This window comes from Gastrolobium bilobum, unplaced genomic scaffold (genome assembly GCF_033153095.1).
Source record: "Gastrolobium bilobum isolate Gb01-03AN ecotype WA unplaced genomic scaffold, APGP_CSIRO_Gbil_v1 utg10294, whole genome shotgun sequence".
NCBI lineage: Eukaryota > Viridiplantae > Streptophyta > Magnoliopsida > Fabales > Fabaceae > Gastrolobium > Gastrolobium bilobum.
The window spans coordinates 2,720-74,244 of record NW_026895601.1 but is presented as its reverse complement, the minus strand read 5'-3'; the positions used below and the strand labels follow the sequence as shown (position 1 = coordinate 74,244).

Here is a 71,525-nt window from a genome sequence, read left to right as displayed (position 1 = left end):
AAGGTCAACCCTTGAGGTACCTAGCTATCTTCAACACATAAGTAAATACCAATATGCTCATAGTTATCAAATTTGGCTGCTATAAAGTGACAATATATATGCTCATTAATTTTGTTCTAATGTAGTGCAGCTCTTATATATACGTTGAAGGCTGACAACGTGGGTTACCGTGCCTGAGGTAAGGTTATGACATTTATCGTCAAAGTTCGGGCTTCAGTGTGTTGTGTTGTATCGTCAATAATTTGAGCTCATAATAGCGGCTCATAAATAAATTACATTGTAATGTAATAACTTTCTTATATATATAATAAGGGAAAATATTTCTTATGTTGATGGAGAAAACATTTCTCATGTCACTCATACATCGATATGTGTGTATTGTTTTTTTATTTTTATTTTAATTTCTTAATGGTGGGACCTACCTTAAACATGTGTGTGTAGGAGAATTCCTTTTCTCATGTGAAATGAGAAAAACAAAGCCCATATAATAAATAACCTGTGTGTCCTTTTAAGAAATAACTTCTTGATCGTTTTAAATTCAATCTGTATTTGGACGGGAGCATTGTAGAGATGTGTTGGTTTGCAACAATGCTTTTGGCTAAAATGGGCACTCTTGATTAAATCATGATATCGATCTGTTGGTCATTTAACTTCCTTTCCGTCTTTAGACTATCTAAGTGCAAATATATATATACATATAACAAAGTTATTTTGCATTTATATTGAAAAGCAAATAAGATAAATAAGTAAATACTAACCAATAATTGTTAAAAGGTACCTATCCCCTCATAAAAAACCAGAGAACCGGAGCAACCTCCTTGACATACTGAATACCCCGCATACACAATCAGTGACGTAGAAGTTCCCCTCCTCACCCCTAAAGGCTATATATGATTCTTTGCATTTTCTTTTCCTACTCAACCGCTGTTCCAGGGATAACATCGTGCAAGTATGGGCTGGGATATTGCATTTTCACTTTCAGAAAGATGGTGAAATCAGTGATCTGATATATACAAAAATATGGACGGAGCTCAAACATTGAGACGGAAATAAATATTGCAACCAATGATTGTTCTTCCCCTTCCTGGCTTCCCAAATATTGGTCTTTCACAAGGCTTTGCCCAAAATGATAAGGTCATTCAGACCGAGCTAATCCGCCTAGCACAACCAATCATAATACTTTGTAACTCTTTTTGCATCCATCTAACAAATTAAAAATACACAAACCACTTAATGTGATCTCCCATCTCAAAGTGATTAGTCTTCGGCTGTCGGACAGAAGATACCTTGAGAAATCCAAAAAATAAAAATAAAAATAAAAAATACACAAACCAATTCTGTTGCATACAATGCTACTCACTTATAGAAACTAGAAAGTTAGCCAGTGGTGAGGGGTAACAATGATAGTGGTTTGGGTTTTATTCTTCACTGCTGCAGCGCTTTGAGTTATGCAAAGAACCAAACCTTGATGAAGATTGCCAAAGCTATTTGCAAGAAAAATGCAGCAATCACCGCCACTGAAAGATCATTTCCTTCTATGAAAGACCTCAGGTTCAAGGCAACAAAGCTAGCAGAGCCAACACCAGTAAGGATTATTATAATCCACCGAAGAATCCCAACTGGAATAAGCAATAGAAACTGAAAAATTTCATGAGAAAGTATTGTTTAAAGACATGAAAGACAATACATAATTAAATCATAACTAGCTAGCCAATGATAAAATAATTTAACACAAACGATAATGTTTGAAGTTTAAAATAAATAACAATTTAAAATATATGTGAAAAGGAAGTCATGGTTATGAAATCTGAAACCAGATATTAAGAAATTATGCTAAGCAGAAACGTGAAACAAAATGCACCGGCCCTTGATCCATCAATCTTATTACAACCAGGGCTTCGGCTCTAATGGTTACCTGAAAGGCCCTCTGACCAGTGGTGAGGGTGTGCCTCACTTCTTTTATGCAGTGCCTGGGCCAAATTTCCCCTCTAGGCCCACATCCCCCCACACCCGAAATATGTACTTGTGCAAAGGAAAATCTAAGCAATGTAATGTAATATTGTAATGTGCATACAAAATTGATTCACAATATGTCATGCGTAGAAAACAGAAACTTACGGAGGACATGATGAAAACGGTGAGGGAATACCCCCACATGCACCAAAACCGTATGAGGTTAGCATTTGAACCCATATACTGAAGGAAAAAGTAGTATGCCATTGGAACCACTATCACATAGCCATAGATAGACCATGCAGCCGTATTTACATAGCTGACATCAAAGCTCCAAGAAATAGTGTTATCTGCTTGCTTTTGCATAAGGTACGTGGCAAGATTTCCAAGTAAGGCAAGTACAAAAACCAACGTTGTTGAGATCCATATAAGCCCATACCTATAATAGCGGAAAAGCATCACACTATTAGATACTCATTTAATATGGCTCACCACACCAATGTATAGGTTGTTTTTAATAATTTTAACTCAAAAAGGAAAAAAAAAGAAAGGGAGGGCAAATATTGCCCAGTTCCACTATAACAACCATCTTTAGGCACTCAAAATTTTGAAGTTATCAACAAGATTAACACATTCGAAGATCTAAATTTTCATTAATTGTTTTTTCCAAAACTGGCCGGACAAATATATTTGTGAAATTGGTAGAAATAATTATTTCAATATTTGCTTCCATTATGTTGAGATATATAGTCCCACATTGATTGGATGGGCAACTAATATGGCCTTTATAAGGCCTTGGGCACTCCCACCCCTTGAGCTAGCTTTTGGGGTGGTGTATCCCAAGGTTCTTTACATGGTATCAGAGCCTCACCGTCCCCCGCTTTAAAAAGTGGAATTAAAATAAAAAAAAAACACAAAAAGGTAAACCAAAAATGGGCCTGTGCAATTTCCACGCTTCTAGCCTAAAAAGGCTCTTGCGTGAGGGGGCGTGTTGAGATATATAGTCCCACATTGATTGGATGGGCAACTAATATGGCCTTTATAAGGCCTTGGGCACTCCCACCCCTTGAGCTAGCTTTTGGGGTGGTGTATCCCAAGGTTCTTTACACATTATATGAGGGAAAAATTGTAAAAAAGAAGATAAGAAAGTTATGCTCCTATGCTTTTTGGGCTAGAGTGCTGAAAAAAAAATCTGCTAAAAGTTCAGCATGTCTCCCACAACTTAACATAAATATCTATAATCCCCATGAACCGTAAGTATGCATAAAGCAACAAGTTATGCTAGCATAAATTGTCGCCTATTTTTACCACATGACTTCCATTTTCTCAAATTCTGGTTATGGAAGTGAACAATTTTATGTGGGTGAAAAGAACAACGGACCAAAATGAGATTGATACAAATCCATTACAAGTCTATCAAAGGAGTAAGAATAGGAAGAATTGGGCCTCCAACACAGAGCGCGGCCCAATCAGAGGGACTGAGGATGGCCTAACAGCTGTGGATGGAAGTCATGCTGAGAATGACCAGATTAGCCCGCAACAGAATACAAGCGTGGAAAGGAGCAAGGAAGGAAGTTAGTTAGAGTGATGGGGATTAATAGAGAGGAGGACAGAGAAGGGGGGATTATCTGTGGATTGAGGATCGTTGGGTCCCTTGTGGGAATTGGGAGAGAGTGAAGCCTCTCTTATGTGCTTCGCACTATCTTTTTGCTTATCTTGTTGATTATTTCTCCGTTCAGTGTAATTCTTTTTCTTTCCTACAAACCTTCCTTGTGGGTTGTAGTTTAATTACTCTGTATGAAACCTTGAATCCTTTAATATGAAAAACCTGATATACTTCAGGCCAATTATCTAGTTCCTGTCCTTATTTTACTTACCTGAATAGAAGTTGTAACAGAGGAAAATAAGAAAAGGGGGTGGCAGAAGCAAAACGGCAGATTTTTTCCTATAAGGGCCTGTTTGGTGTGATGTATAAAGCCTGATAGTATAAGCTTATACTATACGTTATGACATTTTCAGTTGTTTGGTGTGACCGTTGTATAGTATAAGCTTATACAGCATGACCCATTTATACATCAAAATGATGTATAACTTAATCCGGCCTAGGAGTGGTGGATTAGGCCTGATAAGGGGTTGATGTATTAATATTGATTACAAATACAATTCCCAAGAACTAATATATCATCTCAATATTTATATATCAAAATAATTTTTTTAATATATTAATTTTTAAAATATTGGAGGATATTATCTTATACAATATCATACCAAACGCTGGATAGTATTAAAATTTAATCAGGTCTTATACAATCAGGTCTTATACTATCAGGTCTTATACTATCAGGCCTTATCCTATACTATACACCAAACATGCCCTAAATGTTATGGTGACAGTTCAATTCTCAATTACAGTTTTTCTCCAAGGAATAAAGCATCACATTCATCCAAATGAGTATCTCTATTTTGAGTATTGAAAATATAGCAGCACGAGTTAAAAAGAACTCACAAATCAGGGTTAGCATCTATCTTGCTGAAAAAGTCATCACCGACTGGATTCAAGGAACTTATCAATCTGCTTATGACAACATCTGTATCCACATTGAAATACTGTGTGTAAGATGAGACATTAAAGACTCCCTGCCAGTTGTTTGTTGGTTGTTGCCCAAATGCTTCTGCATGGATGAACAAGCCAGAGATCCACAAATGAGATTAGTATAGCATCGAGTGCCAATCAAAATGCAAATACAACTGTTCTCTAATCAGAAAACAGACTCAACCAGCATCATGAATATTCTCTTGGTCAAAATATGAAACTGAAACCAAGCTTGTTCAGAATCCAGAAAACAAACTATGTTAGCTGCTGCAACCATATACTCAAGACATGCAACTATTAATTGGGTAAAGTCATAATAATAAAAAATCTTGTACCAAAAAAAAAGTCATAATAAAAAATATTCTTTGAAAGATCTAATTCGATGATAGCTAAAACTAAACAAACTAAAAATACTCTCCACACCAGTCATCGATTCCTTAGTATTGTATTATACCAAGCAAGGCTCTATTCAAACTCTGATCACAAAAATTTAGTTTTTTTTCTCCTCGTAAGTCATAACCTCCTCCCAAAAAAATACTTAAGAATTAAGATACGCCAAAGTATATAAAACTTCAAGCTTATAAAGTATACATCTGTCGTCATCAAGAAACAACCATAACAAGCAAACAATTTATTGTCATCCAAAACATTTCTTTAAAAAAAGAACAGACAAAGAAGGAACCATCTCACAGCCACTAAAAAAAAAAAAAAGTTTGATAACATACCAGTTGGGCTACCAAGAGTTTGATATCCCTGTCCTCTGTCTCCTCCATTGTTGGGAGGGAAAGTTTGCATATTTGCATAAGGGACTACATGTAAGTTCATAAGCAACTTTTTCAGGGGACTGAAACTTCAACAGCAGAGGGAAGAAGACAAATCTCAATATAAAAAAAGAAAAGAAACCCAAATGCTATAATTTCATACCTTCATGGTTTGTGGTATTCTTTTCTTCAGCTATGACAGCCTGAGCAGCACCAAAGAGGAATAAGCAAAGAACCATAATTAATAAAATAAATTAGAATCTATTTGAAATAGTTTGTAACTAACAAACAAATAAAATAGTACCATTGTCACATATGACATAAGTTTTTTTTTCTTCCCTCTTCTAATTAATTTATTCAATTAATAACATAATTATAAACTAGTAAGAGAACTTTAATGTTAAAATTTGTTAGAGAATAAGCTTACTCAGCCTCAATTTAGTCTTGTGACTACTAAGTACAAACACAATCTCCTAACTACTTCTAACATATGTAACTAACCCTCTAACAGAATAACAGAGCCAGTAACTGCTTCTAACAGATTCAGTTACAAACTCAAAGAGATTCAGGTCTATAAAGCCCATAACTCTGTGCAAGTTCTATACTGACATAATCACAATTTTTCAGATCTTTTTTTTTTTTTTTCTCCCTGATTCTTTAATACTATAATATAACACTATATTATTGGTATCATTTCTTTAATACTTTCTTTATAATCCAAAACACAGTGGAGAAGGAAGAACTAAAAAGTAAACAACTAATCATAGTTTTGTTCACATATTACCAAGAAATGAAGGAATAATAGATAGAACAGAACGAGCACAGTGAGCGCACACTCACAGGAACAGAACCGAGCAAATGGCTAGTGCTAGTGCTGGTGGTGTACGACTCGTCCGCCATTGAATGCAAAACACCGATCCGATTTTAGAATGCCATTGGAAAACGGAAATGCAACAGCGTGAATCGGAAATCCCTAGATAGCAGAAACCGTTGATTTTTCCTATTTAGTTAAACTGAAACTACAAAAACGATAAATCGATAATCGGGGCCAAATAGTTTATTGGGCCCAACAGTATTGAACTCGAAGCCTGGATCGGTCACGGATGTTAGTTATGATGAAGCCCATTTTAAAAATGAACGAAGAGTAAATTTAAAAATTTATTATGTCTGAGCCCGGGTTCGAACCGGGGACCTCTAGTGTGTGAGACTAGCGTGATAACCAACTACACCACCCAGACAGCTTGAATGGCATTTTCATTTTCTTTATCAAGACTAATTTGCTCTCTCTTTTAACGCAATTAGAACTTTTTTTTATGAGAAAAATATTTCTCTTACCACAAAGATAAAATTTTCTTTATTACAAAAAAAAAAGATAAAATTTTCTCCTTTAAAAAATAAAAAATAAAGATATTTTAAAATTTTTATTTTGCTTTTGTATCATAAATATTATTAAAATATCTTAAATTTTTTTTTTCAAAATGACATCGTTTTCATATTGTAAGAAATAAACTTATTTATTGCTACAAGAGAAACATTAATTTCTTTATATATTTTGCTTTTATATCATAAATATTATTAAAATTTCTTGAATTTTTTCTTCTAAATCTCAAAATGACATCGTTTTCATATTGCATGAAATAAACTTATTTATTGCTGCAAGAGAAACGTTAATTTCTTTATATATATATATATATATATATATATATATATATATATATATATATATATATATATTGGTCTAGTGAAAAAGGAAAAAACTAGATAATTGCTTAGGCTAAGAAGATCAAAACGGGAAGTAACAAATTTATGTATTAATTTTCAATATAATTTTTTTATTAATAAATTGATCTATAAATTCTTAACTCATTTTTATCTCCGTACCAAAGTGGCCATGGAAGGATAATCTGTAAGACTTCACACAAAAGTTTACATATATATGTACTAAAATCAATTACATATATGAGACCTTAAATTATTTTTATATAAAAAAAAATTATATTTAACATTATGGTTGCATATTTATTGTCTATTTTTTTTATTCATATAGCATAATCCAAGAGGAATATTCATTCAAGGATTGGGCAATAGAGATAACAGGAAACCAAACATTTAAGAAAACATGATAGACTCGTTAAGTTTTGAGATTATGTGCATGTTCCTGTGTTATAAACCCCACCTAAGTGGATTATCCTTTATTCATCTCCCATAATCCACCCTTTTCTTTTTCAACTACAATCAAATGAAAATTGAAAGACCCATGAAGAAGAAAGTCACCAGACTGAAGCTGAAGTAAACCAATGGACCGTATGTATCAAATGTCCAAATCTAAGGATGTTATGCTGACAACATTCTGTTACCATTTTCCGAACCAAGTGTCATAATAGCACTTTGATGGACTGTGAATGACATAGATATCCCGTGGGATAAAGTCAAGAATAGTAATGACACTTCATTACTTCATAAATCAGAATGGAAATGAATCTTTCAAATTAGTCCAACGTATCACTTCTTGATTAATTTCAACACATCACCAACAAGATGTAAAGAACCAGTTACGAGGACCTGAAGCATCAACCAGACAAATATTGCAGTCAGATACTATACATGCACACACATATATTATCAAAAAGCAATTATTTTTAACTCATGTCTTACATGTAAGAAAAATACTAATAGAAGAAACTTACAATCAAGCGTATCAAGAGCACGTTATACTAGGTCGTGGCTTTATTCTATCAATCATTAATAAGTAAAATCTTAAAAACCAACTTGGCTTAGATTACTTAAGCTGGATCTTTCATATTATTTATACAAAGACATTCTTAACCTGATAGTCTAAGTGTCAGCCATATTTTTGCGTGTTACTAAATTTCTTATCTTGGTAAGAACATAAGAGATTAACACGACAGAGAGCAATCAAAGTTTTGCAGCAAAATGAGTTCACGTCACTTCCATTGATTTATTTGCTGCTTAGATATTATACAAAAGTTTTTCAGGGCATGATAACTTTCGGGTAGTACAACTTTTCACAAAATAGGGGTGATCTGTGATCAATGCTACTAGCCTACTAGATATTCACCATTCTCCAGCCTAATTAATTGTTAAGAACCATTTCAACCAAAAATCTTAAGGTGTTGGGTGAAACTTTTTTAATGGTTTATATTATTATCTAACACACCCCCTCACGCAAGAGCCCCTTGGGCTTGAAGGGTGGATATTGCACAGGCCCAATTTTTGATTTACCTTTTTGTGCTTTTATTTAATTCCACTAGAAAGTGGGGGGCGGTGAGGATCAAACTCGTGACCTTATGGTCACTGAAGCTCTGATATCATGTTAAGAACCAACTCAACCCAAAAGCTTAAGCTTTTGGGTGAGGCTAAATTAATGGTTTTATATATCTCAACATTCCCCCTCACACGAGAGCCCACTGGGCTTGAAGGGTGGACGATGCACAGGTTCACCTACCTGTGCCAAGAAAGAAATTCCACTAGAAAAAAAGTGGGGAGCGGTGAGGATCGAACCCGGTACACCGATACTCTGATACCATATAAAGAACCAATTCAACTCAAAAGCTTAAGCTGTTGGGTGAAGACCTTTTTAATGGTTTATATTATTCTATAACATTAATGTTACCTGAAAACGAGTTGAATGATTTTGTTGCACTCTGTCCCTAAGCCATTTGATAACCAGAGGCAATGAGGAAAAAACTGCACTGTGCTCACAATTACTGGTACTCATTTCCATATCATCTTTTAATTCTTCAGAAGCAGCATTGATACTCTTGCCTGCAAGCCAAGTGACCCCAAACAGATTAAGGTCTGAAATTGTCTATTACTCTAAATTAAAAGAAATGACAAGAGAAAAAACAAAAGATTTTGAGAACTCAATTAAGTTCTTAAGTAGGTATTGTCAACCGTAAGCACTAAAAATCAATAACATGTATAAAATTGGGAGCCATGTTAGAAATGTACATATCTCTAAAGAATGCTTTTACAATGTAAACTGTTAATTAGAGTACCTGCCGTAGACGATGCCCACCTAAGAATTTCTTAAACTCAAAGTACAAATATTAAATTCAGTTGAAGTTAATCATGGGCCAGGCAGCCAACTGAGACACACAAAGCAAAAATAATTTGAAGACCTAGCTTTATGTTATATGCCTAAAGGGTCAAATTTAGGTGATCAACTCCAAGGCCTGAGTAGGGCTTCATTATAGAAAAACTAGAAAAATAAAAGAATGATGTCTCGAATAAAATTGATAAATTTGAATTCTGGACACATAATTTGCATGTGATCAGACAGTACCTTTGTTCCCCTGCATGAGATTTTCCCACTCTCTTTGTAGAGTGAACTGCCACGACAGGTCAATGTTAGAATCAGTTGGCGTTAAAGCATGGGATCCAACTTTGTAATACACTGATAAACCAGGTACAAAGAGAGCTTTCTGGAAGTAGACACCTGCAGTTTCAATCTAGTTGATTATTTCTTGTTCAGAAAAAATTGTCGGTGGTAAAAAACATTTGGTAACACTTTTTCTCCAGATAGACCTAAACTATGAAATAATTGAATGAAGTCAAGACCACTTATTTGCCAAATATTTATTAATCTAAGGATTATTTTTTATCATTATTGTACTAAGACATTATGAAGAAACCATGTTCTAGCAAAGTCCAGAGATAGCTCACCATGATCAGCACATGTTTTCATCAAGTGAGGAAGAAGCAACTGAGGATCTCGCACAGACATGCAATTGAACAGCAAAATCTGCAAATTATTCAGTTTGACTAAATAATACCATGAAAAAGCATCAAGATTGATAAAAACATTAGCATTTCGATCCTATCTCAACAGATTTTATATATGCATTGTTTAAAATCATTATATAAATGAGTCATATGATTCGCTTCCAAGAGCTTACGATTCCTGTTCAACAAAGCAATTTTTCCTACTGCCCAACAAATATCAGTTACACTTATTTTGTTTGCCTCACAAGTAGTAACATTCTTCAAATTTCTGACCAAGGAACATAGTCAACAGACATTGTGTATCAGAGGTAACCACCTGGAAAACTATATTCTATAGATATAATTTTGACTGCTAATTTCTCAGCTTATATTTGCTGAACATTCAATAACAAACTTATGATAAGATTCCAAATCTGTATACCTGTGTGGATTTTTTCTGCGCTCTTTCACCTTGGTGCATCTTTACTACTTTGTCCAAGAACTTAGAATTATCAGGTTTCTGATGGAACAAGTCCTGGTCTTTAATAGCAAGAGAAAACCACTTTGCACATGCTTCCATGCTTTCAGGACTATGAGCCCCATCTAAAAAGAAAACAAGTTTATTTGAGATTTCATTGTTGATGAGTTGATCAGGAACAATCTGAGCCCTTCCTTGCAGACTCGCAGTTGCTAACCCTTTTATGAATTGCTCTGGCAAAGTGTGTTGCTTCATGCAGGCAGATGAGTCACTTCAGCAGCATGACAAATACAAGACATAAACACAAAAGAAAAGGTTGTAAAAGAAATCCTTTTCACATTTAGAACTTACTGGCTGTTTCAAATGAGTGTCTTCAAGATGCCCAGTCATCTTTAGCCATGTAGAGCATAATGCAACAGCAAGACCAGCATTTGTATATTGGTGCTCACCTTCAAGCCCTAGTCTTGAACCATTTAGCAATTTGGCATCTAATGGGATTGCCACTTGAAGAGGTACCTATAGTAAAATCTGCTCAGCTGATTGAATATGAAAACCAAAGAGTAAACCTACTCCAATGAGGGAGGCCGTGATAGCTCTCTGAATTTGATGTTATGGATCTCCAGACTTTCAAAAGATCATTAACAAATGTAAGGTGCAGAGTATGAAGGCACAACTTGATTAAATGCCCTATGAGTATGGCCAGGCATGTTGAATCTGATTGAAGAAATTCTTCTTTCCAAGACAATCATCCTTTTGATAGAATAAATAGATGTACTTACAGAATCATAGGACAGATCTTTGGGCAAGGAAATTCAGTAATGTACATATAAGCGGATACTTCAAGACTCAAGTACTTAGAAAAAAAAAAAAAACATTGGTGAAATGTTTTTCTAATTTTTGGTTTGGTTGGACAAGTGTTACAGACAATGCAGAGCTAAGCTAATAAACATAATAAATTTGAAATTTTATTGCAAAGCAAACGTGCTCCAAATTGTACTCTCTTATCTGACTTTGACATGGTAATTTTATATTATTATACCAAGTTATGTTTCATTCATGTAAATTCCGGAGGAAATAAGCACATGAAAGAATGTACTTACATGTAACTGAGAAGCCTTCTCTTTGAGTACATGCATTGCTTCATCAGGTTGAGGCACCGTGAATGCTGGAATCCGGTGCTACATCAAAATAAATAAATAAAAGGAAATTTTAGGAAGAGAGGACAGAAAAGTGAAAACAGCATTGGGAGTTACAAAAGGGAAGACAGGAAAGTGCAAGAGAAAAGATAAATATAATCACAGTTGTGCTGCACATGAAAGTGCACATTGTTGATACAAAAACTTCCAACAAAAATTTTCTTCTTTAAAAGAAAAATCAATGAAAGAAAATGACACAGGAGTGTGACTCCTGTATTGGTTGAGAGTGAGACACAGAACTCCTATCTAGTAGTGGGCTCTCCAAATCAGAAAAAAAGAAGAAAAATTTTTAATCTTAAAATTGCGGAATTACCTTGAAGATACCAGCCTTCTCACCAGCAATTTCTCCAAGAGTATTACCTGTTAGTAGAATCCAGCAGACGGAAGTAAACCCAACTAGCTAAACAAATCAGTGGCTGTGAAACATGATGTTCAACCATATTCCGATACTTCATATATATTATAACAATTTTCTTAGAAGGTCTATTTTTTTCCGTTTTTCCCTGCACCATATGATGACTTAGAATAAGACAAGTTACAGCACAATGATATTCAACAGTTTGTATATTTAATCAGGTACAGAAAAAGTCCCATCATTCACCTATGTAACTATTCAAAATTTACAAGTTACATATCTCCTAGTACTATATTATGAAAAAAGAGATCACAGGCCCTTCTTTTTTATTATTCTTGTTGCACGGGCAACAAAAATCATACCCCATATAAATTTGATTTTTCTTTTAATCTCATGGTATTTCATGATTCTAGTTATCAATATATATGCATTAAATTAGTAGTTACCCGAAATACCAAAAAAAAAAGAAAAGAAAAAGAAAAGAAAAAGATCACTAACCAAGAATCTCCATGTGGTCATACCCAAGGGAAGTTATACCACACACAGTAGGTGCTTGCACCTGAAATATCAAAACAACTACATGAGCTTGTTCCAATATATTCACTTCGTAGAAAATATCAATATCCAAGCAGTCTTATAGTGGTAGTCTGCCAGAGACCAAGACATTTATGCTGAAATGACAATTAAGCTTACCACATTTGTTGCATCAAATTTGCCACCTAATCCAACCTCCATTATAGAAACATCTACCTGCATAAAAATTGAAAACAAAGTAACTTTTATTCATTAGCAGTAAAATACACAAAATTTAGTATGAATATGGAACAAGTCCGCATAGGAATTTAAAGCACAGGGTTCAAACCTGCTCTGCTGAAAATATCTTGAAGGCAAGTAACGCAAGGAAGTGAAAAAAGGTAGGCATTGGAACATTGTCATCAGTTTTTTCCTGTGCACAGCCAAAATAAGAAACCACTTATGAGTAAGCACTAAGCACATCAATAAAAATAGTGTTATAAAAGTCTGTAAACACCACTTTGAAGTGACCACTGTGATCATCAGGCATGCATGAACTTAATATGGTATTACTGTTATACAACACCAAAATTGCAATTCTTAAGACAGAACATCTTGTTAGAGCACAGAACAGAACAGAAGTTGATAATGCTAGAACCATCAGTGACAATTAGAACCATTGTTTTTACTGTTCCAGATGACACTCAGATTGATAAAATATTAACACTAACCACTTCAATTAATCTAAGTATTTTCCTAATCAATTATCTTCTGAAATCCATGCAATAACTCAGAAAGGAAGAAAAATGAAATAGCTTCAAAACTTCAACACAATTAGCAGAAAATATCCATCTTGTCACTATCAACTGTAACTGGACCTGTAAAGCTAAGTTGGAAGGAAGTTACCAGCAGTTCACAAATAGTACAAAGGTGATTTTGTTCTGTTGAGTGAAAATGGGGGAAAGGAATAACCTGGATTTATACTTGACCAAACTTTTGCCCATAAAAATTATATTGAAGTATTTATTCATAGAAATATACCTTTAGTCTATCATAACACCACCAGAAATATGCTAAAAATTTCTCTTCACAGATTTCCACACTGCAGAAGCAAAAAGAATAATGCTAATAAATCAGAGCGCACTAGCTATGCTGCAAAAATGAATTAAAAAGGAAGCATATACTGTATTTAAGTAGGTCCACGAAAATTGGTAAAACATAGAAGTACAAAAATGATGATATTGCAGTAGCTACCAACGTGAAATATTAATTTGTTACAAAAATACTCCACTATTAACAAAATAATCAGAATTCGTGCTTAATTAATATGCACCCTTAACAAAGCAAAGGACAGTCACTTAATGAGGACTGAAAAAAGAGAATGCATTCAATATGCAAAATAACACAAGTTGACTGCCTAATAGTAAATGGAAATAAAATCAATCTATGCATCTAAGATACTCACCCATCTAAACGAAACCTTTCTCTGATATCAATTAGGTGAGGAGAAGTGAAAAGCCCAGTGTGAAAACCACAGTTGTGTAATATAGATTCTGTGAAGGTGCATGTAGATCCCTGGGGAAGCACAGTGCAAAAGAATAATTTGTATCATTATAAATGCAAGAGTAAAAATACTGTTGGAAATCTATAAATATACATGAAAATGGAAATCAATAGTTACTCCTCTGTCTAAGATACCACAAATTACCCACCACACCAATCATTGCAAAAGTCTGAACCTCTCATTGAACAGTATAGAACATAAATTCAGAAAAGACATGAAGTTAATTTTCAAAAGCATTAAGTTTAAAGCCTTAGCAAGTTTATGTGGTACAATAACAGCAAGCCTAAGTTTCACCGGCTCTTAACATTACTTCATTTCCAAGCAACCATAGAAGTTGAATGAAAGTACCTTCCCTTTGGTACCAGCAACATGGATAATCTTCATATTCGAAATGGCCTCCTCCAAATCAAGCATCTATGGAATCAACGGCACGCCATTGTTAGCATCACCAAACAACTAGACATTTCTCAACAAAGAGACAAAATATATTCAGACCAAATTGAGAAACACTGTACCTTGAGGTACTCAAATAGCACGTTGAATCGTTCCTCCATATTGACATCACCAACACGAGTGCGTCTAGTAATCAAAGATGACAAGGCATCCAATGCTTCTTCATACGGGGTCAATGATGAAGATTTTGGGGACCCATTATCTCCTTCTGCAAATCAACGGCAAAAGGAAAGACCCCAAGTGGCGAATCAACAGAAAAAGAACATAAAAGTTTAAACTTGAGTCGGAGCACAACGCACAACACTTGAAAAGAAGAAACAAACACCCCATGAAACACTTAGATTAAAATCCACTCAAATATGGAATTTAACTATACACAAATACCTTCAGCCATGGCTACTGTGGATTGAAATCTGAATCAAACAACAATAATAAAAAGTTTGTTGTGTGAATTGTGAAGCAGAGAGAGAGAGAGAGAGAGAGTTACGGCGTGGAGGGAAGTGAAAAATGGAAGGTGGGAATGGGATTGAAGGAATGAAAGATAGAAAGAGTAGTGTTTTGTGGTATGCGTGATGGGGTTTGTTGTTTGTTGCAGAGAAAGGTAGCTTCAGCTTGAGGTAGGAACCGATTATTACATTGACGTTCTCTTCTGAGGGTAGTGTCGTAGTGCAGCAACAGACTAACAGTGCGATTCCTACCACGATGCTGACCAACGTTTGATCTTCATCAACGGTTGTTGGTCTTGCCACGTCATAGACTCTTTTCTTATTGATTTAATGTTTTTCTTGTAGGAGATAATATTTTTTTTCTTACATATACATCAAAGTATATAAGTCCCAAGTAGAGCATCTGAAGACAAAAAATATATATATATATATAAGTTTCATTATATTTGTATATATAAAGAGATAATTGTATCTCCTATAATATGAAATATAATAAGGAAAATATTACTCTCAGCGAGGTAGTTATTTTTTTTTCTCTCACTTCAAAAATCGCTCCACCACCCCCATGAAACACCAACATCGCGCTCCATTACCTCCGTGCAGCACCACCTCCACGGTCATGTTTCCTCCATTTTTATGAAACTTCTGGTTTGCTGCACTGTAACAACAGTAACATAGTGAGTGAAGGAAGGAAAGGCAAAAACTCTGAGTGAAGCTAAAGCTACAAACAAAAATTCAATTATGGGGTTTTTGCTTTTGGTGATTTTATCAACAAATGAAGGTTGTTTCACGGGATGCCCTCAGCCATCTCAAAGCTCTCATGGATCAAGGTCTTCTCTTTATCATGTTCTCTCTCTTTCATCTTCCTTTATCTTTTTTTCTGGCTTTCTTACCTTTTTTTTTTGAATTTTTTCTTTCCAATGATGCTAGTTGAGGAGCCATTGCAGATAACTTTTCAGGTGGCTATTTTCATTGATCTTTCCTATCTGATCTTAACATTCCAAATTCTTCAACTATGAGTCCTTTTTCTTCTTCCATTTTTACTACTTGGGAGTTTGCTTGTTTTCAACATTTGTTGATGCTGATCTCTGTTTTCTTATGACCTGTGTGTGGTTCTGATGTACATGTCGTGTTTTAATGGATTTTGTTTACTATTAATATGTTATGGCCTTCCGCCTCCAAAGGCTGCATCGTATTGGACCACCAGTCATCCGCTTCACCTTTAAGCATGTATACATAATAAATCAGCTTTTGCGGGTCTTGGCACCTCATGACCCTAAAGATCTTCTCTATTGCTTGAAGCCACTTCGCTGCCACCAACGGGTCGTAACATCCATTAAAGGATGGAGATTTGTGTTTTCGAAAAGTAGCCAATCTTCTCTCTTTGGGATCTGGCCCACCAACAAACTCTGCATGGGGCTGATGAATCATAGTGTGATGACTAGAACCACCAGTATGGTGACTAGGCTTACCCTCAGTATTACCCGCTCCACCTTCTTCATGGAGAGTATGTGGAGTAGGCGTAACAGTATGAAGAAGAGGATTGAGTGATCTATTCTTATTTCGAGCACCCTTCATTGCCCTTAACTCAGTCATCATATCATTTATACACTACTAGAAAATAGTCTATTTGAGACGGGCAATTTCCGTCGCAAATACAATTTGTGACGGAATTTGCGATGGAAAAAAGCTGTCGCAAAAACCCTCGTCGCAAGCAAAATTTGTGACGGCATTTTGGCTTATTATTTTCCATCGCAAAATGCGATGGATTTTTTCGTCGCAAAACAACATTTTTCGTCGCAAAAGATTGAGCTGAATGTAGACTGATACCGTCGCAAATTGCGACGGAAAATTCGTCCCAAATTTTTATCGCAAATTTGCGATGGAAAAATATTAACATACCGTCGCAAAAATGCGTCAAAAATATGCAACGACTTAGAAAAATACCGTCGCAATTTGCGACGGAATATTTAAAAATTTCGTCGCAATTTGCGATGGAATAAGAAATACCATCGCAGTCAACTGTTGAATTTGCGATGGAATGTTCTACAAATTCTGTCGCAAAATTATGAACAAATAAAAAAAAAATATTTATTTTTCAGATTTAAATTTTAATAAATATCACAAAAAACTCTAGTATTTCAACAAAAAAATTAAATTTATTTATTTTCCAGACTCTACTATATAAAAATTAAATTTATATAAATTTTCAATATTAATGAACCACACAAAAATTCAAAAACTATATTTTTCCTTAAAGAAATACATAAAAGGATTCACATGGGACTTACATTTTGAAGCAACCAACCTTGATATTTTACATCCTACAACAAATTTGAAGAAAAATAAAATATCAAAGATTATATCATAAAAAAAATATTCTAACACAAATAAAAATAGGTGATAACAATGGCTACCATGAAGAATGAGTTTGAGAAGTGAATAAGACACTTGGGCTTGTCCATCATTTTAGAGAACCTAAAAATACAGATGAAATGGAGATGGAAGGGAGCCATGGAAAGGAAGATATGGAAGGAAAGATGAAAATGGTAAAGTGAAATGGAGATAAAAGTGATATAATGAATGTTTGATTTTCACGAAATGGAGAAAAAATTGAAAGAGAATGGAGATGAAAGAGAAATGAGAGAAATGAAATATGTGAAGTTAATTTTTGTACTTATAAGCGTTTTTGTGACGGAAATGTTCCGTCGCAATTTGTGATGGATATCTATCCCGTCGCAAAATTTCGCAACATTTTAGAATTCCAAAATTTTCAAAGCCCGCTAATTTTATTTTTCAAATTGCGACAGAAAATACCGTCGCAATTTGGGACGGATATAATTTCGGTCGCAAATTTGCGCAATATTTTTAAATTTCAAAATTTTAAAATCCCACTAAATTTATTTTTCAAATTTCGACGAAAAATTCTGTCACTTTTTGTGACGGATATATTTTCGGTCGCAAATTTTCGCAATATTTTTGAATTTTGAAACTTTGAAAGCCCACTAATCTTATTTTTCAAATTACGATGGAAAATTTCCATCACAATTTGGGACAGATATATTTTCATCGCAAAATTGCACAACAGTTTTTATGGTCAGTTGCTTATATGTTATTGATAGAAGATATATATAAAATTATTAATTAAGAAAAATTATATTTCAATATTTGCGATGGAATGTTATTCCGTTGCAAAACACAAGTGGAATATCGTCGCAAAATCCGTCACAAATCATATCTAATAATACCGTCGCAAAGTCTATTGCAAATTGCAACGGATTAACTTTCATAGCTGTCGCAAAGTTTGCACCCAAGGTTTGCAACCGGTTTGCCCGTCGTAAAAATTTCCGTCATAAACACCCGTCGCAAGTTTTTCATTTTTGCGACTGAAATAATTTCCGTCGTAATTTGTGACGAAGATGCGATGGAAATTGCGTACAATTTTGTAGTGACCAAAATTTTGACATATTTCCATCGCAATTGTTTTACGGTCGCAATTTCCGTCTCAAATTGCGACGATTGATTTTTCGTAGCAATTTCCGTCGCAATTTGCGACGGTTTATTTTTCATCGCAAATTTCCGTCACAATTTCAGCATTTTCTAGTAGTGATAGTGGTATGAGAATCCTGACTAATCTTTAATAAGATCTCATTAGCCAGGCGACTAGCAACCAATTCCCTTTGCATGGCTGCCATTGTAGTTGTCACGGGATCAGACTGTCCACCAACATTGCCTCTTGGCCACCACGATTTCTCACCAAAGCCGCCAAAACATGATTTGATGGATCATTAGCAGCATTTGACTCAGGGTTCCCTCGGGCTCTCGTCATAATACTACACATGCTACACAAAGAAATGAGTTGACCAGGTTCACATTCAGTAATCACAATCACACATGCAGTAGTCACAGTGAATTCCTAAAACAACTACAAAGCAACTCACACAACAAAATAATATTCCACAAGTTTTCCTAAGAAACTGCTCTGATACCACTATGTTAATGCTCAAGAATCTGAATCTAATATAGCAACTGACCCTACTTCAGAGAAGAACAAGTAGGGGTGTGCATAAAGCGGTTCATAACCGATTTTAACAAAAACCGAACGAACTGGTTTTAAACAATTTGTTTTCAAACCGAACCAGTTTTCTTCTTTTAAAACTAATTTTTAATTTTCTAAACCGGTTTGAAACCGGTTCCAAAACTGATTTATGGTTTATAACCGGTTTTGATTTAAAATCAGTTTTAATTCAAAATCGGTTTTAAATCAAAACCGGTTATGAACCATAAACCGGTTATCAAGTTCAAAATCGATTTTTTAACCAATTCAAAATCGATTTTTAATGAATTGTGCTATTTTTATAAGTAGTCGTTTGTTTCTCCCGATTATAGGTAGTTAACCAACTATTTTTTTGCAAGAATCTTCATTGTTTTGGAACTCTTCAGACGAAATGATTCTTATAGAAATTGTTTTATGTTGTTTTGAGAGTGATTGGTAGAAAAACAATTGGATTATTTTAAAATTATAAAAAAAGTTGCTCTTCGTTCTCTCAAGATTTATGTTACTAAAAGTTTCATTTGAACTGATGGAGGAAGGTATAGGTAGGGGTGTTCAAAATGTCCAAAAGAACTAAACCAATCCATAACCAAACTGCTACACCTTCTAAAAACCGGTTATTTTTAAAAATCGGTTTCATATGAAACTGTATTTTATTTATATAAACTGGTTATTTACCAAACCATTAAAATAATTGGTTCTCCATAACCAAATTGCTCTACAATTATAGAACAAATAAGTTAATCCGTTCTAAGTTGTCCTTTTAACGGCGTTGATTCATCATCTTAAACATCTCAGAGACGTTAAGCCAATTGATTAATTTTGTTGCCCTTTTCGTTATGATTTTTTAGCTTCATCTTTGTCATTTCAAAGCCTTCGCCTTGTCAAGTTGTGAGTTTACCCGGAGGTTTGTATGTGGTTATTATTTTTTTTTGGAAATTGTTTTTGTTACAATACATAAGAAGTGTTTTCTTAGGATGCAACCTTTCGATTTATGTATAATTAATTTGAAATAAATATTTTCTACTTGAGCTGCTTAACTTTTTTTGCTAGTTTATTGTTTGAAAGTTTGAGTCAATTGACTAATATAATAGGCATGGTAAAAGATAATACTTATTTATTTTTTAATTTTAGAGCATTTTGGTTATGGATAACCATGGATAACCAATTATTTTTATGGTTTGATAAATAACCAGTTTATAAAATAAAATACAGTTTTATATGAAACCTGTTTTAAAAATAACTGGTTTTTAAATATGAACAATTTGGTTATGGATTGGTTTGGTTCTTTTGGACATTTTGAATACCCCTAAGAACAAGAGGTCTAAAGACAAGAATAAAAAGGAGAAGTTACAACTTACAAGTTAGATAATCAGATGAAAAGCACCCAACACAACGACTAATCAAACAAGAGAAACACTTAATTTCGCCAACAACTGCTATATTATATGATGAATTTCTACTTTCATTTATTTAGAATTTTTTCTTAAAAAAGTAGCACACATGAAAGGGAGAAACAAATAAATCGATTTTATCATCATTCTATGATGAATATCTACTTCCATTTATCTAGAATTTCATAGAAAAAACAGTTCATGCAAATAATTACATGTAAGTGAGAAATAGATAAACCGATTTGAAATGGACGTAAAGCAAAAAGAAAACACCCGAATATGGGTGATAGCCTGTTCTAAAATATCCTAATCATCATCATTATTGTTTGATGTAAATATTATTGGATATACATAATTGCAACAAAGACCTGTTACTATTACACAACTAACATGGTTGGAAATAGTGGCGCCATAATAAAATGTACCAAGTGTATCATGATTCATGAAGTAGATCAAATTCAAGATAAAGATTATGTTTGTCTAAGTAATTCAAAGTAATGTGATCATGACTGTGGTGCTTTGAAATTTGGCAGAGTAATTTAAAGTTTGCATTGTCTATAGAACATGAAAAACAAAGGAACTTCAATGCTATATGGCCCATGTAACTCACCTTAGAAATAAAAATTAAATTTCGAATTAGATCAAATTCAAGACAAAAAATTATGCTTGAATCAGATACTCAAACTTTCACACACAAAATAACTAAAAAGACTATGAAATTAAGTTAGCAAAATTACAAGTAGCAATTATGTTATGAATGCGCAAAAAAAAAAAAAATAGCAGTGCGCCCTTTGTTCTTTATTGCATAAACCATCATCTGTTTTTTATTATCGAATAAAGCAGTGTTGATTATATTAATCCCTTATGTTTATCAATAATTTTTTTGTTGCTAAAATTAGGTTGATTATATTCGATGGAACAGGGGTTGAAGATTCCATAAAGTAAGCACACCAAAACCACAAATGCTCTTCTTGTTTCAGTACTCATGAAGCGGCTTGAAATGGTTTTAAATGAACAATGCTGATTCTTTCTGCCATTAATTTCATTTTTTTCTTAATCACAATATCAAGCAAATTAGACATACTGCAATATAATATAACACAAGCAAAGCATTGTTCACAACATTCAACATTAGTGATTCTAAGGAAAATATACCCATACTCCGTAGGATTGACCTGTTAAGAAAACAAGGAAACAAACACCATCTCGTGTCCCTTCGCAGCGACTGGCGATCACTGGAAAGTTATTGGCATGGCTTGACAGTGGCGTGCGGTTGAGCAACAACACAATGGACGGTTGGAGGGAAGATTTGGTTTGCAAGTAAAGAGGGAAAAATTAAAGGCAAAAGACGATGTGAAAACAAAAGGGGAAAGAATGAAAGAAAATAAAAGAGAAGAAGAAACGATGTTATTTTCCCCTTGCTGCATAGTTTTTTTCCTGTATTAATCCATATATATATATATATATATATATATATATATATATATATATATATATATATATATATATATATATATATATATATATATATATATATGGGGCAAGATCATTTTACACCGGTATAAGAATAATAAGTCTTACACCAAATCTTAACCATTGATTTTCTTCCTCTAACGGTTAAGATTTATTAGATCTCATTCATTAATTAATTTTTATATATATATATGGGCTTCTTTTTCTACATCAGCAGCATAAAGTTGCTGTATGTAGTTGAGACAACAGAGTGGGTCCCACTATTTTTATTTTATTTAAAAAAAAGGCCAAAATCTACATGCGTATCCTGCCTGTTTCGTGCAGTAGTTAAATATGGAAAATCATAACCATACAAAAGATAAAAGTATTAAATATTGTTATATGTAAAACGACTATAAAAATAATTTTACCACACATATATATATATATATATATAATTATTTCTGCAGCTGCTATGTGTACAACAACAATTATAATAGCCGCCAGGAACCACATTTCTTTTTTTTTAAATCGGGTGAGTTCCACACTTTTTATGTCAGCCGTAGAAACTGCTCTCTATAGTAGCTACAGAAATGACAGCCCCCCCAAGGTAAATCATGCTCTCCATTTGACTTAAACCTACTTACACAAATTCCGAGCTGAGCATCAAAGTGTCAATGGAGAAATCTATGGAGAAGCAACTTTGAGATAGCCCCAATGGAGCTTCAACATCAGCTAAAAAATATTCAGTTCTGATAATTGTTAAATGACTAATTGTTCCTGGATAAGCTACTTATGTCTCTCGGTAATTTTAGAAACAAAGGTGACAGGATAATATCAAAAAAAGGATGTATATTATATATTTGATTTTGGTGCTGCATCCTGCAACAAGAGCATTAAATTTTTTTAGTAAAACTTAAAATTAATTATAACAAGCTACATATTGTTTCCTTGGGGAAAGACCATCGTTTTTGTCAATATTAACTTTGGTCACATGCACGTGAAAATTTTATCTAAAAAACCACACTGCATGTATATTAGCAAATGTGTTTGCTGCAAAAGGCTACTTCAATTTTTGCTAAAGTAGATAATTTTGTAATGATGTACGAACTAGAATATTACAAGAAAATTTATTTTGGTTTATTCAAATTTGCCAAATGACTACTTTAATTTGTCAGGGGAAACCGTAAGATTTTGCATGAGCTATAGCTAGTTTGCTAGAGATCATACAAGAGAAACTTTCAAGGAATAAGTTGATGTTGAAATGCCACCATTTTAGAAAAAGGAAAATTTTATAGAGAGAGGAACTATAATTTTTGCTTGCTGCTAATTTGCAATAAATTAGTAATTGTTGCTTAGATACAAATGCAACATATATCCAGAATTTGTTGTATGATCTCTATATAAGACACCTGGTTTCTGGCTATCAAGCCACAAGCAATTATCATGACAATATTTTGCAATTTTATAGTATTGATGGATTAGTACATAACATAAATAAGAAAAGGACTGTGGGGAGCGTATAGATAGTTTGATCTAATTTTCATTACCTATATGATTATATCAACTACCTTCTATATTTTCACGATGCTGTGCTAATGTTTTAAAAGAAAAACAAGTACAAAAAACACACACAAAAAAAAAAAAAAAAGTATCTTCAAGGTGCCCCCTAACATGTGGTCTGAGTCAGAAATATGCTTTTCTCGCCGGAAAATTTAAAGAAGAGATTTAAGGATGATAAATTTTTTTTCTTAACTATTTTTCATTATATTTATCTGCACTTTTATAGCTAGCTACTGGATAAAGCTTAAGGCTGTCAAAGCAGTTATCTCTGCAGTTATGCTCCATAACTTTACATCATCGACCTAATTTATAAGCCTAAACACATGGTTTGAAGACATAGAGATACCCACTTTAGATATAGAAGGCAGACATCTACTTTATCTTGATGAAACATGTGCTCAGATTAATTCTAAGAGCAGATCATGCGCTTTTCTTATATGATGGGCTATTGTGTCTACTTCAAGCTGTATTAGCAAAGAATCCATAAGGAACCATCTCAAACAAACTAAAAGCCCTTTTAGGTTGAATTGGTTGGGATTAAAGTGATCAGTTTGATTCTCACCGTCCCATTTTATTAAAAAAATTATGAAATATTATAGATTTTCTTAGCATAAGTAGGTGCAGTTGTGGACTTGTTTGGTAGCCTATGTCCACAAGTGCGGACATAAATCCCTCAAATTTTTTTTTTTTTGTTTTTTCTTTTAAGCATAGTAATAAAGCATGATGTTGATCAGAATAAGCTTTGCTCGAATATATAATTAGAGATAGAATGGAAATGAATGGAATACGGTGGGATGGAATGGAATGAGATGCCATATATTTCATTGGATATTTTATGATGTCATACAACAAAATCAGCTTGATTAAAAAAAAAGGTGTTGGGAATAATTTTTTATGTTAAGTTGAAGTTTTTTTTTCTTATTTATATTTTTTTGTTTTTTAATGCATTTAAAATTTTCTTAAAAAAAAAAATTGGGAGCACTGCCCCTGAACCTCCATCATTAAATGTGCGGACATAAATAATATTTTCTGGGTCCGCCACTGAGTAGGTGATATGATATTATCCACCACTCTAGCCCAATGGATTCTTATGTAAAAGAATATATTATTAATATGACCTTCAACTAACATAATAAGTTTTTGGATTGAAATGACTCTTTACAACACCAGTCACTTTTGTTACCTTATTATATATGAAAAAGCACTCCAAAAAAGAGCTACTTCAATGATAATGTGAATTTAAGAAACGAACTCGGTTAATTATAAGTGCCAAGGAACTTCCATTAATAATTCACTTTGCAGCAAAGTAATTCCATGTTTTGTATTGGATACAATAAAATTGGTCCCAATTTTTTTTGGCTATAAGAGAAATGTTACAGGACTAAAGGTTACCACTGTCCAATTGGGAAATGGATCCAGAAGCCTACAACCATAAAAGGAAGGTGGTATGGATGTAAGATGCTTTTCTTTACTCTTAGCTTTTGAAACTCCTAGTTTTCAGTGCCCCTTCTACAAATTTACAATGATGATCATCTTTCTATTGGATGAGAAGGGTTTTTCTTTTCTTTCTTTCTTTTTTCCTTTTTATCTGTTGCAAACAATATGACATATGAAGATAGCAAAGTGTTTTGCTTTTAGCCTAATGCTAATATATAGATAGCATGCAAAGATTCTTTTCCGAAAAACTCAAATAAAGCCACTTCTTAAGTATTAAGAATCATTTTTCTCTCCTCTGTTACCATTATTTCCTTGGAGGTAATGTACTTGAAATTCTAAACCTTTCAAGTCTGCGACTGCAACAACTTGAAGAATACCATCATACATATGTATATTTTTTTGGCCGTCCAAACTTAGGAATAATATCAGTTTTTGGTCACCATTTTCCTTTGGTATTATGCTATCATTTCCCACTTCCCAATCAAATGCTTAAGATGGTCCAGAAACAGCTCATTTACATCACACTATTACAATAACAACCACATCTTAAACATTCCTTTCATGCATGTTATGTAAGATTCTCCTCTTTTCTTGTTTTTTAATTTGTACAGGGTTCCATTATATTATATATACCTAAGTAGACGTAGATTCCCTGTGTGTGTGTGAGCTGTGTTTGATGAAGAAAACTTTTTGTTTGTTGCCTGTCATGTCCAATAGAAGACAAACAGAAGAAAAGGGTTTGTAATTGTTTCGGTATAAGGAATAAAAGGATAACGATTTATATTCGCTGCTTAGGAATGGAATTTGAAAAAGATAAAGAAAGGGAAGTTGTCAATCGCTATTACTATATATATATATATATAGATATATAGTAATGTATAATATTCAAAAATTGTTCTTTAAGCAACTAATAATTTATAGAAATTATGTATAGTATAGTTTATACTTCACGATTACTTTTTTCCTGCCTTATAATACATTTGTTTCATTTTGATAATAAACTTTGATTGACTTGTGAAGAAGCTCAAATTAGTAATCCTTAATCTATATTATATAATGGTATTGACTATCATCTTATTTGGGAGATATCAAATTACAACTTCTCTTTAAAACTTATATAATCCATCTCTTTTATCACCAAGATTGCAATCAAATCTTTTAATTATAATTTTTATATACTACTATTAAGGTGATAATGAGGATAATGGCATTGTCAATCATAAACCACTATAAAACAGAAAGTATCAAATACGAATGGCAAAAAAATAAAATGCATGATATGATTGGTGGTATATCAACGCATATGAGTTAAGAGTTCCACTCCACAGTACACAGATATTATGAATGTGTTTAATGACAAGAATTAAAGGTTAACACAATCATGGCTTCATTATTACTCTTCTCTTGTCAAGGATGAAATGGCCTCTCAAGTGCCACTTGGGATTTCATGATAAGTAGATTAATAGGGTATGATGACATTTTTCTCACAATTTTTTTTTTTCATTCGAGCATTCAATACATCTTTTAACAAATATGTAAAAATGAAAAAAATGTTTATCATTTTAAATGACGCAAAGTTGTGTCTATTTATATTATCTTTATTTTTATGATTATTTTCTTCCATATCCCTTTTTTTTCTGTTTCATGAAAGGAAATGTCTACTTGTTGAGTACCGTAAATATGCTCCAGAAAAAAAAAGGAAGCATTTACAATGTATCAGATGTTGAGTATGGCTCATACTTCGTATGCTGATGAGGAGCTCATCTTTGATACAGTAGTAGTATGTACTATTGCCATTGAAAATTAAACACTTGTTTTTAATATATTTTCTTTTCTTTTCCATGTCATCAATCAGCATAGGTGTTTAATTTGTATTGGAGGGAGGTATAGAATAGTGGGTAAGACAATAGTATTGTAGAAATTTGTCTCGATGAGGGCCCTTATTGTCGGGGTCAATATAAAAGCAACTGGGGTCTCGCTGGACGTAGGGTTTTTCTAATCGTATTTATATTCTTATTGTAAACCGAGTGATTTGTAATGAGTGACGATAAAATGAATATAGTACATACGATAATGTAATTATAGTAAAGATAAACTGAACGTAACCTATATTAGATGAACAAAGTGTAAATGTCTCACTCTCTCTTCTCTTTTCTCTCTTCTCTCTTCTCTTTTATTAATTTTGTGTGATCGTGGATTTTCAACCTAATATACACCGAACTTGACTCTGATGTGTCACAGTCCAATTGACTTTGATTCAATTGCGCCCGTAATACAATAGATTTTTCTCAGAAAAAGACCCTACAAGTAGTTGACCGTTTGGAAGAAGGAAACTCTTAGAACTCTCAAATCAGAAAGTAATAAAAGAGAGAACATTCATGCACTACGGCTTCATTTCCATGCGTGCAAACACAGCACTTTTTTGGACCTTTTTTTATCTCTCTAAATGGAATTTTATCTCTCTCTCTCTCTATATCTTACTTTGATTCTCATCTCTCTGCAATCCACCGTTAGTTAATATTCTCCCCTTCAGCAGGAACCTATCTTTTTCTGCAATTCTCCAATTTCTCTTCATTGCTTTCCAAGACAAGAATATCTCTCCCCGTTCCACTTCCTTATAGATTCCTCTCTCTCTCTCTCTCTCTCTCTCTTTTTCAACCACTATTAACGATGTATAATGAAACTTGTTTTTCACCTGCTCCTTTCTCTCTCTCTCCAACCCCTTCTTTTCTGTCTCTATCATTTTCATTTTTTTTCGTGCTTCCTTTTGGCTCCTCCAGGTCTCACATAACAAGAAATCTATACATAAGCTTACATCGTTATGGCTCCTCCTTCAGATATCAATCATCTTTCTCACCCTTGTTTATATGGTATTTTCTCTCTGTTCTTCTTCTTCCTCTTCTTCCTTCTTTAGAGCTTCATGTACCTATCACTAACACTTGTCATCAATAAGTGAAAGACAAAATAAAATTTTCCAACTTTATGTACCTTTCTTTTTATTTTGTTGATTTTACTAAATGGGTATGTATGGGTGGTTATTCTCAAAGTTTGTTTCTCATTTTACTTTGCATGTGATTTCTGAAGATTATCTAAAGCGTGTTATAACTGAGTTGATTCATTTCATACTATGATTTAGTTCTTCTAATTTAACCTCTCTCTTTTTTTTATTATTGTAATTTTGGTGGGAAGCAGGGGATTTTGTTTCTTCATACTCAGAGAGAAAGTCTGGTTTTATGAAATGGTTTGGCAAGGTTTTCAAAATTGGGTCCAATAGAGGAAAGTGTGGTGATCGTAATCTACAGGAGCCTGTGGAGGAAAACATGGTTTGGCGAGTTCCAACTAGATCGTTGGTAAACAGAAGCACTAACTTTCTGTTTTTTGTTTCATTGATAACACTCTTTTGTTTTATTCAAGGATGTCTATTGTTGTTGTTGTCCTTGTTATAAATATGGTTATTGCTTTGCTCAAAATAATAAAGGGAAATAGTTAGTCACCGCAACATGCTACTTCAGGGCTCAATCCATGTTGATTTTATTTATCATCAATCACAACTCAATCATGAGCACTAGAGAGTTGACTTATTTTGTCTTGTTTGGTTGATTAGATATCCTCTTGTGAGACTCACAACTTTAGGCTACAGCTCAAAGCACATAGTGAATTTTTTTACACACATTTTTTTACTTCAAAAAATTTGGTTCTGCAATGTCAGCTTAATTTGTATCTTAGTTGTGTACCAGTAAAGTGGACCATATGAGTTGTGCTGCATCATGTATTCATGTGTAATAACAACACTTTTTGACTAATTTTTGCACTTGTTTGTACATAATGATGTTCCTTTTATTTACTTCCAATATCATGTGGAATTTCTTTTCTCCTTATATTATTCATGTTCTCTTCAAAATATCACCTTGCTGTGCAAAATCAGGGCCATTTAGAGTGTCTAGTTCATGAAATTCTTTTCAAATGAAGTATCAGTAAAACAAAGTTCATAACTGGATATGCAATGATTATGTTGGTTTTTCTTTTACCATCATAACTTTGAATGTGGAATAAGATATATTGAATAAAATTCTTGATGTCATTAGGATGAACGTGCTAGATCCCGGAAGGAGGAAGAGGATCTGAATCGTGCAATTTCACTCTCTTTAAGTGAAGATTTAAAGATTCCAACTGGTAGGTACTAAAGTTTTAAAGAAAGTGCTTGCTTTCTAGCTATTGTGATGATGGTAATCAAAGACTAAACTTTTATTTCCATTTGCTCATCAAGGATATAGATGGCGGACAGGAATTGATGAAGATTTGGCAAAGGCACTACAGGATCGCATGCACTCATCTGCACATCCTCCTTATGCCCCTCTACCTTTTCATCCCCGGTCACTTAGGTAAAATTTTTGCTCTTCTGAATCTTGTATATGACATGTGGAGGCCAAACATCAAGTGTTTTCAATTTGATCCATAGCATGATTGTTGATAGTTGTTGTTGGTCACTTCTAGTCAAAATCACATTAAGTGAAGATTTTTCTGGTATTATGTATGTCTGTGTGTGTGGTAACATTAAAGTTGAACAGAATTTTAAAATAAGTTTTGATTTCTCTATTGATTTTACTGTACATTATGTAATTAATTTTGGTTTCATTGTTCTGATGCTAATACATTTTGATGGTCCTGCTCCATCATTTCTTATTTATAACTGATAATGTACAGTATTCCGTCGCATATCAAAATATGTGGAGGGTGCAACCGGGAGATACTATACGGAAATTGTTTGGGATTTGAGAATAGTTATTTTCATCCAGACTGCTTTAGGTGCCACTCTTGTCATCACCCCATTACTGAGCATCAGGTAGTTTGATCCTCTTTGAGATTTAGAGAATGTTGATTCTTGATATCATCTATTTTCCTTTTTAAGTTTTGACACACATTTACACAGGCACACCATGCAGAATTGCAGATGCACTCATATGTATATAATACTTATCTTCAATATTTCCCCCACAAATTCATGTTATTTACACTTCAAAGCTATGGTTATAGTGCTACAAAAGTATTGATTTTGGTATTTCTCTTGTATGTATCTCTTACTGCCTTTTTTTCTGTTGATTCAAGTTTTCTTTGTCAGGGAAGCATCCATATCACCAATCCTGTTTTAAAGAATTGACCCACCCTAAATGTGAAGTTTGCCATCAACATGTAAGATTAGTCTTCCTTTCCTTATTCACACTGTTCTGCTTTGTTATTATTAGTTTTGTTTTCTGATAAAGGTCATTAAATTTAAATGAATTCGATATACCTTATAAGAGACCATAGCACAAGTTTGTGATGACGGGACCAAATAGTATAATCAGTCTTCTTCTGAAATAGGACATCTGAATTAATTTTAAATTGCAGTCATCATTAATATCGTTATATCCTATTCTTTATTATCACTTAGAAGATTGTGGCAGTTATTTTATATAACATTAATTAATCACATGATATGGCATAGGAGCTTTCCAGTGATAATTTACAGTTGATGAAAAGCAATATTAACACTTGTGATATTTTATTTCACTTTCAGATTCCAATAAATGCCGCTGGTTTGATTGAGTATAGGTGCCACCCCTATTGGAACCAAAAGTATTGTCCATCCCATGAAAAAGATAACACAGCTCGCTGCTGTAGTTGTGAAAGATTAGAGGTACTACTAATTTGATTGGTAATCAGGAATGTTTAATAATATATTTTGCTAAAAGTTTCTCTCTTTTTCTAATTTTTTTTGTTTTAATAAATTATCTTCTCCTTGAAGTGTCGGAATGAAAGATACTATAGATTGGAAGATGGACGTACATTGTGCTTTGAGTGCATGGAATCTGCTATAACGGATACTGGTGAATGTCAGCCTCTTTATCATGCTATCAGAGACTATTATGAAGGAATGAACATGAGGATAGATCAACAAGTTCCAATGCTTCTCGTTGGGAGAGAAGCACTTAATGAAGCTATTTTTGGGGAGAAGAATGTAATGACTAATGAACCATCCATTTTTTGTTTTGCTGTCATACAAATTAATCCAATTCCTCTTACTCTTTATTGGTTTCTACCAGGGTTTCCATCACTTGCCAGAAACAAGAGGTTTATGCCTATCAGAAGAGCAGACTGTCACCAGTGTATGATTTTCAAAAGTTTTTATCTGATTAGAATGTGAAAAGTGAAAACCTACTTGAACCAAGTTACAAATTATCTGTGAGGTAACTCCACTAATTTCTTATTTTCTGTTTTTTCAGGTACATAGATGGCCAACACTATTTGGAGGCCATAGATTTATAGGGATGAGAACTCAACCTCAAAGGCTGACTAGAAAATGTGAAGTTACAGCTATTCTTGTTCTATATGGTCTTCCAAGGTAATTAATATTTAATACATACTCTTTGTCCTTCTCCAATTACAGTTGATTCCCTTTTGTGTACTATTGGGAGAACCAATGAAAAACAATGTTACTACATGGTGTATGCAGGTTACTCACTGGTGCTATCCTTGCCCATGAGTTGATGCATGCTTGGTTACGGCTTAAAGGTTATATACATTTTGATCCTATATTGGTATTCAACTCCTTAGTATTTATTAATTACATGATTATCATCTCACTTATCTTGAACTAATCAGGTTACCGCAACCTTAATCCTGAAGTAGAGGAAGGTATATGTCAGGTTCTTTCTTACATGTGGCTTGATTCAGAAGTGATGCCTGGTTCAAGAACCATGCCATCAACATCAGCAGCAGGTTCTTCTTCTTCCTCGTACTCCTCATCATCAACATCATCATCAAAGAAAGGTGCAAAATCTCAAGTTGAAAATAAATTGGGTGCATTTTTCATGAACCAAATTGCCAATGATTCTTCCCCATCTTATGGTGGTGGCTTTAGAGCTGCAAATGAAGCTGTTAATAAATATGGTTTACGTTGTACTCTGGAGCATATTCGTTTTACTGGTCAGTTCCCACTGTAATATGAACGAACACCTTCTCTAAGGACTTTGGATTGTAGTGTTTGATGTTTAAGGATGTCCATGTCCAAATTTACTAATATTATTAAGCATGCCTTGTTCCTATTTTAGACATGTTCTTCTTTAGTGATGCAGTTAGTGTAAACATCATATGTTTATACCAAACTTTACTATGTAATTATATATTCAATAGAAGACATCAATGGCTTAACAAATGATTAAGAAATGTTTAATGTTAAATTAATATATATATATTCCATACAATCTCATTTGATTTTTTATTTTATTCAAAGTAAATACGAAGATTTATGAAAAGCTTTAAGTCTTGGGGTAAATGTTAACACTAGTTTATTTAGAATAGATATTCACTAAAACTCGCTCTTGTTTCGTATTCATGTTTAATGAAATCTTATAAAACTCCAAAATAGTTTTTCCTTTACTCTTTGTTATGTATCTCATTTATATTCAATAATTTAGAAATAAAAACGGCTTCAAGCTGGTAGTGGGGAAAGTTTGTTAGCTAACTAAAATATGTTCACTAATTCCTTGACAAATTTTGTTCTAATATGCTTCTATAGTTCTATTGAATTGTTTTTTTTCTATTGACATGTGGCCGGAAACTTAGTTGTTTACTTGTTTATCATTTTTTTTTTGGAGGTTATTATTGTTTACTTGTTTATCTTTTTTTTTTTTTTGTGGAGGTTACAAGGAATTGAACACAACACCCTACACTACACACACTCCTAACACACACACCCCACACCACTGGGCTAACCCTAGTGGTGCCATTTACTTGTTTATCTTATTCATGGACACGCATGCGGATATAGGAGGAATTTAGTAAAGTGTTTGCTCCCATAGGAAATTTTATTGGGAGATAAATTCATATTAGCACTTATCGTTTTATCACTCCATGATGATAGAAAGGACAATCACCACCTTGATTCTCTCTCATTAATTATCTCTAAAAGATTAACAATAATTTTAAATGTAAAAATTATATCTCATTATCACTTTTTTTTTTGGTAATAAATCTCATTATCACTTTAGCACTTTGTCACTTATCTAAAATTTTTTTTTAAAACAATGTAAAAACGTTAATTTTAGTAAGGGTTTAAAATATTTCACATTGTAAGAGATAAAATTATTTCATATACAAAAAAAAAATATATGATACCTATGTGAGACTATGTGAGTAGAACAGAAAAAAAAGAAGAGAAAAATTAGACCCCACATATTATCATGTATTTATAGGAAATAATTTTATTTCCTACATGAGAAAAATCAAACCTCATTCTTAAACATGTAAATGTATGAGATCATGTATAATACTAACAACATAAAATTCAAGAAAACACAAATAAACATATCACCTTTCAAGCGTGTTATACATGCAAAAATAAACTAACTATTATCTAATAGACAATCAAAACCCTCGTGTATATAAGATTATGAACCTGTACATGTTTGAACTTTGAATGTACAGGCAATATTGCGTGCATCCATAGTTCACCACAAGGGCAAGGAGACAACAAAATTCATTATTTGTTTAGTTACATGCCTTAATATTAATAAGATATATTTAACCTTCAGTTAATTTGGATTTTAATCTCGGAAGTGTCTAGTTACGCTACTTTCATTTTTTGTGTTCAAACAAAATCCAATGGGTTTTAACCCAACAATGATGACGACCCTAAATAATATAACTACATAAGGATGCTTTAATTGTTCTTATAAATGTGTTAAATGTAAACCTTTCATTCTGAAAGGTGAAAAGTAGTGCTACCGGCATTCTCTTAGTATTGCAAAACTGTTTGCATTAGGACTTAGGAGGATATCTCCTATAATTTGTAAATACGAAATTAATGGTTCGAAATGATACGCAGATTCATAAACTTGAGCATAAATTTTTATGACCCAAAAAAATGTATCAAAAACATTAATTACTAATTTTAATTCTTTTATGATATAATTAATTTTACGTCATATATATATTCGTCTTAGCTCATTTGAGTTTATTTATAATTTCAATATCACGACTAATAAACAACATATAATGTAATATAGATTGCGCTTACCACGACTACGTAACCTCTATATAATGAGACAATTTTATATTTGTCATTCTCACACAAATTATCATTTACCAAGCACCATGAGAATAAATATTTTTTACATAAAGCGACATATATAAAGTTAAAATCACGCAGTTAAAATACATACAATTTGAGTTCAGATTAATTCAATTCCCAATGATGATTTCTATCAATTGGACACAATTAAATAAAACTTAATCGAACCAACTTCTAAAACTGCTATGATCAATTCATGTAAATAAATTTCAACGGATTGAATGTATGTAAATCCAAATTTTAAGGACCAAAAGAGTGATAATTTAATAAAAATCTACATTAATTCATATCAAAACATAAAAAAGCTTGAAATCAACTCTACCATGATACACCATTCTCCTAGTAGTGGTAACATAAAATCTCCATGTATGCAGTGAAACACTTCGACTACAGTTCTATGCGGTAATAGAAGCTTTTTATTAGAATGAATTATTAGACCAACAACATCTAAGAAAGTTAGGTAACAATAAAAAGTTGAGTAAAACAGACATCATTACCCTAAGACAGTTCATACTTCACATCACGAGCAGTTACTCCAGTTACTAATGACATAAACAAGAGAATCATGAGTGGTTAATTGAACCACAACTCCTAGCTAATATAAACACATATTCAACCTTAGGAGAATCAAGGAGAACCCAGCATGCTTACATTCAAGCAGAAAACATAGACATACAAGTCAAATATACAATTAAACAACTCTTCTTCAGTAGTTAACCATTTCCTCATCATTGTGATACTTCTTTCCCAGGCATTATTACACTCTACAAATGTACATCCGCAATGATAGTATGATACCATGCTGAAATGGTTTATCTTCATCTAATTTCTTATCAAATACTAACTCTCCTACATCGATTTCCTATGTTCTTAATACTAATACACAGTGCTCCGTAAGGTGTGTAACTGTGTATGTAATACAATAAATCACTGTCTTAAACAAATTTAATATGAACCATAGATATGCATTCACATGCATACATTTATGGAGTAGGTTATGCTGTCATTTGTCTTAAAGAAATAACATTAAAATATAACTCTTACCAGAAACTTATTTTCTTGCACTTTTATTTATCAAGTCATGATTTCTTCCTTTATGTTTCTGTTTTTACTTATTTGGGTGTGTTTAAGGAGCCTACATTTGTTAGCCAAAGGAAAGAGACATTTGAACCTGGTTCCCCCACTAAAATTGCTAAAATGCATTCTTGAATTCTCAATTTCAGGAATTTCAGGTATCCTTCTCTGTTTCCCTTCCACTTTGATAACCTGAGGTTACAACAAACCTAGGACAAATGCTACACAGATAAAAGGCTAACCTTGGCCAAGTATTATTAACATCTCATGTTCATCAATGAACAGACATAGATAAACTTACTCCATTAATTACTAGATTGGCTCCTTAAATTGTAGGATTCAATCACATTACTCTAAAATAAAAGAGTTACATTAATACACTATCAAGTGAAAATGAAGGAATAACACCAATTCAAAAGCAAAGAGAAGCCACGTGAACAGCATCACAAGAAAACTGCAATTGGTGCAGTCAATATAGATGTTACCTTGCTTCTACTACTTCGGAAGTGCTTAATAAATATGCACAAAGATCCATAAAAGGAAATTAACAAGGAGACAAGTGCAAGGGAATCCAGATCTTCAAATGTTTCAACCACCCTTCCCCAGTTACAACATCCAAAACAAAAGAAAAATGAGATTAGTGTTAACTTGATGACTGGATCAAATAAGAATGCAACTGAACTAAGTTATTAAAAGAAATACCTTAGGAGCCTAACACCAACCAATTAAAAATATAGCCCATTGTGCTACTGCTACCCCTCCCATCCTTCATGCCTATCCATACCTAATTATCTCACACTATAGACATTGATAAAAAGATGTTGAACATGAGTTACTAAGCACAATACATACTAAAGGCCAAAATAATAAATATTATCCCCAATCAACTACCAGGTTCACATTTAACAGGTCTCAGACTCCTACAATACTGAAAAGCAGACCCCGTGAAACCCAGAAATCTAAAACAAGAAGGACTTTCCTTTTCTTGCACCATACAGATGCAGCAGAATAATGCCAAATGAGCTTAACAAGTGCATTCTAAAGTCCAAACGGCACACTAAATCTGGCGAAAGGGAAGGAACAGACCCTACCACCCTTCCCTTCTCTTAAATAAAGGTTATCCTATCACCTATGAAACTATTAATTGCAAAATCATTCAATGCGCTACTGTCCAATAGGACCAATACCATAACTCACACAATGACTTTCTAGCAATTTCCTCTAATGGATGAAGTACTAAATGGATAACTAGTGAAAGAGTCAAACAACAACGTAAGCTTACCATAAATTCCTGCATATAGCTCCAAAATCTCATTCCAGGACCATTTCAAATTTCATTCATCCACACCTACACGATCATAAATGAACTGTTCTACCATAAAAAAGAAGAAGCAATTATACAAAAGTGTTCAAGGATGACACTTTATGTGTTTCTCCTATCCGCTTATTCAGTGTTCGAGATAGTATCTAGGGGTTCGATTTCATTTAATCTCTTTATTACGTTTGAATTCCTTCTTAATGTTGATTGTCCTTAGTATCAATCTAATCAATTCTTTCGCATGTTATTAGAGCTCAATCCCTTGTTACTCTAAAACCTTTACAATATTGGAAGAACCCTAGTTCCCCGGTTATTCCCCAAGCATGCAAGCATTAAGTTCAAGAATCTTAAAGATTACGCAAACCCTATGTCTATCCCTAATTTTTGACTTGTTCAACTAGATAATTCAACTTGTCTTTTGCACACTTGCATACTAAGATTATTTACTTTAATCCTAAAAGAATGCATATGATCTTTTGATCAACCACTAAGGTAGCATGCATGAATTGTAATGAATTCACATTCTGATGTACACTTAGGATTCCAACATTCATAAGCTGAAATTCCTTATTCTAATGGTTAAGTTGGAATTACATGGCGTGTCAATTAGTGCATAACTCCTGCAAATAAATTTGGGAATCTTACTCCAGGAATGCCATTGTCCTGAATATCCATATTCTTACATTGAACATGCCATAAAATTCTGATTATGAATTCTGCATTGCAATTGCAATTAACCATATATGTATGACCTCATGACTATGAATTCTGAATTTATAGCTTGATTAAAGAATAAAACAGAATTTGCCCCAATGCCAATCTGGGAATTCTAGTTTTGACAGCATAAAGGAAGTTCACTGTTTTATGTCTTAATCTGTTAATTATGATTGATTGGAACTACCCTACTCACTACTGATATTATTACTTGATCCCATTCTGCTTATTATTTTCAGAATACAATCGGAATGAAATCTGAGAATTGTTTTGTGGATTGTTCACTAACTTGGGAAACTTTTCTGTTTTTCAGGACATGGCACCAAAGGACAAAAATTTGGGAAAGAGGGCAAGGAAGACCAAGGCCACAGGGGCTGCCTCTAGCTCCACCCCCCCTCCGGAATTTGACTCCCATAGATTCACACCAGCTGCACATGAAGAAAGGTATAACAAAATTGTGGCAGCTAGCATTAGGGAGAGGAAAATGGTGTTGTATGAAAGGAGAGCACCCAGATTTCTACAACAACTTAATCCGCAGGAGGTGGAACTCTTACGCAATATCACTGACAGATAGCTCCGGCACAATTTGCAAGGAGTTTTACGCAAATGCCTACAATTTTGAGAAAGGGGCAAGGCGGATATATAAGAGTTATGTCAGGGGCAAGAGGATATTCTATTATGCAGATGCGTTACAGGAACATTTGAAAACAACCCATCATAATAGAACAGTACCGTGTGATTACAGAAGGTTACTAAGTAGGCTTGAGTATGGGCCTGCCAGAGGCAATCCTGATCATGATACCTGGAATCCAGTGGAAGAGGCAAGACCTATTCTGCAAGCCATTGCACTTCCAGAGCAAAATCGGGAGCTAACTGCAGATAACAGCCGTCCCAAGCTGTTAAAGCTAAGACAGCTGAATGCAGTAGCTAAGATATGGTTCCAGTTTATCATCAACAACATCCTCCCCACCACTCATACTTCTGAAGTACAGGTCAGCAAAGCAGCTCTCATTTACACCATTATGAATGGTGGTACAGTGGACCTTCCTTGGATTTTGGCAGATGGTATTTATGATTTTGCCCATCAGAAATCTCAGAAAGCTGCTCTTGCACACAGCTCCCTTATTCAGACCTTGTGTCAAAAAGCAGGAGTAGAGATACCCACCGAACACAAGCCAGTGGAAGTGTGCCCCCCTATTCATGTTGCTTTCATTAACTTCACCATGGGTATCCCTCCAGCACCTCCAGCACAGCCTGTTCAGCAGGGAAGACAGCCAGATCTCCCTGCTATATGGGAAGCGGTGCAATCACTGCAACGCCAGCAGGGACATATGCAGAGGAGAGCTAGATACTCTCAGAGCAGACAGATAGCGTTTCAGGACTACATGAGTGCATAGATGGTGGAGTTATGCCGACAGCAGGATAGACATGCATTACCCTTTGAGTATCCAGCATATACTGGATCTGATGAGGAGGCGACAGGCACGACCTCCACACATGCTGCTGATGACACTGCTGCTGTCGACCCCGCTGAGGCCGACATGACTGCTGACATCACACTGGACCACACTGACATATACACTGCTGATAATGTTGATGCTGCTGATGACGGAGCCGAGGCTGAGCAGGATGCAGAGGAGGAGAACGCACCCACCACTGATATGGAAGAGGATTGACCCTCCTATCAGTTTTCAGACTTTATGTTTTGTTCATTTTTCTTATTTTGATGTTTTGTTGTTAGTAGTGCATGTTGACATGGGATGTATATTGAGACTGATCCTGACATGACTATGATATTTTTTGTGGATATATGACATGCTGACGTAGTTTCTTATCTGTGACATGTGTGCAGAGTACAGTACCAAAATTTCCTGATTTATTGCTTAGGATTCTTTTAGATTTAAATTTTTTGCTGAGGACAACAAGATTTAAATCTGGGAATGGGTACCATGCAATTCATCAGACCATAAACTTCACATGGTCGGAAGGAGAAACTCATGATTACATGGAGTACACAAAAATATCCAAATTACAAATGCAGTTTTTCAGGGGAGTTTCTCAATATTATTTTCATAATATATGAGTTTAAATATTTCGTATTAGTTTATTTAAAAAAAAAAAAAATTATTTTGATTAAGTATTAGTTTATATTGAGTTTTCATATATATTAGTTTACTTTAATATTTGAAGTTTTAGATTAGTTTTAAGACCCCTTCCATCTTAGTCAATAAATAATTAGTGGATCTTAAGAGATTTTCCATTGTGCTTGATATGGATGCATAATGAATAATTACATGAAATTGTTTGATGTTTGAGATTAAAAGTATGATGATGTAAATTTATTTTTACACATAAATGAGCATCAGTCAAGCATGCTTCATAGTTCACTGGAATAAGAGAAGAATAACTAGAGTAATCAAATAGAGAGTGGAAAAATAAGTCTCACATCCTTAGCCGTAAGCTTTTGAGCCTAAACAGAATTTTTTTTTTGTGGTGTGAACTTTACTGTTGAATCACTCTACAACTTGTTTTGTTTCTCTTTGAAATGATCTGTAGTATACAATTGTTGAAATGATAGAGGCAGTTCTTTCTACAGCTAGAAAGCCAAATAGCCACCCTGATATTTATTCTTAGAGTAAGCCCCTTTGAACCTAGGTCTGTTTGTTCATTGACAATATATTATGAATAGCCATCCCATATACAATCCTCACCTGAACTGATTGATTTTTAAAATTAAATGAGGAACTAGGTATAATTGGAACAATAAAGAGAAAATCAAACTCTAGTATATGGGAGAAAAAGGTGAAAAGAGGAAATTTCCATGAAGTGGTGGAAAAAGAAAACGAAAAAGAAAAAGGTTGAACTGTGTATATGTACAAAAACAGGAAAAGAAAAAGGAAAAGAAAGAAAAAAAACTCATATGAATAAGTGGGAAAAGAAAAGAGGAAACAGTTAATAAGAACTCTGTTTAACAGTTATGCTAGTTCCACTTAGAAGTTAAATTTTGATCAGTAATCTTAAGCCACTTACCCAGATAATTCCTTTCCCTTTACCCAAGCCACGTTTCAACCTTAACAAAGACCTCTTGATTGACTTTGTATGCCAGTAAGACTGTGGAGAGTGAGAATACAAACAAGCTTATGGTAGTGTTAATTCAGTGAAGTAAGAGTGAAACACATACCCTTAAACACTGAGTGTGAGTGAATAAATAAAAATCCAGTGAGAGGGTGTTGTGGAAATTAAATTGTACTACTCTTTCTTTTGAGAACGCATGTTATGATTTTATGACTGGTGAATTATGACTGTTTGCTTGAAATTGATGTGTCATTGAATTTTAATAAGTCTGAATACTTTGATATCTTATTATTGATCAGTTTTCTGTCTGTTATTCATTAAGCATGACTAGCCGTCTCCAAACTTTCCCATAATTTTATTCTAATTAATTGCTGAGGACAACAATGTTCAAATCTGGGAATTGTTTGATAAACCTTTAGTTTATCTTGTTTAATGGACTAAAATAATATGAATCATCTAGTTGAACAAGTCAAAAATTAGGGTTTTAAAATGATAATCATGAACATTATCTGATTGTTGGAACTAAATAATATATTTGCTATTTTTGAAGGGATTTGATAACAAATGGATTCAAATATGAAGATTTAGATAAATGGAGATCAAATCAGAAAAGATATGGATAGATGGAAAGCAAAACAAAAAGATTTGAAGATCTTATCAAGATTCCCAAGTTGTTAGAAGAGGGAGCTTAAGCCCCCATTCAGAAGCTTAAGCTCTCCAAAAACGCAATTGCCACTGCCTCTGGGCGCTTAAGCCCCCAACTCAAGGCTTAAGCGCAGGACAAGAAGAAAGTTTCGTTGCGAGAAGCGCGCTTAAGCACCCTCCAGAGCGCTTAAGCGCGCAACGCGAGTCAGAAATCACCGTCCTAGGGCGCTTAAGCGCGCTCCTCGCAACGAAACTTTCTTCTTGTCCTGCGCTTAAGCCTTGAGTTGGGGGCTTAAGCGCCCAGAGGCAGTGGCAATTGCGTTTTTGGAGAGCTTAAGCTTCTGAATGGGGGCTTAAGCTCCCTCTTCTAACAACTTGGGAATCTTGATAAGATCTTCAAATCTTTTTGTTTTGCTTTCCATCTATCCATATCTTTTCTGATTTGATCTCCCTTTATCTAAATCTTCATATTTGAATCCATTTGTTATCAAATCCCTTCAAAAATAGCAAATATATTATTTAGTTCCAACAATCAGATAATGTTCATGATTATCATTTTAAAACCCTAATTTTTGACTTGTTCAACTAGATAATTCATATTATTTTAGTCCATTAAACAAGATAAACTAAAGGTTTATCATCCTTCGCCATCAAGCTTGGCAGCATACATCCAATTACCACTTTCCTTGACATCAGAAAGAGAAGTGACCTTCGCCCATACAAGATTTGTGAGTGCTTCTCCAACAGCCAACCGAGCCATCGCTTTGGGGTCTAACAGACCTTTGATTGGTTGTTCCCCAATGGCACATGCACCTCCAGTAACATCGGTAAAAGTCTGAGCTATAACAGCAACATCAGCAAGGGGAACCTGCAAAGGGCCAACGGTTTGCTGCTGTGCCACTAGACCAGTAACACACCTATCAACTTTTGTTGTTAAGAAGCGTTTTGAACAGACAGATGGTAAGCTCAATACCCTTTTCAGAGAATCTATTACAGTGATCCCTGGGGCAATATCAAATGGCTCTCGCTTATAGACACCCCTATTAAATTTAAAAGATTTTTTAGGCATGTCACCTAGGACTTTCTCCAGTTCAAGATCCACAGCAGGGAGTGGTGGAGGGAGTCCATTTGAGAGACATTTCTGAGTGGCTAAGCTATCAACTAACACAACACGTCCATCACCACTAATAGTTCCGATCACACCCATTGAAACCTTTTCCCTATTACAGATTGATTGTAAAAGCGCATGACTTTCAGGCTTCACCAAGATTGCATCTTGCTCTTGATACTCTGCTCCCCAAATTTCTAGAACAGACATTGTATGATCACCAACCACAATAGCTTGGACATCTATCTCAGCACCCTTTGGATATATAATCTCCTTTACAACATTGCAGTTCCCACCAGCACCTTGATCATGAATGCTGATAATTGGATTTTTATCCCCCATCTCAATACAAGCACGAACAAGACGATATAGTTTTTGTGCCATCTCAGCATCCCCACGTTGCACAGCATTGAAATCAAGTTCTGCATCATTCTGGCCACTAACCATGCTTGAGGCTGCCCCACATCCCATTCCAATACGATAAGCAGGACCTCCAATCTTAACAACCAACATTCCAATGTCAGGCTCTCCCTTTGATATATGAAGGTGGTCAATCTGCCCAATGCCTGCACTAAACATGATTGGCTTCAACCATTCCCGCTTATCCCCACTAGGAAGTCTCATTCCAAAATTTCTACAGAAGCCCTGGATCAATGGCTCTCCAAATTTGTTCCCATAGTCTGATGCACCATTACTAGAATCTGTAAGAATTTGCAAAGGTGATGCCAAATTCGATGGATAAGTAAAGGATGGATCTTCCCATGGAGCATAAAACCCTGATGTGTTGAGATTTCCAACACAATAACCAGCTGTGGCTGCTTGGAGCCTTGGACAAAGGAACCCCTTCCTGTTGCATGTGTATCCCTAATTCGACCTCCTGCACCTGTCTCTGCCCCAGGATAAGGTGCCACTGCACATGGAAAATTATGTGTTTCAGCTGTAAATAAGATGTCTAACTCACGTGTTGTCATGTTTAACGGACATGCTGAACCAGGCTGAAGTGGTCGCAACTGCTTTACTTGGAAACCCCTTATTGCACTTGACTTATCCTTAAAGCCAATAACTGAGTTATTCGGATTTGCCTGTAAAGTACTTTTCACAATTTGCATAAGAGTCCTATTCATAAGTTGTCCATCAATGAAAATATTTCCAGTAAAAAACCAATGCCTGCTATGCTCACTGTTGGACTCCGCAATATCAAACAATTCCACATTTGTTGGATTTCGTTTAATATCTTCTCTGAAAAGTTTGGTGTAGTATTCTAGATCATGGTCATCAAAGGCAAAACCCATCTCCAGATTTATCTCTTCTAATGCTTTTTGTCCTCTCTCCATGAGAGGTATATATCGAATTTCCTCTGGAACTACACTGGTCTCAAATGATGTTAGCTTCTGAGTATAAACACATTCAGTCATCCTATCATGTACCATGGATGCAAATTCATTGATTTGATAATCTTGTAATTCAGATGTGGTATACAACAAGTACCTCCTTGACCGCTCCAAACGGTTCACTTCTGTCAAACCACAGGCTTGGCAAATCGCCACAGCATTAGCAGACCAAGCTGTGGTAAATGACAATCTGGGGCCAACCTCTATTATGACTTTCCTCAAACCCTCCTTCCTCTTCTTCTCAAGAAAGCTCTCGGTTCCCAGATTCTCAGGCTCAAATGTTTCTTGAAGAAGCCATTTAAGGACAGAAAGCTTTCTACTTGACAGTTGGGAACCAAGGCCAATATTATAACATTGCTCTGTTTGTAGGTCCACGATCTCATTAGAGAGTTTTGCTTGAGCTTCCTTTAGAATCTGAGCATCTACTCTTTCTTGAATAAAAAGGACTCGGTACAAATGAAAAACTTCCAAGGCAGGCTTCTCAACCAAACCAGCTTGCTCTTCTATTGAACTGCTCACACCCCCAGAAACCACAGCTTTAGGATTTTCGTGAGCTTGACACCCTAAAAGAAGAGCTTTTCGAGTTGAACCAAGAACCCGATTCCTATTCCAAAGCGTACCCCAAAGTAAATGACTTCTCTGTCTTAGAGGCTTCTTCACCAAAAACAAACTCTGCCTGCAGGTACCCTGAAACCAAAATCACCAAAACACAAACCCCATTAACACAATTGCATTTCATTTTCCAAATTAAACATACTGCACCAATTAGTCCGTGAGAAACTGAAAACTAAAACAAGCCCATGCAAAAGGTACAGACTTAAAAGGCATCAAAATACGTTACTATAGAAGCAAAGGGGAAAAAAAAAACACGCATACAATTGCAATTCATAAGCCAAATCCCAAATTAAACATGCTTCATCAACTGGTGAATGAGAAGATGAAAATAAAAAATAATCCCATATCAAAGCTGCAAACTTTATCAAAATATTTTACTATAGCAGTAAAGGAGGGTAAACTCAGAAAAAAATAATGTAATATATGATGCTAATTCAATCACAGGGATAAAAATCAAACCTGCAGGAATTCAGACACCCCAAATTCGCTGGCAGTTGCCATGTCCTCAATCAAGTGTTTCAAAGCTCTTAAATATGAAGAATAAAAAGAAAAAAAAAAACTTTAAGAAGTGAGCACAATGAGATATATATGTATGATGTGAATGAAGTAGAAGTGAAGAAGACCAATATAAAAAGAAAAGAAAAGAAAAGAAAAAAAGCGTGATAGTACCGTGAGATAGAAATAGGGTTTTCGGGTGGCACAGAACAAAACCGTACCCCCAGTAACCACTCTTTCCCTGGCAATAAAGTGTACACCTTTGCGTTACCGCTATTTTATTTGCTCAATGTCTATCAGCAATGTCCCTTTCCGCTGATGATGCTCTCTGACTTTTCTTGACGACGAATTTGAATCAGATTCTTTAATAATAATAAGCAATACACCTTTTTGTTTTGGTGTTTGATTGTGGCTCCGGATTTTTGGGGTTATGTCATCCTCAGAGCAATCCCAGTTCGTTGAGATGCATGTGGCTCCGGATTTTCAGCCTTCACGACTTGGTTGGTGTAGCGCCTGCAGTGCTGATTTTGAAGACAAACCAATAGTCAGACAGATGCATGGCTTTCACCAACCATAAGGCTCTATAAAAGCAGTATTCGGGTAAAGAATTAGGGAAGTACAGATTCAAATTTTGCTTTTCCAAATACTTTTCTCAGCTAAAAGCCATGATGCATTATTTCATTATACAATAATCATGAAAAAGCATCATGGGTGGAAAACTATCTAAATAGATAGAGTACATACAACATTGAACCAGTAAATATCAAATCAAACAACAAACAAATAGTGAGGGAAAAAAGAACAACACGATTTACATTCATATGCAGCAGTGTGTTTCTTGCAAAATGAAATGTGACACAACACAGTATGCAGGTGTGAGGTAGGTTCACGATTTTGTATACACATAAGTTGTATGTTTTGAAAATTGTTCCACTTCACATCAGGAAAGAAATGCATTGATTTCGCTCATCAAATCGAAAACGAAAACGATGGAATTCAGAGAAGGAAATTACGGTGCAGAGAATCGAAAATTGAAAGCGTTGAGAAAAAGAGAGAGAAGATACCGTGACCAGAACTGCGAAGGAGTGTGGTTTCCACAGACACGCCTGAAGAGGAAGAAATTGGAACTGCAATGGAGCTGGCGAAGAAGAAAACCAGAGAAATTGCTACTTGACCTTTTGAGACTTTTACTCCGCAGACACTATAATGGCTATTCAGTATTCAGTATGGGTTTGAACGCTTACTCGTAGAATAAAAAAAAGTTAGGTTGTTTATTGGATTGGGATCAAGGGTTTAGGGTTTCAAATGATTGGATTGGATTGTGATTTCCAATATTTTAATGTATTATTCTTGTAAAAAAAAAATATATTGATATTTATTTGGGATAAGATATTGTAACAACCAACTAGTGTTACTATTAATATTACTATCAATCAATTTCACCGTTAGATCGATTATGTTGATCCAACGATTATATTTATTTCTATCTTTGTATGGTTTGATTCCCCATATTTAATACTTTATATTTATTTTCACTTTTGAAAATAAATATAACCGTTGGATCAACATAACGATCTAACGATGAAATTGATTGGTAGTAATATTATTTGGTTGTTATAATATCTTTTCTCATTTAATTATAATTTTAAATGATTGAAACAAAACAGTTAATATTCGATTAGAATTTTAAAAAATTAAGATTGAATGCTTATCTATACAGTAAAAAGAACTAATATTCAAAAGAATGACCATTTAAAAAAGATTTTGAAATTTTTTATTCTCTTTTAATTAAATATTGCAAAAGCATAATTAAAATATTTCCATTGTTAATAACATAATAAAATTTATTTAACTTCTTACCTACTAAATATATTTGTATAAGCAGATAAGATAATCAAATTTGAGTAAATGATTATTTTATCTTTGCTACTTATAATTGACTACTATAATTATTCAAGAATTAATTAATGGGAAAAAATTATTTTACATATAAAATGTTAATTAAAGAGGACTAAAAAATTTCTGAAGTAAAAACAAATGATATATAATGAAAAAAATACATACGATTATAGAAAAAAAAGAAGGTACGTGTTGATATTATTTTATTACCTAGAATAATGACGCGTAAATTTCACATAAAAATCAAAAGATATGATTTAGATCAAGCTATTCTAACTTCTAAGTAACTCGTCAGTTATTGTAACCAAAAAAAAATAAAAAAATAACTCATCAATAACGATTTTTTTTAATAAACTCAAAACAATTTGATAATAAGATTAAACCTTAAAAAAAGAAAGAAAATCATTTAAGACTTAGTAACATGCTGCAACGCTCTTGTTCAGTTAATCATCACGCAGCCAACTCTTCTAAAAATTTAAATCATTAGAGGAGCCCTATGAATAATTTTAACATATCTCTTTCTTGAACTTTTGTTAATGATATTATTTTCTACCATTTTGTTTCTTGTTGGTTGGGGCTAGAGGTGGCAAAGTGGGCGGCCCGCTCCACCCCGCCCCACTCCGCCATCAACCTGTCAAAAAATAAGTCAGCCCGCCTCGCCCCGCTTTTGAAAGTGGGTTGAAAAACTCAGTTCGCTCCGCTCTGTTTGACGGGTTGGCTTGCCAGTCCGAGCCTATTTTACACTGATCCGTCTCGGCCCGTCTATGCCCGCCATCAACCAGTCAAAAAATGAGCCCGTCCCACCCTACCCCACTTTTGAGATGAGTTGAAAAACTCAGCCCGCTCCGTCCTATTTGGCGGGTTGGCCCGTCGAGCCGAGCCCGTTTTGTCGGCTCTAATTGAGGCCGGTTTGTCATATGGGCCAACAGTTGACATGCTTGTATATTATGGGCTTACAAAACCAATTGCCGAAGAATATTTTTTTTTAATATTTCTTTAACGGTCAAGAAATTGAACAGAAAATATCCTCTCACTAATATATAAAATTAAAAATAAAAAAGTTCCATACTTATCTATGTTATTAACTAGTTAGAACTTAGCAATCCAAATTCAAACAAATATAAGGGGAACATTATGTTAAAAGATATGGTTCAGCTGAAAATATAGCATTGAGGTAGACATTAGTAGCTCTCATCATGCCATGATTTCCACACCATCACTCTTACAATCATCAGTTTCTATTGCTCTCCTCTGTACAGTCTTATAAGTGTACCTTTTTGCCAAGAATAGATAGACACACAAATTTAAAGCATTTATGACTGCAAGCATCCAATAAAACCTATCCAAACGACTTGAATTTGTATCCTTACCAATCCAACTTTTGCCATTATGGCCTGTGACATTATCCACAATGATGATTAGAAAGCTGCTTAAGAAGCTTCCCACCCCAATAACACTGAGATATAAAGCCATTCCCAAGCTTCTCATTGAGTCAGGAACTTGGTCATAGAAATACTCTTGCAAACCAACTAGAGAAAATGAATCTCCAAAGCCAAGAATCAAGTACTGGGGTATCAACCAGAACACACTCATAGTCTTTGGCACTGTTTCATGTGCAGCCATTCTTAGTCTCTTTGCTTCTACTAAGGCTGCAACAACCATAACCATGACTGAGAGTGTCAAGCCAATGCCAATCCTCTGAAGGATGCTGATGCCTCTTTCATTACCAGTGACTTTCCTCAGAATTGGAACAATAATCTTGTCGTATATGGGGACAGATATTAAGGTACCAATAGCTGCAGCAGAGACAATGGAAGCTGGTGGGATGCTGAAACTGTTGCTTATCTTTAAGTTCATAGAAGCTGCTTGTTTGACAAAGAGTGTTGAGCCTTGTGCTACACATACTCCAGTTGTTAATGAAGTTAGCCATATGGGAACTATATTCAAAATAAGCTTTGTCTCCTCCACTCTTGTCACTGTTGCTAATCTCCACGGATTGTCTTTCTGCTCAATATATTTCTCTTCAATAATTGCAGCCTTGTCAAGAAACCTATACATTCAATTGATGAGTATTAATTTCAATGACTATTAGTAGGTTCTGATCTGTCCTTGGTAAATTAACAATCATTCAGTATATATATGGGTAAGATAATTTTATACACGTGTAAATTACACTCTTAATTTTAGTCATTGATCCTATTTATATCTAGTGACTCTAATTGACTAGATATGTGACATGTTACATGCAAGCGGATCAAAGGCTAAAATTGTTTGTAAGACTTCTTATTTTTATACTAGTGTAAATTGATCCTGTCATATATATATATATATATATATATATATATATATATAGGGTTTTGCATTTGTCATGTTGCATGACAAATGCAAAATTTCTTACACATACATCGATATTTGTGCTGTACTTTTTTTCTTTTTCTTTTTATTTTAAACATGGTGGATTCTACACTTATTGTCTCTATAACATGACAAGAGAATTTTCCTACAACATGATACTTGTTTTTCCCATTTATATATATATATAGTTATAGTTATTCCATTGATTCTAATAATATAAAGGTATTAGTGTCAATCTGACAAGGTTCATGTGTGATACCTGAGCCTACTACTATGGCTTAGAAGTCTTCCTTGGGACATCTCTGACTTTGGGACTTCATATAATAGAGCAGGATTTGAAGGACAGGTTAAATTCCTTTTCCTAATGGCTGCAATTAGTACCTGAAAAATTGGTGTTAAAGGGTTTCCTTCTGGCTTCCTGTATCTATAAAAAGGCTTCCCCACATAGAAAGCCATGATAGTGAGAGCCATAAGAATAGTGAGGATAAGACCAGCAGCTCCCCAATTGACAAAGTCTTGAACATAAACAACCACTGTTGCACCAAGCAGCAATGCAAAGCAAAGTGCAAAGTTCCACCAGTTGAAGAAAGACATCTTCTTCTTCCTTTCTTCCAGGTGATCATCATCAAATTGATCAGCTCCAAAGCTTTGCAAGCATGGTTTGTATCCTCCAGTACCCAAGGAGATGCAGTAAAGGGCAAGGAAGAAAACCACTTCATGAACCTTCCTAGGCCGTTGACATATGATCTTAGTGTTGCATGGCTTTAGACTTGGGATGAATTGAGACATAGTCAACAGGATTAGCCCCTGAATTTGACAACTAGAAATGAGACTAATGTGTTTCATGTCAACATTATATCAGTGCTTGCATTTGATGCATAAAAAAAAATGACAAACTCAGGTTATATAACCTTACCCTTATAATCTTTTTGCAAATAAAATATTAATAATAAAACTTTGCTTTATTCTGTGTTCATATATCACCAATAGACCCATCGAAAATAGTGACATTTTTTTTTTTTTTATAAATGACGGATCCTACCATATGTGTGTCTACAACATGACAGATCTTCTCTTATGCAACATAAGATTAGATGTACAAAAAAAAATATGCAATACATTTATTTAAAAAAAGAAAAAGAACAATTACCATGAGGTATACGAGGGAAGAAACCAGGACCATAGGAAATCGACCAGTGTGAGCATCAGCAATAAATGCCCCGATGAGAGGCATCAGGGTTGTTGTTCCTGTCCAGTAGTTAACATTTTTTGCCGCTGTTTGGAGGTCTTCATGAATAACTTTAGTAAGGTACGATATAAGATTAGCGCCTATCCCAAAGTAGCTTACCCTTTCACTAAATTCAATTGCTGCTCCAATTTGAAACACAATCACCAAGTTATGTTCATATTAATCAAACACATTTATTACACAATTTTATGACTACCACCGAGTAACAATAAATAGAAGACAAGTTTCCTAAAATTATGCAGAGGATCAGGCTGAAAGGAGGGAAACTTTAATTTTCTCTAGTTTTGGAATGCAACCTTTTTTTTTTTTTTTGAGATAATCAAATGCAACTTCTTCTTTTTTTCTAGGATGTCCCACTCATTTTGGATAAGACTAATTCCTTTCGTGACATAAAGTGTGAATATTTTTATCACTGATCCAAGTTATTTTACCTAGGAATCAAATCTGAGACTTTTCAATCTGTTAGAGAATAATATAAAAAATATTAAAAATATCATCACCTAACATCTTAATATTTTGGTTTGAAGTGACGTTTATTAATGTTTTTATATTATTCTCTAACATATTACTTGATAGTTTTTTTTAATACTCTAACACAATCCTAACCAATCCACTCCTTGAGCACAGTCTGCTCACCAAGCGTGGCACCTCTCAGGGTTACTTTTACTTTGAAGCTCATTTGGCAGTTTCTTCTTCCTACAGTGACAATCTATGTTAACACCCTTTTACTAAAAACTAGTTGCTACAAAATGGTCGTGTGTCAGTTGGTGATGAGAGGTGAACAGTAAAAAAGAAAGGCTTCGATTTGATCTTCACATGTTATCTTTGGGAAGGGTTTAAAATCTTTATTCTTGACTTGTCCCATTTCCGGATTAGTCTCATAACTGACTCAAAGAATCGAAGTTTGTGGGAATACATGGACAGCCTACTCGCCTCAAACGAATAATTAGGATATATTTCAAAAAAAAAAATGATTTGGGCAGCATATGGGTAGCCAACAATAATCTAAATCATCTAAAAGGAGCTACTTGTTATTTGACATGCTTGAACACATTTTAATAATTTATGGTGAGAATTAATGAAGGTTAAAAATGGAGTATGAACCATTCTTGAAAGAAAATGTTTTTTTTTTTAGTTGCAAACTCGAAATAAAATGATGATAAACAAAACTCATGTAAACAGGAATCTTACTGATGACAAAAAGAGAAGCTTTCCATACACCAGTGGAAGCACGGAGAGGAACTCTGCCTTTATAATCCACAGAAGCATCATGTACCCATTTCTCTTCTTCACTTTCTTCTCTTCTACCTCGGTTTCTCTTCTCCATTTCTTGCTCCATCTTTACAAATGGAAGATGCAGTTAAAAGTGTCCTCACTAGGATGGTATGTTATATAGACAAAAGAAAAAGGAAGGTCATGTCTATGGTTGGTGGCCTCATTAGTGACATTTGAGAGGTTTGTAGTAAAATACTTTGGCTTGGTTTATCTTCTCATTATTACAATAGATTCCATTGTCTCTCTCATTATTAAATGCACCATATGTTCTTTCTCTAAATTGAATCAGATTCTTATGATAAATTTTAAAGCACATCTACTCTTGTACCATATATGGTCTAGATCATTTAATACATATAGTTCTCAAGTCAAAATCAGATACCTCATGTTTATCAAGCAATCGCTGTCATTAATCGTTACAAGAAAAGAAACAATTTTACTGGGTAAACAAGAAAAGGAAAAAAGTTTTCTTTTTTGCTTTCAAACAAGACTGAATCTATATAGACTCGTATTTCCCCCATAATGGTTAAGGTCTGCATATATCATAATAGAAGAAATAATAAAATTTTTCCCATATCAGTAACTCCAATAGATAATAGTAATTACCCACATAGGAGAATGATTTAAAAAGTGGATCGGATTAGCTGATTGTCCACCAGCATGTTTCTGAACGAATTACCTCTACAGAATAGAAGTGGCAAAATAATAATAACGGGAAAGGTTATACTTACAACTTATTTTTCTTTACAACCTTTTACAACTAATATCTTAACCGTTGATTTCCGTCAATCAACGGTTAAGATTTTCGCAAATAAAATTTATTAATTCGTAATAAATCTTAACCGTTGATTGGCGGAATCAACGATTAAGATATTGGTTATAAGAGATTGTAAAGGAAAATAGGTTGTAAGTATAACCTTTCCATAATAATAATAACAATAATACAAAATAAAAAATAAAAATAGGACAAGACTAAATTTAACGTTAAACCACCGAATAGTTATGAGTTCGATTGTAACACCCCGTTCTAGAACCGGTTTGTTAACATCGCATTATGATATTAAGCGCAGTTACAATCACATGGGTTCAATTAAAATCCGGATAAATTTTTCATTTTAAAACGTACCGAACTTATAATACCCAATTTCGTGATCATAACCATATTACCTTGCGGAAACAGATAAATTAAGCTTAACATCATGTTCATTTCCCATTTTTAAACCATTAATTTACTTCGTATTTAGTTCACATCTTCTACTGTATTGTAGGTTTCTTCATTAGCTACCTGTGGCTTCAAACCGTGCTCAAATCGGAGCACTGTAGCCCAAGTTAGGACCATTTGAAGCAACACAAGAGAGTGTTGGTCACAGGCCCAGCGCGCTTCAGCGCGCTACCGGGCGCTCAAGCGCGCGCTATCGGGCGCTAAAGCCTCCATCTGGGCGCTTAAGCGCACGGAGGCAGTAAGCATCAGACATTCCAGTGTGGATGGGCGCTTAAGCGCGCAACAGGGCGCTCAGGCGCGCAATCCTGGGCGCTCAAGCTCCCACGGGGACGTTTTAGCGCGCAGAGACAGAAGCATCTCCTCCTTCAGTGGCGAAGGGCGCTTAAGCGCGGACCAGGGCGCTCAAGCGCGCAACCCTGGGCGCTTAAGCCCCACCCTGGGCGCTAAAACACGAGGGGGCAGTAAGCCACCCAACTTTCTGCAGCAAAGGGCGCTTAAGCGCACGCCAGGGCGCTCAAGCGCGCAATCCTGGGCGCTTAAGCCCCCACTTGGGCGCTCCAGCGCGAGGAGGCAGAATGCATTGGCACTCGCAGGGGCAGCAGGGCGCTTGGGCGCGCTCCTGGGCGCTTAAGCGCGCTGCCAGGGAATTCCAATTCCCACATTTCTCAAGTCCAAGCCTAGGGGAAAATGCATCCCCATTACAAACCCTAATTGTCCATGCCCCAAAACTAAATCCTAGCACTCATCCGACCTCTCCTCATGAGATTTAGCTAGAATTTGGGCAGCATGACCTTTGTTTTCTCATCGTTTACCAGTTTAAACAAAAGGGTACCTAATTGATTTTCAGCCCAACCAATTCAACAACTCAATACATAACAAGCATGCATATATTGAATTTCAAGTAGGCATCATTTACATTACATATCATTTACAAATCATAGAACTTAGCTTACAAAACACTATGATCATTCCCTTGGCTCCCATCAACAAAAGGTGTAACCAAAGGCATGAGCATAGGCTAAGTTCATCCAATGAATCAAGATATACAAATGACCATGGGCTTTCAAAATAAAATCCTATACATGTCAACTACAAAAGGCATGCATAAACTCAAAAGAAATGCCACATTTCATGCATAATCCAGATATGGCCACTTGCCACCAGAGGCTCCTGCAGCATCCTTACCTGAAAGGGGGTCCCCACAACACGGGGTGAGATATACGAATATATCCAGTAAACCAGGGGTCCTTGGAGCATCTCTCCACCCCACAGTTCCATATCAGTGTAATAGCGATAACAATAATAATGCAGTAAATACATATCTATGCAAAGTGCAATACATCTCCAGGAGAAATCCCTCGAGCTCTCAAGCTGTCCTAAGGAAACTCAGATGCAAATAGTCCTACTGGCCAGCTAACTACCATGTATGATTTACGCATCGTCATGCAACATACCCACATAGGGAAACACCATCCTATGCCACACCAAATGCATACACATACGTATAACAAAGCATTACACTATTTTATTGCATTTATATACACAATCACAACCTCTACCCTTTCAGGGCTTGGTAGAACAGTCAAGGGAATTACACCCAAGGTCCGAAGGCTTACCTCAATGCTTCAGTCAACCTTTGTTCTTCACCAACAGTTTCAGCAATCAACTTTTACAAACATACACCTACACATGGTGTAATGCAATCAACACATTGCATCCAAGAGTATTTCACAATCAACCATCAATTACTCAATTCAAAGCACAACACAAGTATGAGCTTACCAATTCCAATGAGCTATTCAAGCTCCATAGCTTGCTCCAATGGTTGATCACTCACGGTTGGTCCAAATGTCTCAATCCTAGACATCACAAGGATCCAATCAATCATTCAACTCACTAATTGTTCAACATGCTAGAATACTAACCAATCCAAGCATGAATTTTCCAATATTATGAACAATTATCAAATGACTATCTAGGCTCATTTCCACCGATTAAATGACATTCCTAGCATTTTCCATAACATGCTCTAAGCTCCATTCTTCCTAGAACATAGCTAATTCAACTACATTTCATAAAAATCCCAATTTACTATTCACAAACCCTAACTCATGCAAATTTCAAGGAATCATGAGGTTCAAGGGTTAGAATCTTACCACCAATGGTCACACAACCAAGGATTGATGGCTCCTCAAGCTTCAATGGAGGTAGAAACTCTCAAAACCCCAATTTTCACCAAAGGGCCGAATTTTTGAGAGGTAATATCTCTCTCCACAATGCTCCCCACTCAAAACAAAGCTAGGATTATGAAAGAGGGCGAGATTCTAAGCGATTTAGGCTTTTGAATCATCCAAAACCATCAAGGTTTGATCTCTCTCTCTCTCTTCCTCCCTTCCTTCCTCTTCTTTCTCCTTCTTCTTCTCCTTCTCTTTGTTTTCTGGCGACGGGACTTGGGGGAAATGGGGGTCATTTGGTAGCTTAAGTCACTTAACATAGGTTAAGTGGCTTTAAGCGGGTATTGGTTCGTCTATCTATTCAACTCCAATAATTACCAAACTTTACCCAAAAGTCTGGAATATTATTCTAGGGATGTTACTATTTTTATTTTTATATTTTGGGTACTTTTGCCAGTACCCATTTATACCCCTTAATTTTCACTGAGTACACTTTTTAACTCCAAAGTGACTCAGATTCATTTAATTAAGCCTTATACTTAATTTCACTCACTAAAACATGTTTAATTAATTAATTACACTTGATTTACTAATTAATTAAGATAGGCTATTATATCGATCATCAGTATTTCTGTTTTCTTTTTTTTTGGTAAACAAAGTATTTCTGTTTTCAAATAAAAATAAAAATTAAGTTAACATCAGCACCAAAAAATATATATATATACATTATTTATGCTTCAAGTCAAAGTGATTTTACTGTTGGGTATGGCTCATACTTCGCATGCTGACGAGGACCCTAGTTGTCGGGGTTAGCAGAAAGACAACTGGGTATGACTCATTTTTCACATGCTGATGAGGGTCCGTAGAGGCTAGGTACTGTAATGAGCCTCTGATTTATTGTAATTTTCTTAGTAATTTGGGCTTGGGCCCATGAATAGCTGCTGTTAGGATTTTCTAATCCTATTTATATTTTTCTTGTAAACTGAGTGATTTGTAATAAGTGGCGTTAAGGTGAATATAATACACTGAGTGACTTGTAACGAGTAGCGGTAAGGTGAATATAGTACAGACAAGCTGGACGTAGCCTAAATTGGATGAACCAAAATAAATCACTGTGTTTATTCTCTCTCTTTTTCTCTTTTTCTTTATTCGATTTGTGTGATTGTCAATTTCTAACTATTACATGAGTGTGTTAGATATATAATATGTAAAATTATTAATATGACTTTTACTTAAAAAATTAAGTTTTTGAATTGAATTAACACTTTACGATAATTAATAATTACATTTGTTTAATTTCCTCAACTAAAGAAGTAACTATAGTTCAAATATAACATTACAATAACTATATTTTAAAATTTTTATAGTGCAAATAAACTATTCCCAGCTTTACCCAAAAAAATCACACCTTGTTAGAAGGGAATAAAACAAATATTTCAATCATGAAAGCCTGGAAGAGATATGCAAAATTTTTGCTGGTGCATGGTGGAAACAACTGTCGAATATGAAAGACATAAAAAATATATGTTCGCCTTTCTCTACAAATTAAACTTTACTTTTGTCAAGAACCTTATTCTGCATGAAGTGAATAGAAAGAGACTAATTTTTTTTCATAAAAAACCTACGCATCTTGACCCCTTTTTCATCTTTTGAAACACAACATCTCTTTTCCCTTATAATTATTTTAACTAGGAATTCTATGTTACTGGTAAATTGGGAAACCACATAAAAAGGATATATGAATGCCTAAAATTTTCATGAAAAAACTTTAACAACGGTAAACCACCATCGGGGATACGTCAAAACCACATTTTAATTAAAAGTATTATACTTTATACTCTTAGCAATACAAATTTATCTTATTCGGTGAATTTTACATGGATTTTACTAAATAAAAAGTGGACTTAAATTATTTAAGGAGACTCAAGTGAGGTTCTAGATAAAATAATGTGTGGGTTTCACTAAATAAATTAATGAAAATATAAGAATCATGTTGCAGGAACGATACTGTTCATTCCTATAACCATTTTTAACTATGTACTACAGGAAATATATAATTAAAAAAATAATTTTAATATTAAAATTATATGCATAGTTAAAAATGAATTGTAGTATATTCTATAATAGGACATCTGATCCACCCATAAACTAAAGTAGACTCCGATTATTTATGTGAAATTTTAGAGTGTGCAGATGTGAACGTGCATTTGTATATATACTGAAATTGAACGTTTGTATTCCTTAGTTGTGATTATGTTTCAGTTCTTTTTCAAACAAAAAGAAATTGAACGTTTTGATGCTATCAGTTGAACTGTAATTAGCAATAAATAAAAAATTAAAAAAAAAAGTAATGTAACCAGAGACAAGTGCTCTCATCTTAGCTTACAAATTACAAAACAGATTCAAGTTTTGAACACTTATCTTTCAAATTTTGGCATATATGCTGTTCTGACTATAAACTTTGCATCTTCAGCTCTTGTCAGTTCTGATTATATAACACACGGCACTTTATACCTACATGATATTATATCTTCATCATCCACAAGTGAACACACCCTAGACTGCATATTGTGTTTCTTTTTTTCCCTTCAAACGGTTAGCTCATTATGTAGTTGGAACATATTGTAGATAGTTAAATTAATATCTCAATACAAGAAGAGAATAATATCACCATCTTTTAGGAGAATACGCCTCATTTAAAATAACACTAGAAAACACTCTTTATATTTCTCTCTGAGTTCTGAAATGATTTGAACAGAGGAAATGAATCCTATAAATAACAAATAATGAATTCTCCGCATTATTTGGGGACGTTTGGTAGAGGAGAAATTTTTTTTATCCGAAAATCTTGATTTTCAAAAATATGATTTTTATATTCAGTTTACGATAATATCCGAAAATTTAAAATTTAGAAAAATTCAGTTTTCCGAAAATCCGGCCAAAATACCTCCGCGTGTTTTCGTGTATCCATTGGTATTACCTACTGTTCAATCTACATTTTTTTTTTCAAAAATGAAAATCAGTAATATTGAAGAATTCATTATAAATATAATTTTTTACTTAAAAAAATGTAATCACAAATTGAGAAGTTAAGAAGCATTTAAAAGTTTACCAAAAAAAAAAAAGAAGCATTTAAAAGTTTACCAAAAAAAAAGAAGCATTTAAAAGTAATTATAACAGAAGCTTTTATAAAAAAAATTTCTTTGTATATATTTTTTATATATAAGTAATAATGATATTTAAAAATTATGATCAAACTCGAAAATCTTTATAATAGTATAGATAATAATACAATATTAACAGATAATTGAGCATTATCTCCAAAATATTTGGAACTCAGATCGACTTTGTTGACAATCAAATGTATTCTTAATCTTAGAACTGGGAGTATAAAAATAAATTGGGAATAATAAATATCATTTTAAACGACACAAGTTTATGTCCTTTTAGCTGATTTACACAAAGTCTGACCGGTTATATTTTGTGTAAATCTGAAAAAGTTTTTTTTTTTCTCTTCCCGATCACATCGCTGACGTGTAAATGATACCGAATAAGTTACTAAAATATGCAACTTGTGTCTTTTAAATGATATCCACTGCAACCCGAATAAATTATATGATACCGATGGATACTAGTTTCTTAATTAAAGAAATACTAATACAGCACCAGGCCATAAAAAAAGAAATTTTCAATGAGGTTCACACATAATATTCTGTTTTCGAATGATTAACTAATTATAATAACTTTGTTAGTAGAATGTGGACCAACATTGCCTTACTAGATATGATTAAAAACGATACCGGGAGTTTTTCTTTATTTTTTATTTTATTTTTTTGGTAAGCTTTTTCTTTATTTATTTATTTATGAAGAGATTAGCACGCCGCAACCGTCACCGACGGGACCAAAGACTTTCAACATAGCAGTGGCCATCACACATATATATCTATTGACAACCTAGGGGAGTAAATGAGACAAATGGTGTATCAAGAGTCTATGGCCTTGCTTAAATCTGATCAGATTTGATTTATTTTATAGATTTTATAAGAGTTATGTTATACGAAAAGTGATTGTGTAACGTTATAGAGATTCGTTTTGCATGTCGTATATATATCTATTGACAACCTAGGGGAGTAAATGAGACAAATGGTGTCAAGAGTCTATGGCCTTGCTTAAATCTGATCAGATTTGATTTATTTTATAGGTTTTATAAGAGTTATGTTGTAGGAAAAAGTGATTGTGTAACGTTATAGAGATTCGTTTTGCATGTCGTAGTTTTTTTTTTTTGTTTCAAACAATGTGAGCCCCACAAAATGTTGTGTGTATAGAAAACTTTGTTGTGTCATGTTATATAATAAATACAAACCCCTTATTTTATATAGTAAAAAAGAACAAGTTAAAGCCTTTTGAAAAACCAATTTAAAAAGAAGGCCATAGATTTTTTTACAAGGCTTATCAAATTATTTATTTTAAATTAAATAAAAATTATTCAAATAATTTTGAATAATAAAATAATTTTTTATTTTACTTTTTACATCTAAAATTTCTAATAGGTTTAAATAGGTTAATAGGTCTAAATCAGACCTTTTGTTTTTAAAATATAGAATAAGTCAGACTTATAATTTAGTCTAAGTTAACAAACTAGACACGACTTAAAATATTATATACAAATCTAATCTATTTAAGTAAAAATCTGCTTAACCCAACCCATTCACATCCCTATTAACATGTATCAACGTCTAAGAAATGAAAACACTACTTCAAATGTCATAAGAATCTTATTAACAAAAAACAGATACACACAAAAATTTCTTTTTAATAATATTCTGGTTTTATTTTTGGGTTTATTATTTTTGTTTTTGCTTAAAAAAAATTTCTTTGCTACACTATATTCTATTAATTTTTTTTCTCTCTTTTCTTTACAATGAAGGTCATTCACTTTTATGTGAGTGTGGGAAAAATTTCTGTAGCAAAAATAAAAATATTTTTCTCTTTATTTAATTTGTATATTTGTTTTTTATTCCATTGTTACTTGAATATTCTTAAATATATATACGACTATATGAGTTTCAAATTGATACTTGATTGAGGAATATCAACCAGAATTTCTTCGTCTCTTGAAATAATTGCATACTATTGTGTGTTAATTATTTTATGGTCCAAGGCAAAAGGAGTTGGTATCAATCTTGATTAAGCAGGTGAGACAACTTTATTATAAAAAAGTATAACTTTGGGAATTCTATTCTGGTGGCGTGTATTCAAAGCTTTGACAAAAGCATTGGTAGCAGATAGTGCAAGCATTGGTAGCAGATAGTGCACACAATAGCACCTAGTTTACGAGAGAATGGGTTTAATTCTCTTTAATAATTATTTTTGAAATGAATTTAAAATTTTAATTCTGAACTCCACTCAGAATTGTAAAATAAAATTGATTGAAATATTTAAAAAATAAAATAAAAATAGCACCTAGCTAGTTTAGGGTACGATTACGGGACCCAATTTATAGCCATTTGATAGAAAGTGTCTTTTACTAGTCTGAGTCCGAACAATACCGGGACAGTAATTTTTCTCCCATTAAAGTTATAAATGAAAAAAAAGTGGAGATTATCACAAATATTGGAATTACTAATAGGAAAATATTGCTTTCTTATAAGTAGTGTTAAAACATTGTCACAAATCAACCAATCTTTTAGTTACTTCATATAATAATACATTTAAATTAGGGAATAATCTGTTTATAAATTTTTGCTACAAATTTTTGCAAATTATACTATATACTCCCGAAAGTACATAGTGTAACCTAGTGTACTTTCAGGAGTACATAGTGTAGTTTGTAAATAAAAAATTTGTCAATATAACTCTTCCTATTTAAACTATATTAAATACAGAGCACTTGAGCAAGCAATACCAAGAAGAATTATAATTTTATTAAATATTTTTAATTTTACTAAAATTTTTTTTTTTTATATAAGTGAAAAATGAACACGTAATCTAATACAACTTACCCAAATCTCTTACCAAAAATATTTTAAGTTCTAGATAGGGCCAAATTACAAATTGTAGCGCGAGCCAAATTATAATTTTAACTCGGGCCAAATTATAATTAATTATATAATTATATATAATAAGTATAATTTGTTAAAATTTAGTCCAGACTGAGGCCACACCCACCATGTATGTGACTCGGCCACTGGGTCTATCCAAATTAATTATTAAATCAATTGTGTTATCTATTTCAAAAAATAAAAATTCAATTATGTTATCACCCTATGTCCCTATATGACTATGTTGAATTGACTGTTATGACGAATTTAAGAAATTAAAATAAAAAATAAATATAAAAAATAAAAATATAATAAAAATATAACGCATACCAATAAACTGAAAAGATAAGCTTTTCACCTTTGCTTTAGCCAACCTTGCACAGACATCGACACGAGGTACGGGATATGACACGACATGACACTCCAATACTTTAATTTTAAAAAATATTAAATCTTGACACATTAGGACACGTTTTGATATTATATAATATTTTTAATTTATCAAGTGTATATTATATTTAGTATTCAATAATTTAACAAAAAAATAAAATTAAACTCATAGTATCCATCAATTTTATAAAGAAACATAAAATATCTCAAATGTTTATGTTAAACTCAATAAAATCACAATCATAATCTAACGAATCTAATAATTGGAACTCAAAATGCAACACAACTTAACCTTTGAGTCTTTACAATGAGTATTAGAGTATAAAAAAGTGTCAAAGTATTGATAAGTTTCAGACACGACACGTTAAAATTTTTGAAATGTCCGTCCTTATACGCTTTAGCAATGGATTTGTCAACTTCTTTTGTACTTCCGTTTCAACGTCCTAGCCAAAAGAAGCAGAAAGTGAAATTAATATCTTAATTTAGCATGGCATCAGATTCAAATGTTTCATAAAATAATATATATGAAGACACTTGCATTACAAGATAGAAACTGTTCAAAGTTCAAACTTTAAAACAATATTCCTAAAATTGAATGTGCAGATAAGTTGTAGAATATAACAAAAAAATTTGAAAGGAAATCATGAAATACTTGTTTGTGATTCACAAAACAGGCCTTTTCATCTTACAAATATATAGCAGAAACAGTAATAGGCAGGATAAAAACTCAAATGAACAACAACTACCATAACAAAGGACTACTAACCCACATGGTGATGGTACCCTATTAATTAGGACTCTAATTCCATGACAATAATTTAACTATAGCCAACTTATTTGGAGGCAAAACGCCTACATAATAAACTAAGATAAATTATATAAGCCGATTCATTAAAAACTTTATTAGATGGCCTACATCATAAAATACTTTCTGCTAGGAGACCATCCTCAAGAGAAGAAAAACCAGAGTAAATTTGGTCACAGATATCAAGTTAAAAGACAGTTTCTATTTACCGAAAAAAAAAAGACAGTTCTGATTTGGATGCGTTTATTTAAAAAAAAAAAAAAAAACTGTTAAATAATTAGAAAAGAAAAAAGATTTCTAATAAAAAAATAAATTACAAAATAACGTGTTTTATTGTTAAGAATTTAAGATGAGCTTTTGTGCTACTAAATTACTAATGCTCTGATTAGGCCTCCATTTATGTCGATCAAAGGAAAATATTTTCAAATTGGTAGCGACTTCATCTAAGCTAGAAAGCTCTCTAAAAATGTTCACCAAAAGAAACAAAGATCACCAAAATAAAGTTTTATTTTTAATTTTTAATACATTAAATATTTTATTTTTCATTTAATACTTTTTATTTTTAATTCATTAACTAGTGCCTCTTGTTAATAAAACCACTTTGCATACAATCTTCTCTTGTGAATATTTGCAAAATCATATTATATATAGAATAAACAGGAAGATATAAGAGCAAAATAAGCGACAATTATAATGACAAACTACAGTTACAAAGTTACAATTCTAATTACTGCTACTAATCTGCGACTGCACCAAATTAAAAGACCAAACTCCGAAAATTCTAATGCATGCAATTCAGAATCAGCATGCCAAAGCAAGGAAGATAAATTGTTAACACTCTCATATTTTCATTTTCAGTTGTGTTTGTTTAAGACTAGAAACATGCCTCTCCTAGCAGAAGGTAGCTACTATTCCTCATGTCATTTGTGTTTTCAAATACAAAATGATACTTTTAAGAAAACTTGCTCATCTTCACCTTTTCTACACAATTACCCTGTTAATTGGAGCAACAAGTTCTCTGGCCCCCACCACTTGACATATTTGAGACATTTATAGTAGTCCCTTGAGGAAGGCTAGTAATGGAAGCTCCCTCTTGTGCTGCCAGTGCCTTTTTACTTATAATGTGATATATATCAAACATAATGGTTTGAAATGCCTTCTCAACATTGAAGGCCTCTAATGCTGAAGTCTCTAAAAATGACAGACCCTCCTTTTCAGCCAAACTTTGAGCATCTTCTGAAGAGACTGCTCTCAGATGATTCAGATCAGACTTATTACCAGCCATCATAATAACAATGTTGGAATCTGCGTGGTCCCTTAGTTCACGAAGCCACCTTTGTACATTGTCAAATGTTTGCCTCTTGGTTATGTCATAGACCAACAAGGCACCTACAGCTCCTCTGTAGTATGCACTAGTGATAGCTCGGTACCTTTCTTGACCAGCAGTATCCCATATTTGTGCCTTCACAGTCTTCCCCTCCACCTGTGTCAAACAAACATGTATTCCAAGGAATCAACTCTTCAGCCATCATAAACATATATGTGTAGTCTTTGAAAGTTAGTTCCTTCGCACTCTTCACATAGACAAAATCATGGAACATGTAAAAGATTCCAAAAAGAAAGTATCTTCCATGCTTCATAGTATTAAGTAATTTTTCTTATCACATATATCTGTTTCTTTGTGACTGAAAGACCACACACTTAAATATAGAAAAAAAGAGTAAGGCTAAAACCGCTTACAAAGATTTATTCACCCCTATTCTTCATTTTCTAAGTTGAGGTTTCATGGCAGCATTTTTTTATCTATCTTTATGTCTAATAAGCTTATTTGTCTTACAATGGTACTACTTACACATAAAACCTTTTCACATAAGCTTAACTCATATAACTCTCATCACCACCACCATCCATTTATTTATCTTTTTCTCTTTCCCATTTTTGTTCATCAAGTTCAATGGTGAACATCCCCTATGTGAGATTATGTACACAAAATTTATGTGCAAGTAACATTTTCTTTTATCTTATCTTTAGCCATCAAGCTACATGCCTCTTGTTCTTATAACATTTTCATGTTCATCATTGACAGAAATATTCAAGTGAGGACAATATAAGTGTGACAGACCAATAGACCTATAGTCTTAAGATTTTGTATTTAAATATGGTGTCGGTTCACTTATTGTGGTTTGTAGCTTGACCATTGACGAAAGAATCCATTCTAAAGAATTTTGGGCTCCCTCTTTACCATTCTCAACAATCACCATACTAACAGAGGGTAATAAAAAAAAATCCCCCCAAAAAAAAATAAAAATTATAGAAATTTAATTTTTTGAACTACACCCTCCGTCTCTCAAATGGAGATTAACAGAAACATAGATAATGTTAAAGGAAATTTAAGAAATTAAAAAAAGAAAAAGAAAAAACGAACCTGTAACGTTCTAGTTGCGAATTCAACCCCAATGGTAGATTTAGACTCCAAGCAGAACTCGTTTCGGGTAAACCTGGAGAGAATATTGGATTTTCCAACACCAGAATCCCCAATGAGTACGATCTTAAATAGATAGTCATATTCATGGTCCACTTTGTATGCCATGCTTATAACACCCGACACCACCCGAGACCTGTTTCATATCCATTTCGAAATTCCCACAAAATCATGTACACATGTCAATAATCACGACAGGAAACAAAAAAAAACAAAAAACAAGAAGAGGGAGATGATGGATACTAACCATAAAAGATGGTGAAAGCAATGTGGGTGACGATGAAGGATGAAACAGGGATTGAAAATTCAAAGTTGGGAGAGGGAGAGAGAGAAAGAGAAAGAGAGAGAGAGAAGAAAAGGCATTTTGAAAGGCCACAATGATTAGGTACAAACCAGAATAAACGGACGACAAGGCACTTCCAACGGCCATTCATGTGGGAATGCGATACGCGAACCTCGCTAAGTGTTTTTTTATTAACGTCTCTAATTTTTTATTTTTTTTGAAGTATGAGCGTTATTAACGTCTCTAATGTTATATGTTACAATAAATAAAATTATCTTAACTCAAATGAGATCCATATAATTTTTATGTGTATAAGAGATAATTTTATCTCTTATAATATGAAAAAAGAAAAAGATATTGTAACAACAATTAGTGTTACTACCAATCAATTTCACTGTTAGATTGATAATGTTGATTCAACGGTTATATTTATTTTCATCTTTGTATGATTATGATTCTCCATATTTAATATTTTATATTCATTTTCACTTTGCATGGTTATGATTCCTCATATTTAATGTTTTCACATTAAATATGGGAAATCATAACCATACAAAGATGGAAATAAATATAACTGTTAGATCAACATAATTGATCTAACAGTGAAATTGATTGGTAGTAATATTGATAGTAACACTAATTGGTTGTTACGATGTCATATCCCTATGAAAAATATCAAATCTTTTTTATTTTATTTCATTTCAAAATTTGATTAGGTGCCAATAAAAGTTACTGCCTTGCATTATCTATTGTATATCATTAAAGACGTTAATTATAACAATTGACATTCGCCTCGTTATAATTCGAGGTATCTTCTCTTTAAATGGTCCTTTTTAAGAATTTTTTTTTAAGTTTTTAAATTGTATGCATTCATTGAAATTCCTTAAGAGGTAGGTTATATTTAAAAAATAACAATTTCTTACTATTATTTTATAATTATTAAATCAAAATTAAATCAACAGCTCTTATTTAATATTATTTTGTAATTATTAATTTAATTTTTATTCAATAATAATAAAAATAACGGTAGGAGATAATAAGAAAAAACAGATTCTAAATATAACCGCTCTTAAATAAATCCTTTCCTATTTCGTAACTATCTAATATGATTTAGAAAAATAATTGTAATTATTTTTCTCTGTCATTGAGACCCGGAAGGCTGGAAGGTGCAAATAATTAAAGTGGTGAAATAGGATAAATGACATGACATTGGGTGGAACCCTTTAAAAAATACAATATTGAATGTAACCTAATCATTAAAACCTAAACTCTTAACATTATCATCATATTTCAGTTTTGAATATTTTAAACAGGACCAAAAAATAATCAATCATTTTCACCCATATGCCTATTTTGCTTTATTTTTCCCTAATCTCTCTCCTTCCAATTTGTTGTCAATTTCCCTTTTTTGTCTTTTAATTAACATGAATTTAAATTAAAATGCTTATTCAATTTCAATTTCTTTTTGTGATATTATACTAAAGAGTTGTTCACCTGCACCAATTTAAGATGGAATGGTCATCTTGTGCTTGATGATAACCAAGTGAAAGCAAGAATGATGAGAGCTTCGCATGCCACTGTCTACTGGCTTGACGCAAGTCATATAGCGATTTTTGTAAACGACAAACTTGATTAGGCTTTGCAATAGGAAAACCAGGAGGGGTATATACTTTTTCATTGAGATCGCCATGTAAAAAGGTGTTATTACACTACTAAAAAAGCTCTATTATTGACGGAATTTATCAACAGAAAATATTCCGTCAAAGATATTTACGGAATTTTAGACGAAAATATCGTTCCGTTTGAAATAGAGACGGGAAAAATTTCCGTTGAATTTTGAGACGGAAATGTGCAACGGAAAATAAATTCCGTCAAAAATTTTGACGGAAAATAAATACCGTTGAAAATTTTCTGTCAAAAATTTATCGTATAATTTTGTAATCGAAAATTATTGACGGACAACAAATTCCGTTGATAATTACAACGGAATATTTATTCCATTGAAAATTTCAACAGAGTTTTTCCGTTGAAATTTGAAATGGGATAATATTCCGTTGAAAATTCAAACAGAATTTCTTTCTGTCGAAAAATGCAACGGATATTTTCTGTCGAAACTTTCAACGGAATATTTCCGTCAAAAAAGTACAAACGGAACTTTAGTCCGTTGAAACTTTCAACGGAATTTTGATATTTTTCCGTCAAAAATTGCAACGGAATTTTTTTCTAGTTGATAATTTCTTTTATGCAAGAATGCTACAATTTATAATTGTTTATGGTGTTGTGCATACATATTGAAACATTCGTCTGAGAATGCAAGTAGTCATGATTATTCATAACTAGAAGTGTTGAAGTAATGGATGAAGTTATGAGTATACAAAAATGATGCTCAGATGTACTCACATAAAAATGGATATGAAAGTAAATATGTTGCTAACATATCCCTGTAATCTTTATTCAAATAAGCTTCAAACAAAAGAAAAGTACTCGGGCCTTGACATAATTCATTGTATAAATGGCACACACGCTAAAGCCCGATGAGGGACAAAACCTCTTAAGCACAGACTTGCTGGAAGCCCTCAATAGTAGAATTAAACAATATAAAAAATAAAATCAACCAAAATAAGGGCAACATGAGTGATATGTAATTATTAAAGTATATGATACTGAAATTTCCACCTTTTAGCAACCCCAGAAGTTCTATGACTACACCGGTGAATTTATAGAGTAGGTGGGTGGGCTTGCGTGATTCTTTACTTTGACCATTTTATGTTGGTGCAAAGTGTATTTCTAAATGACTCGAAAGAGATAATGAGTCAAAAATTGCAACGGAATTTTATCCGTTGAAATTTACAACAGAATAATTGTCCCTTGAAAATTCCAACGAAATTTTGTTATTTTTCCGTCGAAAATTTCAACGGAATTATTTTTCGTTGAAAATTCCAACTGAATTTCGTTCCGTTGATACTTTCAACGGAATTTCGATATTTTTTTGTCGAAAATTTCAACAGAATTATTTTCCATTGAAAAGGCCAACGGAATTTTGTTCCGTTGATACTTTCAACAGAATTTTAGTAATTTTTCGACGAAAATCTCAACAAAATTTTGATATTTTTCCATTTAAAATTTCAACGGAATTATTTTCCGTTGAAAATTGCAACGAAATTTCGTTCCATTGATACTTTTCAACAGAATTTTAGTATTTTTTCGTCGAAAATTTCAACGGAATTATTTTCCGTTGAAAATTTCCACGGAATTTTTATCCGTTGGTAATTTTAACTGAATTTTAATCCTACATTTTGTTCTTCAAGTAATCAAATCATAAATTTCTTTTATGCAAGAATGCTATCATTTATAATTGTTTATGGTGTTCTGCATACATATTGAAACATTCATGTGAGAATGCAAGTAGTCATGACTATCCATAACTAAAAGTGTTGAAGTAATGGGTGATGTTATGAGTATACAAAAATCATGCTCAGATGTACTCACATGAAAATGGATATGAAAATACGTAAATGTGTTGCTAACATATCCCTGTAATCTTTATTCAAATAAGCTTCAAACAAAAGAATGGTAATCGGGCCTTGACATAATTCATTGTATAAATGGCACACACGCCAAAGCCTGATGAGGGACAAAACCTCTTAAGCGCAGACTTGCTGGAAGCCCTCAATAGTAGAATTAAACAATATAAAAAATGAAATAAACGAAAATAAGGGCAACATGAGTGATATGCAATTATTAAAGTATATGATACTGATCTTAGTAGAATACAGCAACAACATACGCAACTTTCTCATACATCATCATCTTACAAGAATTTATTTAAGTGAGAGATAGAGAAATGAAATTTTCACCTTTTAGCAACCCTAGAAGTTCTATGACTACATCAGTGAATTTATAGAGTAGGTGGGTGGGCTTGCGTGATTCTTTACTTTGATCATTTTATATTAGTGCAAAGTATATTCCTAAATGACTCGTGAGAGATAATGACTTATTAGTGTCAAAATTTCAACGGATTTTGATTTTTTTTTTTCTGTTAAAAATTGCAACGGAATAATTTTCCGTTGAAAATTCCAACGAAATTTTGGTCCGTTGATACTTTCAACGGAATTTTTTTCATTTTCCATCAAAAATTCCAACGGAATTTTTGTCCGTTGATACTTTCAACGAAATTTTGGTCTTTTCCCGTCAAAAATTTCAACAGAATTATTTTCCGTTGAAAATTTCCACGGATTTTTTATCCGTTGATACTTTTGACTGAATTTTGTTCCTACATTTTGTTCTTCAAGTAATCACAAGCAATATGAAAAACCATAAATTTCTTTTATGCAAGAATGTTATCATTTATATTTTTTTATGGTGTTGTGCATATATATTGAAACATTCACATGAGAATGCAAGTAGTCATGATTATTTACAACTAGAAGTGTTGAAGTAATGGGTGAAGTTATAAGTATACAAATATGATGCTCAGATGTACTTACATGGATATTCAAAAATGATGCTAATATACTACATACACATTGCGATGGCCATTATTGTCAATATGAATATTGGGAGCAGTGCATTATTCTCCTCTGAAGTGGCCAACCTTACCTTCTGTACCTAACAACCTTATACAAAATTACTAGACTTGCAAAGCCAGAATTAAGGATATTAAAAACACACACACACACACATACACATCCTGATACACAAAAAGCAACTTCAATTTCAATTAAAGACTAATATACTATAAGGTTCAGACAATTTAAGTGTTGAATTTCACGGATTTCATACGGGAAACCTTGAGCAAAAATTCGCAAGAGTAGAGGGAAAATGTAATTGAAACAAAATCCAATGGAAAAATCAACAAGGAAATTAAATCACAATGGAATGAAGGAGATCGAGATGATGGCAACGCAGTGAAATTGAAAAAATGAGAGATGAAGGAATATAGAGACTTTGACGGCACCTCAAATTTCAGTGGTAACAGTCAAAATTTATGTCTTAAGATTTAGGGTTAATTTCATCGACAATAAGATATTGAACAAAGCAGAGATACAGGATAAGGAAATGAGAGACTCGCCATTGGGGTCGATGATGAGCTTCTTGCTGGAAGAAAGAAGACAAAGTTAAATTCATCGACAACGAGAAATTGAACAAATCGAGAGGAGAAGGAAATGAAATGAAAGACTGACCTTCATTGCTGCATCATCTTTGTAAACGTTGGCAACCGTCGTGGCACACATTTTTTTTGTACTGATAAAGTTGTAGTGGTGGTTAAATAATTTTTATAAAATATTCAAAATTATAAAAATATTACATAAGTGTTTTAGAGTCAAAACTTGTCACAAAATTATATAATTTGACTAAAATAAAGATACAATGTGGCGATCCTAAAAAATGCCACGTGTCTATTTTTTTTTGTTGAGATTTTAATGACCTCCAATAAATAACCTCCACAAATAGTACATTTTTTTGGTGTGGAGATGTAGTCACATAATATATTAACTCAAAATAAAATTTCAAAATCGAACACAAAGTATTAGGATACTGCTTTTTATTTTTAACTTTTGATTGATATGTTTTCAAAAATAATATAAATAAATCACTCTTTTTTAGACTTTGGTGTTGAAAAGTGAACATTTTTTTTAATTTATTTCAATAAAATATGCAAAAGAAAAATCAAGTAAAATAATGTGAAAATAAGGAAAGAATGGAGATCTTGCTTTCACAAGAATTATTTTTGTATCTAAGAACTTTCTGTCAATTTTAAGTAATTTGAATGGTAAATCAAGATTAATCTTTGGTAAAAAAAATATTTATAGCTTTCAATCAATAGTACTTCTAGTATTTTTATATTAAACATGTCAAATTATTTAATTCTAATATATTGCTAGAATTAATATAAAAATAATTTGAAATGTTTAATATAAAAATATTAAATAATTTAATTTTTTTATTAAATTTCTTATTATTTAATATTAATATATTCTAATGAAAATATGATACAAATAATTTTGCGTAAATTTAAACATCTTAAATTATTTTGCTAAAATATTGAGTGCCTTTTCAAATGAAAAATCCAAACCCTAGTTAACTTTTCAATTTCAGAATTCACTTTCATTTTTGCATTCACCCCCACAGACATGGGAACCATTTCACTTTTACTTTCACATTTCAACCATGTCATTCGCAAAGACTTTTGAAATCATGTTTCTTAGCTCGAAATCGGTCCCAGGTAAATCTCTTATTTCCTTAGTTGACTTAGTTATGTTTGTTATTCCTTTCTTGCACATGAATTCCCGTACAGTGCTGGATTCAGCTTGCTGAAAGTTGTTGGAGACGTATGTGCGTGTGTTTGGAATAACTGAATAGAGGGTTGTGGAATTTTATTTTATTTTGAAGAGAGAGAGGGTAAATAGAACCAGGTAAGAGAGATGTTTTGAAGAGAGGGTAAATAGAGAAAAGTGGGGGCAAAGAGAGATAAAGATGAGTAAAGTTAGGGGTCTCTGTCCTTATAAGTCATCTTTGTCTTGCCACACGTGAAATGAATAAAAAATGAGACAATGGGACAAGGCCCAGAGTTGGACATTGAGTGTCTCAAATGTGTAGATTTTGAGAGTGAATGAATAGGAAAAGGAACTACAAGAAGCCTACCCTTCTTTCTTAGTTATTATACTGAACAGAGTCAATGCATTTTACTCTGTGTCAAATAGGAAGCTATTTCAGGTAACAAAGTTATTTTTTGAGTCATCACTTTCCAAAGGACGAAATCCCCTTTATCAAATAGGCCTGCAAATCGAGTCCCAACTCAGTATATCCCTTTTCTAGGCCTGCAATATAGTCTATTCTCTGTATCCAACTGACATGAAGTCTAA

At 33.5% G+C, this 71,525-nt stretch overlaps 6 protein-coding genes, 1 long non-coding RNA gene, 1 other non-coding gene and 1 pseudogene across 12 annotated transcripts in view; 2 read left to right on the top strand and 7 right to left on the bottom strand.

Moving 5' to 3' along the window:
• The window catches only part of LOC133283575 (uncharacterized), a 333-nt gene extending 318 nt beyond the window's left edge, over positions 1–15 (top strand). Inside the window, exon 1 of the mRNA XM_061480457.1 lies at positions 1–15. This exon is cut by the window's left edge and continues 318 nt beyond it. Coding sequence (XP_061336441.1) covers positions 1–15 — 15 coding nt within the window.
• Positions 16–779: 764 nt separating this feature from the next.
• Positions 780–6,315, bottom strand: LOC133283692 (uncharacterized). 2 transcript variants are annotated; one of them, XM_061480597.1, is made up of 6 exons: positions 6,148–6,315; positions 5,471–5,510; positions 5,272–5,355; positions 4,460–4,625; positions 2,119–2,392; positions 780–1,638 (listed from the first exon to the last, which is right to left on the bottom strand). In XM_061480597.1, the coding sequence occupies exons 1-6, from the start codon at positions 6,205–6,207 to the stop codon at positions 1,447–1,449; spliced, it is 816 nt and encodes a 271-aa protein (XP_061336581.1). In that variant the 5' UTR covers positions 6,208–6,315; the 3' UTR covers positions 780–1,446. The 2 variants fall into 2 exon arrangements, with proteins under 2 accessions (XP_061336581.1, XP_061336589.1); XM_061480605.1 differs by having other exon boundaries at positions 4,460–4,622.
• Positions 6,316–6,471: 156 nt separating this feature from the next.
• TRNAV-CAC (transfer RNA valine (anticodon CAC)) lies at positions 6,472–6,545 on the bottom strand. The gene has a single exon. It is a non-coding gene; the product is annotated as a tRNA-Val (tRNA).
• A 918-nt stretch (positions 6,546–7,463) lies between these two features.
• Positions 7,464–15,205, bottom strand: LOC133283551 (folylpolyglutamate synthase-like). Of its 3 annotated transcripts, XM_061480426.1 has the most exons (16): positions 14,976–15,205; positions 14,654–14,799; positions 14,487–14,552; positions 14,040–14,149; positions 13,616–13,676; positions 12,924–13,007; positions 12,755–12,811; positions 12,560–12,620; positions 12,020–12,066; positions 11,611–11,688; positions 10,862–11,026; positions 10,475–10,759; positions 9,994–10,072; positions 9,614–9,766; positions 8,942–9,093; positions 7,464–7,869 (listed from the first exon to the last, which is right to left on the bottom strand). In XM_061480426.1, exons 1-16 carry the CDS (start codon positions 14,983–14,985, stop codon positions 7,810–7,812), a joined length of 1,614 nt encoding a protein of 537 aa, XP_061336410.1. In that variant the 5' UTR covers positions 14,986–15,205; the 3' UTR covers positions 7,464–7,809. The 3 variants fall into 3 exon arrangements, with proteins under 3 accessions (XP_061336410.1, XP_061336418.1, XP_061336425.1); XM_061480434.1 differs by lacking the exon at positions 7,464–7,869 and having other exon boundaries at positions 8,946–9,093; positions 9,614–9,659; XM_061480441.1 differs by lacking the exons at positions 7,464–7,869; positions 8,942–9,093 and having other exon boundaries at positions 9,717–9,793.
• A 12,490-nt stretch (positions 15,206–27,695) lies between these two features.
• LOC133318687 (protein DA1-related 2-like) lies at positions 27,696–32,105 on the top strand. Its single transcript, XM_061480391.1, has 12 exons — positions 27,696–27,807; positions 28,130–28,287; positions 29,023–29,110; positions 29,205–29,319; positions 29,642–29,780; positions 30,044–30,127; positions 30,495–30,614; positions 30,723–30,935; positions 31,021–31,083; positions 31,201–31,319; positions 31,431–31,489; positions 31,580–32,105. The coding sequence occupies exons 1-12, from the start codon at positions 27,759–27,761 to the stop codon at positions 31,918–31,920; spliced, it is 1,548 nt and encodes a 515-aa protein (XP_061336375.1). The 5' UTR covers positions 27,696–27,758; the 3' UTR covers positions 31,921–32,105.
• A 9,189-nt stretch (positions 32,106–41,294) lies between these two features.
• On the bottom strand, positions 41,295–45,697 carry LOC133283675 (probable phosphoribosylformylglycinamidine synthase, chloroplastic/mitochondrial; annotated as a pseudogene).
• Positions 45,698–47,577: 1,880 nt separating this feature from the next.
• Positions 47,578–51,331, bottom strand: LOC133283567 (protein NRT1/ PTR FAMILY 5.6-like). Its single transcript, XM_061480446.1, has 4 exons — positions 51,179–51,331; positions 49,889–50,106; positions 48,998–49,545; positions 47,578–48,433 (listed from the first exon to the last, which is right to left on the bottom strand). Exons 1-4 carry the CDS (start codon positions 51,324–51,326, stop codon positions 47,578–47,580), a joined length of 1,770 nt encoding a protein of 589 aa, XP_061336430.1. The 5' UTR covers positions 51,327–51,331.
• A 2,065-nt stretch (positions 51,332–53,396) lies between these two features.
• On the bottom strand, positions 53,397–54,906 carry LOC133283705 (uncharacterized). Of its 2 annotated transcripts, XR_009747826.1 has the most exons (4): positions 54,641–54,906; positions 54,267–54,343; positions 54,101–54,167; positions 53,397–53,669 (listed from the first exon to the last, which is right to left on the bottom strand). It is a non-coding gene; the product is annotated as an uncharacterized LOC133283705 (long non-coding RNA). The 2 variants fall into 2 exon arrangements; XR_009747825.1 differs by having other exon boundaries at positions 53,397–54,167.
• Positions 54,907–62,882: 7,976 nt separating this feature from the next.
• LOC133283665 (ras-related protein Rab2BV-like) lies at positions 62,883–64,661 on the bottom strand. The gene is made up of 3 exons (XM_061480562.1): positions 64,624–64,661; positions 64,320–64,512; positions 62,883–63,377 (listed from the first exon to the last, which is right to left on the bottom strand). The coding sequence occupies exons 2-3, from the start codon at positions 64,482–64,484 to the stop codon at positions 62,892–62,894; spliced, it is 651 nt and encodes a 216-aa protein (XP_061336546.1). The 5' UTR covers positions 64,485–64,512; positions 64,624–64,661; the 3' UTR covers positions 62,883–62,891.
• Between the last annotated feature and the right edge of the window lie 6,864 nt (positions 64,662–71,525).

Excerpts from the sequence above, each read along its gene's own strand:
- LOC133283692 (XM_061480597.1), bottom strand. The coding sequence starts at position 6,207 with ATGGCGGACGAGTCGTACACCACCAGCACTAGCACTAGCCATTTGCTC. Across the intron at positions 5,511-6,147 it reads ATTTGCTCGGTTCTGTTCCT|GCTGTCATAGCTGAAGAAAA; the intron begins GTGAGTGTGCGC and ends GGTGCTGCTCAG. Across the intron at positions 2,393-4,459 it reads ATAGATGCTAACCCTGATTT|GTATGGGCTTATATGGATCT; the intron begins GTGAGTTCTTTT and ends CCGCTATTATAG.
- LOC133283551 (XM_061480426.1), bottom strand. Across the intron at positions 9,767-9,993 it reads GAAAACATGTGCTGATCATG|GTGTCTACTTCCAGAAAGCT; the intron begins GTGAGCTATCTC and ends TTGAAACTGCAG. Across the intron at positions 9,094-9,613 it reads TCTCATGCAGGGGAACAAAG|GCAAGAGTATCAATGCTGCT; the intron begins GTACTGTCTGAT and ends CTTGGCTTGCAG.
- LOC133318687 (XM_061480391.1), top strand. The coding sequence starts at position 27,759 with ATGGCTCCTCCTTCAGATATCAATCATCTTTCTCACCCTTGTTTATAT. Across the intron at positions 30,615-30,722 it reads GTAGTTGTGAAAGATTAGAG|TGTCGGAATGAAAGATACTA; the intron begins GTACTACTAATT and ends TTCTCCTTGAAG. Across the intron at positions 31,490-31,579 it reads TGCTTGGTTACGGCTTAAAG|GTTACCGCAACCTTAATCCT; the intron begins GTTATATACATT and ends TGAACTAATCAG.
- LOC133283567 (XM_061480446.1), bottom strand. The coding sequence starts at position 51,326 with ATGGAGCAAGAAATGGAGAAGAGAAACCGAGGTAGAAGAGAAGAAAGT. Across the intron at positions 50,107-51,178 it reads AGCTTCTCTTTTTGTCATCA|CAATTGAATTTAGTGAAAGG; the intron begins GTAAGATTCCTG and ends AAATTGGAGCAG. Across the intron at positions 48,434-48,997 it reads AGCCATAGTAGTAGGCTCAG|GTTTCTTGACAAGGCTGCAA; the intron begins GTATCACACATG and ends TTGAATGTATAG.
- LOC133283665 (XM_061480562.1), bottom strand. The coding sequence starts at position 64,484 with ATGGCATACAAAGTGGACCATGAATATGACTATCTATTTAAGATCGTA. Across the intron at positions 63,378-64,319 it reads TCGCAACTAGAACGTTACAG|GTGGAGGGGAAGACTGTGAA; the intron begins GTTCGTTTTTTC and ends TGTTTGACACAG.